Here is a 57332-nt window from a genome sequence, read left to right as displayed (position 1 = left end):
ACTCGGCGTCCGAGTCCTCACGGGGTATAGCCCGCGGTAGTGGGGATAATTCCGCGACATTTATCATCCAGGCGACATATATAGAGAAATCACTGTATGTAGAAATAACAACGAGTTTAGCAACATACTCGTGATTTATCGTCAACAGGCAAATGTTAGAGATTTTCGAAAAATCACACAGCAATGATTTATAATAATTGTTAACGGCGTGTTCACGTAGCGTTGAAATACTTAAGAATGTTTCTGCACTCGCATCGATAACATAAACATGTCGACCTGTACAGAAGTAGAGCCAGAAATACAATAATAAATTATAGCAGTACGTTTATTAATTTCAGGTTTCATTCCAGTCGGAGGTTAGTGCCAGTTGGACGAAGGAACGAAGATGCCTATATGTATTTATAAAATTTCGCGATTCGTTAACTGTTACTCGCGTGCAAACAGGAAACGAACTGCCGGGGTCAAGAAATGTAGTTATCATTTATCCGCGTCGGTATCAATGCTAACGTGCCACTAGAAAAGAAATCCCGGCAACTATGCAAACAGAAAGTTTCGAGTTTCGCGAACGAGATGTAGTTTATGCCACGGTTCCGATATGCGATAAGGCGGACTGTATATGCGGAAGCGAGTACGTTGCACAGTTCTTTCAACGTCGTCTAAATCAGTTGATAAACGATAAGGTTCGAGTGTCCGTAGTTTTACTCGATGTACATACATAATGCAATATTTATGCAAATTTACAGTTATAAGCTCCGAACTGTGAGAATCGGAGAATTTAGATGTTTGTTAATTCGCTTTGGGGATGTGTTTGTTTGTTAGTTCTACATTGTTTAGTTTAACATATTTAACCCTTTGTTTAGTACATATTTAACCCTTTGCACTCGAAGCTATTTTAACTCCAAAACGAAACATTTCTTCAGACCTAGAGTGTTTCCCTTCTATATATATATTTTTCATGTTATACATACGAAAATGGCGCAATTTACTCGTACTACACTGAAATGTTTAGTAATTTATTAAATACAAACAAATTTAATAATGTAAAACATATTTTGAATAATGATACAGTAATTTTTAGTGGCGCCTTACAGTCGCCATTCGAGTGCTAAGGGTTAATACAATCTAGGATCTCGGTTTGGAATATCCAAATAGTTGGATATTCATATCCTTACTTAAGGGGGCCGGCATTGTTTGAAATCCATATACGTATGCAAGTGTCAAAATCTAGACAAACGGCCCCTTCAATATTGCAATGAGCAGTTTAGAAGTGGTCAATTGTGTTTCCTAAAAGTCCAATCTACGTCTGTATAGAGCCCAAATTGCGAATTTCTACCTCATCGTGGAGTAATTTGTAATATTCGGCAGAAAATTCGAACTCTGAAGCAAGTATGACGTCACAAGATGGCTGCCGCTGAGAGATTCTCTTAATTTCGAGAGATTTAGTGTTCGTATCGAAAAAAAAGGCTCCATACAGACGTAGCAAAGACATGTACAAACACGGTGGTATGCATTTCTAATTGATTACTTACTTATTTAAGACGCAAAATGTCTAGAAAAAAAGGCACAGCGTAACATAGCGCGACAGTCAAGGCCAAATGCCTGCCGGCCCCCTTAATAATTAATAACAGTTTTCTTTCGATATAAAACGACGGCGTTTTTTTCGTAACAACACTTCTTCTTTTGAAGCTGTCCCCTCGACATCGTTTAGTGTCAGAACAAGAGGGTCCGTCATTATCTATCCTTTTCCAACGAAAGATGCCGCTGCACGGCCGACCACTCGAATTAAACCCGAGTATCCGAGCCCTCGGACACAAGAGCATCGACTAAGTACCAAATTCGCTCCGCAGAACGCAAGAGGACAGAAACAGCAAATCGCCGTCAGAAAATGCCAGCATCCCGTTCTCCCGTTGCTGAAACAAATTGCTCTAATTTCATCAGACGTCGACCGAGTCGGCGTCGAACGTGTCTCGAGCAACGGTCGCGTCGCTTCGCGCGCTTTAGCAGGCAATATAATCGCCGTGGAAACGATCGCAACAGAATTGAAGGGGTCCATTGACAGAGATCGTCCGAATGGGCGCTCGTCCCCCGATCTCTGCCGAGTCGCGCATCGGTTGTAGCCGCCCGCGCACTAGACCGGGCCGGTCGACGGGGGCCGAGGTTAGCCGAAGCCGGGCGAACACGGGCGAATAGTTCGCTCGAATCGCGCCGCCGCGATGCATCGCATCGGTTCGAACGCGCGCTCGCCCGGGCTCTGGCTGTCTCGCTCGTCTCCCTAGTGTGTGTCCCTAGTTGCTCGAGATTCGTCCTCTCCCTTATCTCTTACCGCGACGCGACGGCGCGACTTCGAAAATACGCGCGCGCTGCCGCCGCCGCGACGCCGGCGTCGTGCAAACATCATCTCTCGTGTGCGACGTCCCGTTTATGCGTGACAGCCCGCGAACGACGTGCCGCGCGCGAGCTATAGTGTACTTACCGAACGTCTCGATGAACTTGTTCGCTGCGTGACGCTTGAATGCGACCGGCGACGCACGCGCGCGCGCGCGCCGACGATTGCCTCGTGAACTCGTGACAGGATCGCGTCCGCAGATATCCACAGGCTCTGCCGCCGTCTCCTGTGTCGCTCGGACGTGAAACTTAACAGTGAGATTTTGTGACCGCGGTTGTAAACAGTGATCCTGAGAAAATAAAAACAGAAGGTGTGTGAGAAGATTGTATACGCGTGCGAGGATTGACGCGGCTAACCTTTGCGCGAGTGCACGCGCACGCCGCGTGGCGTAGACGCAGCCCGGCACGGAGCACGCGCCGTCAGCGCAACGCGTATCGTCGTCGTTGTCGTTGTTGTCGGTGACAAAGCGGCGCAGACCTCTCGATAACACCCGGTATGGATTCCCATCCGATGGTGAGTTTTCTAACTTACACTCTGTATTCTATTCCGTGATGTTTGACGAGTGTTGCTCCAGTTTCTAGGAGATAGTTTCATTTTGTTCTCGACTGTCTTTCGGAGGACGACGGTCGAGGCGCGTTTACAGTCATGATAGATGACCGGCGTATTCGTAGAACACACGTGCTGTGTGCTTGAAGTGGGGGAGAGACAGCTATTATGACTTATCTTCATTCGGGAAACAAATTTGTCGAAGTTTGTCAATTTAGTGTTGTTGAAACGTTGCACGCTTACTTGCCCAGTTTAATGTTCACGCGATTCCTCGACGATTCTCATTATTGACGCTTCGAATTTGCCGGCGTGGTTTACGCAGGTGTTTTATACTGTCGATTAAATGAAATGTGATGCTTTTAAACAAGTATTAGCAAACGCGTTATTAATATTGTGAGTGGCATTGGCTGCATTATGGCAGAGTTTGAATTTCTACTGGTATTCATAAAATAACGGCAGACACGATAGATATCCTGGAATTTAAAGTGACAGTAACAGCCATTGACGAAGAAGTGAATGAACTGTAATGTAACGCAATCGCTTCGGCGATGAAGTTGCAAATAACTGGGAGTTCGATGTTTCAGATTGAATAACCTGACTGTTCGTAGGGTTGTGATACGTTATCAGTAAAGTTTGACAGATGACACAATCGGACCTGTTTGACCACGATTTGAATCTTTATAGAACAGGATAAAGCGTAAAACGATTACGATTAAAATGGAATACTATAATATAAAATATTCAATCGATTTACAGTGTTGAATCGCATAAAACTGTAACGTATTTATTTTGTTGTCTTCCATCGTCGACCATAGTGGTGCAGACAGAAAAAAAATCGTGTCAATGGGAAGCTCGGCGACGGTCATCGGTGACGGTCATCGGTGACCGTCGCGACGTAAGCGGAAGAAAAATCGTACCAAACGGAAAACTCGGCGACGGTCACCGGCGCCGTGGCGGAATAGGCAGAAAAAATTTGTTAAATATAAATTTTGTTGTCAGTAATCGGTAACCGTCATACATACATATGCTTTATGTCACGACATTGATCGACGTCACGAAATTCGATCAATGATAATCGGTAATTGTTATACATACTGCACCGACAGCGCCGGTCATCGGTGGCCGTCGCGGCATAGGCAAGAGAAAAATTTTTCAAGTATAAATTTTATCAACGGCCATCGGTATCCGTCATACGTAAACGTATGTGTTGAATACTTTGCTAGTGCCGGACACCGGTGACCGTCGCGGAACAGGCAGAAGAAAAATTTTTTAAATATAAATTTTGTGGTCGGTCATCGGTAACCGTCACACATACATGCGCGTTTCGAATACTTTGCTAGCGCCGGACACCGGTGACCGTCGCGGAACAGGCAGAAGAAAAATTTTTTAAATATAAATTTTGTGGTCGGTCATCGGTAACCGTCACACATACATGCGCGTTTCGAATACTTTGCTAGCGCCGGACACCGGTGACCGTCGCGGAACAGGCAGAAGAAAAATTTTTTAAATATAAATTTTGTGGTCGGTCATCGGTAACCGTCACACATACATGCGCGTTTCGAATACTTTGCTAGCGCCGGACACCGGTGACCGTCGCGGAACAGGCAGAAGAAAAATTTTTTAAATATAAATTTTGTGGTCGGTCATCGGTAACCGTCACACATACATGCGCGTTTCGAATACTTTGCTAGCGCCGGACACCGGTGACCGTCGCGGCATGAATAAAAGAAAAATCTTGCAAATATAAATTTGATGAATTATTATCGGTAATCGTTACACATACTGCGTGTGCATGTTGAACACTTTGCTAGCGCCGGACACCGGTGACCGTCGCGACATGAATGAAAGAAAAATCTTGCAAATATAAGTTGGATTTATGATCATCGGTAATCGTTCTACGTACTGTATATGCGTGTTGAATACTATGCTAGTGCCGGACACCGGTGACCGTCGGGGCATAGGCAAAAAAAAAAAAATCGTGCAAATGTAAATTTCATCGACGGTCGTTGGTTCGACCGTCATACATACGATACGTGCGTGTTGAATATTTTGTCGTGTGATATAGTGTCGGTCACCGGTCTGTCATGTCAATCAACGAGATTGTTGATGATGACTAGTGATTGTCAGTTAGATTGTCAATTGTGTCGTAGTGGTCACCGATTATTGACACCGATGATTCGCCGTGCAATTCGTCATAGGGGTCACCGATGATCGATAACCCCAGAAATGTTCTAAATTTGTTGCGTAATACAGTACCTAATGAAAAATCGTTTTTAACGTGAATAATCGTAACGCTTACCTGTAAAATACGAAACGTGCAGCAACACCCGCAGAAAATTTATCTTGTCGCAACCAATAAAACAGTGTTTACTGTTCTCATATCGAAGCAGGTGGCTACAAAACATTGTTAAACACCGGGTGATAAAAAATGTTCTTAAGTGATACCAAACGCAGAAAAAACCTACAAACTCTAACTATGCATTTTACGTGGTAATGTTATAAAAAGTTGATTTTACGCTCTATAAACATCGAAAATGACAAAGTGATTTTATGTTATAGAAACTACAAAAATTCTAAATTTATTATGTATGTGTTCCGCGGTTAAAGGTTAACAGATTTCCAAGTTCAAAGATTTAATTTCCTATTTAAAAGTAAATTTCTCGGAAACAGAATATAGTGGAGAATTATGGTTTTGGGATTACTGTTCAGCGTATAAAAATCTATAAAAAGTACCGTCACCGTGCGAAACCGCATTACTTCCCCATCTGCATAACAATAAACGTGCCAGGTCCGCGAGTACAAACACTCGGTTCCGAGAACTAATAAATAAGCGAGTGAAACGTGATCGTTAAGTGCAATGATTCGCGATTTTGGCCGTAACACAGGAATTGCGGCACTTGCACGGTGCTGGTAATGGTCTTTTCCAGGGATCGTAAATTACGACAGCCATTATTATCATTCCGTTCGTGATTATGAAAATATCTGACGCGGTCCCGATACTTAGGCGCCCATTGTGCGCATTGTGCTTGATGACATAATGGCACCTTGTGTACCGATCGAGTGATCGCTGTCAATAGTAAGAAACGTCTTTATTGTAAACAATGTCTCGCAATCCCCATTTAAATAGCGATCGAACTTGCAATTTTATTTTATTTTTATTTTTATTTACGCTAAGATAGAATACAATAGAATATAATAGGGTAAGGGACCCAATTACTGTGCCATATTAATTATACTTATCTTTAAAGCATAATGAATATTAAAGAAGAGGTACATAACACATATATTAACTGATTTTAATGAAAAAATTTAATATCTCTTTTTTAATATTTATTATTCTTTAAAAATAAGTATAATAATATATTTAATATAGGCATGATAATTGGGTCCCCTACCCGACAATACTAAAAATTGTTCCAATAGAGCATGCTAGGTTCAATCGATAGTACTTCTCGTTTCCATTTTTTCAATTTATGTTGCTATGTAATATGTAACAATTATAGGCTTTGCAGTAATGCAGAGGCAGTTACTTATTGTTAACGCATTGTAATTTTTATACATCGCGTTTCATTAAAGAAACGTGATCTTTCACTCGGTGTAAAAAGGAGTTAGCTTCAAGTAATAAGTAAGTGGGTTTCACAACAGATAGTATTGCGTGTTTAATATAGTTGATGCAATAAAGAGGCAGCCTCATAAACTTACATCGCATTGTAACGTTAGAATATCATTACTTCCAGAATCATTATCCATTACGTTAATGATTGCAATCAAATATAACCTCTGTTTAAGTGCCTTCAGCGGGTACTTACTATTCTTTTTCTGCTGTGTCTCCAAAAGGAGGCAACTCCAATATTTACCACGCTTCAAGTACTACGTAGATCACAGTTATCTCAGCAAACTTGAAAATCAATTTTAATTAGGATCTACGGGGTGTGAGAATTTTACAAAAATCATTGTTAAGATTAACTTTGTCTTTTCCGTCCAAATAAGTTGTTTTGATTTTCTGTCACTTTTGTGTACATTGGTGTGGCACTCAACGTGTTAAATTGTATTTACTGGAGCAGTAAGAAGGGCATAGATTTCCTATTTAATGTAAACCTTTATTAGCACGGATATTTCGTTCAATCATAAGAAAAGTGACATAACTCCAAATATATTTATAGAAAGAATGACAATAATAAATACATAAATTGTGGTGTACTTTACAATTAATATACAACGATAATTAACCCAGTATCTAAGTAACAATTATTTTACATTTCTAAGTTGGTTATATGCAATAAAAAAAATGGCAATTTCAGGTCATTTTTAAATGGCTCTTCTGTAAAATTTCCTTTCCTTTTTGGCTTACGTCACTTTTCTTTCGAAGGAATGATTGATTAATTCCCAGTAAACAAGAAGAAAACGGTTTCTGAAATTTCTGCTATTTATGACAAAAATGAATAGGCGAAATCCAAAGCAGGAAGTAATTCGGAGAATTTGGGAGGATCGATACATTATCTCTAAAATGATGCGATACGCAAAAGATGTTTACTTCCCAGTCCAGTAATGGCAAACTCGAATGTCGAACTAGCTCGTCATCCTCGGTTAAAAGGTTAAAGGTAGAACAATGATCTCGTAATAAACCCGGAGAGACGGTTCAACAATGAAACACAATAAACAAGGGGGAATCCGGATAGAAATTTGAACAAAGAGAAAAGCGGAATGGGGGAGAAATGTTTGGTCGCCGGTTTGCAATAAATGCGGCCTTTATCGCGATAAACGCTTCGGGGGGGAAAAGAAAAAAGGAAAATGGTAAGGTCATGCGAAGTGCTTGCACAAGGCTGCTTCGCGAGGTGCTTCGGTTTCTTTCTACCAAAATGACTTCATCCGCGGACGATTCCAAGGATTTCGTTGAAGGAAGGAAACAAAAAGCAGGTAGCAATCACGGCGAGGAATGCGCGGGAAGGTTGAAATAATAGCTGCACCGGTGCGGTGCGGTGCAGCGATGCAGCAGCAACAGTGGTGCAGCGGTGCAACGTCGACCGGACGAGCCACCGCTGATGCTGATACCAGCAGCGTGTAGGTATTAAAGCTCGGTCTCGCTCGATGAACTCGCGAGAGAGAGCCCGGCTCTCCTCCGCTCTTCGGTGACTAATAACGCGATTCTGTATCGTGTTAAATTCCTTCGTTCGGCTTCATTCCTGCCGGTTTATGGGATGCCTTCCGGGGATGCGCCGTGATAGCTCGCCGATTAATCCCGGCTTACGGAGCAAATACGCCCGATCTTGACCTTTCCACCGGCCTGGAATCTCTTTGTGACTTTTTCAGAATGTCAGTCGCTTCACTATTTTTAATCCTTAACCTTTCCACTCGACGAACTTCCAATTGCTATCACCCGGCAGATTTTTATACATTTACGAAGAATTTAGATAAAACACACCGAACTTGCTAAAAATAGTGATAAAAATTAACAACCCCTTGCGCTGCGATTTATTTTATGGTTAAAGACGTCACTCATAATTGCATAGGAAAGAAAAAGAGAATTTATGTGTACAGGGTTTATTCGATGTATGTCGAAAACACGGGTCTAGCCAGTGACATATATCGGAGAGGAGATTAGGAAAAGTAGGAAAGGACTGCGAAGCTTTAGGCTCCTCGTGGGGATAGTTCTGGGACTTTTATCGGATAGGCATTTGGGACGTATATAGAGTAAACACTGTATTGTATGCCTGTATTGGATCACTTGCGAAGATTTAACCCTCCGTGGGCCATCTGGGTCATTCATGTCCGAAATTTCACTCTCGAATTTCTGTCTTTCCAATGTTCATTTTTTCCCACTAATCATATCAAAAATTGACCGATTGCGTTTTGAGACAAAAAAATGGATCTTTAAATAGAGTTTAATCGAACACACACTCGAAAACCGAACCGAAACACTTTCCGAAAATCTTTTTCGCTTGCATACATATGTGCGCAAAGCCACCGAAACCAGTTTCATCAATCCAGAAAAATGTATTTCTTATAAGAATAATGTTTTTTTTTTCACTGCGGATACACGCCGGCGGATAATTGAGGAAGAAAGAGAATGAAGAGAGAAAAGAGCACGGGATCGCAATTTTACGTAGCGCGACGAATGCTGGGACGAGTGTGCTTTATAAGGTGCTTGTTAAATTTTACAACCGGTCATTACGCTCTTGATTCTGGTAAAACTCGAGGAAATAATAATAACGCGCGGTAAACCAGCGTCGCGTCGCGTCGGTTCGATGCAGGGTCGATTGCGGGCTGGAAATTCCTCGTTTTCGAGATGAATCGAGTGCTTCCGGCTTGGACCAATTTTTAATATTTCGTTGTCACCGTCTGTAACGTTGACAGCAACAAATTTAGTGGTACCGGTCGAGACTCGATGAATAATGGCGTACAAATGATTTGGATTGGATATTTAGACTACAGATCTTCATGCAGGTTCCCATTTGAATAAGTGATTTTACAAAAAACATACAGGGTGATTCAGCCAAATGTGCCACCTAAACTATTTGTAAACTGGTATGTGAAAAAATGGCTGAAACAAAAGTGGTTTCAAAAGTAGCATAAAGTAGTTTTTTTTCTATTTTGCTTTTTCATCAAGGTATAATTTAATGTTCGGATGATCGAGATTCTTCTATTGTATATACATGTAGATGATGTTACATTTTTTATTAGTCCAACGTTAAACTTTGAATTTGCATGGAGATTTTATGCAATCTGAAACAGTAGAAACATTAAAATAGTTGAAGAACAGTGATTTCTCTATATATGTCGCCAAGGCCTGAATGATAAACGTCGCGGAATTATCCCCACTATCGCGGGATATACATACTCCGTCAAGAGCCACGAAGTTCGAGAGGCCTCGGACGCCCAGGAGTGTAAACATAACACGGTATGTCTCCTGAACGATACTTGACGCTGGCAAGACCCACGATCTTGACATATATCGAGAATCCACTGCATATTATTTCCAACTTGTTACAAAGATTAAAGAAACATTGAAACATGGGTTCTGTCTCTTGCAATCAATGAAGAAAATTGTTATTTTGACTAGACTGCGAATTAATCGTCAGAATCCGCAAATCCGGACAATTATGAAGGACCATGGAACGAACTGGTTGAAATGAAGTTTTACAGCTCTTAAACTGTAAGGGCAGTAATTACTTCAATGTTTCGGTCACACGACGAAGCGTCAGAAAAGCCAGAAAATGTTTTCTCGTTCACGGTCGATTATTTCGAGCTCGAACGCTTCGATTCTCGCGACAATTGGCCAGGTGACAATTATGGAGTGCCGGTTCCTGAAACCGGTGTGGCCGGCAAAGTGTCGGTTCATGCGTGTGACATTTAAATAATCGTTTCGCACGCCCCGAGAACCAATCGGGCCCGGTAATCATCGTGGCTGGTGCCTTTAAACAATCTCCTCGGGTTCCTCGGGTTTCCTCGGGTTCCTCGGGTGCGTGCGCTCTCGCACCGAGAAGGAGAGAGAGAGAGAGAGAGAGAGAGAGAGAGAGAGAGAGAGAGAGATGCTCAGGACGCAATCAATCCTCGTTTATACGCACACTTCACCAGCTGGAATCCGGGATCGTTTTAAGAAAGCTATCATAAATTATTCCGGGCTCGGACATGTCCCATATGGCATCAAAAGTTTCCAGGCCCGAGCATAACCCGAGGTTGCTCTCGTCCCGATGATGCTCGGCCGAAGCTTCGAGTTAGCATAAGTCGCTAACATAAGAGTTCGCCGAGTTGCAATAATAAACGTTTTACCCACGCGGCCGAATTAGAATATATCCGGTCGGTAATTTATGGAGGAATTATGCGAGTGTGCGCGCCTCATTATGTGTGTCAAGAAGACAACGGAACGAGAATACGCATCGATTAGCATCGCGCGATGGTTTCGAACAATGTTTCCATACGTATTTGGATCTGCGAGTTTGCGTGGGCGTGTTTTTAGTTTTCTTAATTTTTTTATTCGCACGTGTAGTTTTGGATACTATGTCTAGAGTAACAAATGCAAGTTACCCGGGGGTATTCTAGTTTTCAAGGCCGTTTCTGCGCGAATCTTTAGGAATTTTTTTCGGAAAAACTATTGAACCTTCTGCGTTGGCATTTTACACACATATCGATTGGTATTTGAAGTATATGTGCGATTTTTTAAAAGTAAAAATAATAAAAATTACATGAGTTGTATATGTTTGTATGGAGTACATTCAAAAATATAAAGTTGTTTATTAATCAGTCTGAATGCAGTTATGGTTCGAACCAAAAGAAATTCAAAATTTTATTTGTTTACTCAATGGCGGCATTTGGAATCATTTGGAATGGACAAAATAACGTTCGTGTGATAACACGGCATTCTCTCAAAATTTCAAGTCATTTGGTCAACTTGAACAATAATAAAATAAATTATAAAGTTAACTAGAAACTATTGTTGTTGAGGCTGTCGACGTTGCTGACAGTGAGGTTTCCGCCTTACTTGAAAATTAGTTCATAAAATCGAAGAAGAAGACTGCAAATAGAAATAGAAAAGCAATACAGTGATTTTTCTATATATGTCGCGAAGGCCTGGATGATAACCGTCGCGGAATTATCCCCACTACCGCGGGGTATACCCCGTGATAGGCCATGAACCGAGGCCTCTACTTCGCCGTCCTTTTCTACGTTCAACTTTGATCAGAGAATAGTATCACCTGTTCGATATATGTTCCTGGCTCAGACCCGATTTGCTGACAAATATCGAGAATTCACTGTATCTCGAACACCGAGTCTCCAAAGAACACGCTGGTTCGCTTAATCGCACATTTGTGAATACGGTCTGTTGTGCCAAAATGGCTTACCAACACAAAGTTACCTCGTGCCGATGGTATTGTCTACGGAACGCAAACGATTAATTCCAAAGAAAGCATTTTAACGCAATTACGTGCGCGCTTGCGTGAGCAACGAGCTCCGAACGAGAATCGATAGCTCCCATGCAACGGATAAAGATTGACAAGCATATAATCAGCGGTCGAACAACTCAAATGTCAAAAGTGAACGTGTAATTATTTCCTACCTCGGCTTCCCCTCCGCCGTGCGATTTTTTTCATCCTCCCGAGACACGTTGCCGAGATTAAATCGGACAACCATCCATCAAAACATTATTATTATCTCGAAGTGTGAAATCCGAGAACGAAAGAGTTCCAGGTTTCCATTTTGTTTCATTTCTGCGCAGGTTTAACTAAATAACGAATCAAGTAGCGTATATTGTAACAACATGTTGCCGCTTTACAGCGTACCAATTCACCTTTACTGTCAATCCCGTATAATGTGAACAAGAAAATTGTTTAATAGGTCTGTGCATTTCATGCGGCAGTAACTGCACGCTAGACGTACGAAGAATTGTTTAAAAAGACGGTACGCTTACTGTCGCAGAAGATGCGCGCTATATGGGAGTCTAAACTAAATTTTGTTAGGATTGTGTAATTAGTATTTCGAACTTTTTCTCGAAACTTTAGAAATATTATTATTTCTCGAAAATTGAGACAATAACAAATTTTTTAAAGTTGGTAAACCGGATTCTAAATTGAACACTAGAATTTAGTCTAATATTGAGGGGTTGAGGTTGCTTCAAAAAAAAAAAAAAAATGCTTTCCGCCTCGGTCCAGACGTTTTTCAGGGAACGATCGAATCTCGCCCGATGAAAGAGTATAAATAAAAGCGGCGTGTAATAATAAGTCTGGCCGTTGGGCAAACGTAATTTATCAGAGCCAATTATACCGAGGTGTTCTTTCAATGCGATCTCGCTTTTGGAACGGCACGATTTTGAGAGCAATCAATTCGGCGTTATGACCCACGACAACGACGCGATTTATTAATCCGGATCGGGAGATCGCGATCAACGGTGCCGGTGTGCCCCGCGCGATATATCCAGGCTTCGTTAACTCATATTTATTCCGGCGATATTTAATTGATTGCGAGGATCGTTCAATGCCATTGTGCCCGCCTTTGAATGGAAGACGACGGTCCAGATAAGCCCACGCGTTCCCTTATCCCGGCGTGCTAAACGGTCTGCGCTCGAACAACGATGAAAATGGCTGACCGACAAGAAACTAGTCGAGTTATTAATCACACGTCCGACGGTGATTATTTCTCCGGAATGGATACAAGAACCGTACGGAGGTACACGGCCGAACATGCCAACGAACACGCGTGGTTGTGCACAATGCGCTCGATGATTACGAAAATCCTGCAACGCTGTAAACAAATTAATGACCGAGCCGTTCGCTGACTCTTTCCGATCGGACGATGCTCGCTACGTACACACTGTCTTCGTAGTCTGGTAGAAGAAGTCACCAGAGTTTGTCACTTTAAGTACAGGATGGTCCACAGAAATATATCCTTTGAGTTGATATAAAATATTGTATGTACAGTAAAGTCTTGATCTAAGCCGAACCGAGCTACACGATCTTAGTCAGTTCGCCTATCCCCTCCACTGGGGGGGCATACCCCACGAGGAGCCGAGAAGCTCGAGCTGCCTCGGTCGCTGGACAGTGTAGACATGACACGTAATCCGATACCTCTATATATGTCGTCAAGGCCTGGATGATAAACGTCGCGGAATCCCCATTACTGCGGCACGAGCCACGAAGCACGAGAGGCCTCGGACGCCGAGGAGTATAAGCATAACACGGCTCGAGTATGTCTCCTGTACGATACACGACGCTGGCAAGACCCGTGTTGTTGACATATATCGAGAGTTCACTGTAACTCCTTGGCAAAGCCTCGGAGTACATTTTCTGAAAGGAAAAAGTTTCTTTAAACGACCTCATGAATTACCCCTTTCAAGGAAATACAACATTTTTGGGACACCCTGTACAGGGTTTACTCGATATATGTCCAAAAGGCGGGTCTAGCTAGAGACATATATTCTTTGATCCACGCCGAACGTAGAAAAGGACTCTAAAGGCGACCGAGGTCTCTCGAGCTTCTTGGGGATAGTTTTGGGACTTTTATCGACTGGGCATTTGGGACATATATAGAGTAAACACTGTATATACAGAAATTCGAATTATACACCTTCTTTTGCTCGCCGCTGTACGTACAGAACTTCGAACACAAAAAGACAGTTTGTCACAGCTGCATGTATCACCCTGTACAGATTACACTATTATAAACGTCGGTATAAATTTAAACAAGATCGCGGTCATTGAAATAATCCACTTCACGTTGAACAAAACGAGGGACGCGCGACTATCTCGTCTTAGAAACAGCGTGTATCTTCGACTCTTCCCGGTTTTACGGTTCACCGAGCCAGCACTGCTCTAACCTCTCTCATTCCATTGCTCAATCTAGTCCAGGATCCCATAAATTTACGCGAATAACCGACAGGTCGTCCATCGAAAGTACAAGCAACCAGGAATGCACTTATGTCCTGTAGAAGAAAATCGAGCCGTAACGCGTTTCCACAGTCAGGCGAGTAGCCAGGCGATAGCAGCAACGTGTCGTCGTCCGATGATATTTTAATCCGATGTTATTAACGATAATTTTATTTCGCCATATAGAGGACGCGTTTCCATTAGTACCGTGATTGCAGCCGGCGCTCGTTACGAGGACAGAAAACGCGTCTTCGCTGCTTATGACATTCTTGTTATACTCTTTCCCCGCGAGTAGGAAGAAACGTGTTCTTTATTTCCCGTTGGGACGCTGCCAGTCTTCGGCGGCCGCGTTCTTACTACACTTAAAATCCTAGACCGCCGTCAAGCGTGATGGGACTACGATGAATGGGACAGGACTCCTCTCTTCCTCGTAGCCGATCAATGAGACAGGAGTCCTCCTTTTCTGAGAACGCTCCCCGGGAACTGGTTAGCTGTTGGGACTCGTTAAGGCCCCCGGCCCGTTGTCAGCCAAGTCCAGACCCCGAAGTGCATTACGCGGTTTATGCGTTTCTCTTTCCATCTCCTCGGTCGGTTTGCTCATAGTTTGTCATGCATTTCCGGAGCATTCTGCGCGTCCCTGCCGATACCTCATAACGAAGGGGATAACGAAGCCGGGATCGAATGAACGGAGACGGATAATTGTCCGGGGAATGCCAGGGGAAGCTGACAAACGGCGCACAGTGGGCAATTTGGAGAAAATCGGATTCAAAATCAAGGAACTTTCGATAGGAATGAGGTAGAGCGATGAAATTTTTTTTTAAATGAAAGCTGAAACTTTGTAGAATATGGGAAAAATAGGGAGATTATTACCATCGAATCATTTCAACGAAAAAATGACTTCATTAGTTTTCGTCACGAAAATCTATTTTTTGCAAAATCCTGAGGTCGTAGACAAATTTTGAGACCAGATTTGAAATCAGCGTGAAAAAATCTATGGGAAATGATGTATAGCATGTTAAAAAAAATTGTTTTCCGCGCGTGGTATTGGAAAAACTAAAATTTTCTTGAATTTGTGCGCGTTTAACGAATTTTCTCGCGGTTAAAAAACGGTCGTACCACAATCTCTCTATTTTTCCCATATTCTACAAAGTTGCAGCTTTCATTTAAAAAAATTTCATCGCTCTACCTCATTCCTATCGAAAGTTCCTTGATTTTGAATCCGATTTTGTCCAAATTGCCCACCGTGCGGCGGTCACTTATGCTGTAACTCTAGTAAAACCATGACAGAGGCAATGTTAACCCCTATAACCTCGAGTCTGGCTCGAGATTTTGAGCAGGATCTATTAAAAATTTTGTTTAAACCGAAATAAAATTCTATTTTATTGCTATCAATAGGTAGCCACAACTATATTTAATTCTACACATATAATGTTAATAACTATACTACTGTATCTATTTTTATCACCAACACTGGTGGATGGACTACAATGATAACATTTTGTGCCCTTGATCAATCATGCATAAAATATCCTACGTCTTTTATGATTTCACGTCATCGTTAAACAAGTTCTTTAATTCTAGATTACTAAAATCAGTAATAGTAAGTTCTCGCATTTTAGGGGAATATGACCTAATCTAATTGTTTAAATATATTGTCATATACAGAGATAGCATTCTGGTTCAGAGACGTTAATAACTCAACATTAAAAATTGTGTAGGAAAACGAAACTTTATTGTATATTGTGTTTCACCTCCTAGTATTTATTTGGTCAACAATTTTCATTTTTTGTACGATGAAATTATTGAAATCGAATTTTGTTAGTAACTATAGATCAGATATTAGAGCGTAAATATACACAAATGGATAAACTAGATAGGTCGCTTCTATTTTGTTTAACGATACAAAATATTTTATCGATTGGGCGTGTTACGAATTCAATTATGTTTCCAATGATTGCGCGTTCACCATTGCCAGAATCTAGGTCGATATGATATTTTCCATAAATCAATGGATAAAGAAGTTGTTTCCACTTGCAATTCAAAGTCATCGTGTTTACTTAAACAGTCCGCATAATATCATTTGACAAGATCCAGATCAATGGAAACAAAGATCACTAATAAATAATTCAAAAACGATGATGCAATTCCGCTGCATACGAATTGCAGTCGTCATTAAAAGCCATTGTAAAGTTTCAGTCATATTTATATCACCTAGAACAACAATTTCACCGACAATTTTTCCAAAAAATTATCATCCAAAGAATAATAATATTTTATGAAAAATAAAACCAATTTAGCTTCAAAATTTACGAAAAAGTAATTTTTATAAAAATTGTTGGCACTCGAGTTAATTTGGTTAATTGGTTAGGCCCCCGAACAGTGTTAGCCCAGGGCCCCAAAAATTGCCGGTTCGCCGCTGAGGTAACGTATCTACATATTAACACCAAACAGGGGTAACTTTCTTATTCGAAGTCATAGTCTTTACACGTCACGATATCCACAGAGCGCATACCCTATTCTTACGAGTAAATTGCTGAAATAATCCGCAAAGAAGGTTGCATTTAATGAACCATTTCGAGAATAAAGGTAACCGGAAAGTCGAACGTTTCTGGGTAACGCATTAATTAAAATCGAGCAGCGGAAAAGTTTCATTCGAGAATTCCGTTGTACCGAGAGACTGGTCTCTCGATATAGAGATGGTGCTCCATGATGCATGAATTCACGATCTCCCGGCGACCCTAAGCAGTCGCGTCGCTGGTCGGGCCGGCAAGACATGAGACAAGAGGTCGGCGACGTCCGGCAGTCGTCAAAAACATCGGCGCCAAACGCCGCCTAATCTCGGTTACGTGACCGAGGGAATGAATGAGATTCCTGGGGGCATCGGTGTCCCCGAGGGTACCACTTAGAGCACCAGGAACGAGTATGCTATCAGTGTCCTCTGTTCCCCGTTGCAAAAACCCGAGGACTAACGCGCTGCGGCGCTCCCGGTTCTTCCTCGCGATCGACAATGGCGGTCACGTGTGTCGTCGCGGCGCTTCGTTTTGCTGCCGGTGTGTGCACGTGGCCGCCAACATGTCGTCTCTTTCTGTTCCTCGTCTGTACACGTAGGAGGTGCACGCGTGCCTGTATGTGTGTCGCATAGTCGTGTCGTTCGTACCCGACGAGATCCCATGGAGACGGCGCGAGGGGGTTGAAGGAAGGGGGTTAGAGAGCCACGCATGAATGGGACCTCCATTCATGTGGTCGCCTTTCCTCGTGCTCATGCTCGCGCACTGCTCATGGCTCGGCTGCCTCCGCCTTCTGGTTTTGTTTCTGTTTCTATCGGGGAAGCCGACCGTGTTCCACGGGAACAATGCGCTCGTTTCAGACGCGTCGCGTCGTCGCGACGGTTGCATCGGATGCGCCTCGATTTATCGGAGCTGTCGGCGTCGACTCAACGCGACACGCAGCTTCCATAGTTTCGGCCTCCGTGATCGGCAAGCTTCGATCGCTCGCGATTAGCTTCCGATGACGACAAGTGGCCAAACGGTGTCCTTATGAAAATGGAAGCGGCGAGGCGGACGAGACTTCGCCTAATCGAGACCAGGTCTCGTTACGATGGCACAGGGTGACCTGTCCTGCGAACCAACGCGATTCGTATTGGGCCGGAAAACTGACGTTTATGGTCCCATATTCTCGTTGAACTGTATACGGCAATTCTATTAGGTTGCGTAAGGAATGTCCGGTTTTAGAATGCAAATGTTATTAGGTGTTTTGAACAAGAAATACTATTAGAGAGTTCAATATACAGGGTGTCCCTACTCTGTTACAAGGCGATATCTCAAACGTCAAAGGGACAAATGATTTGCTTCGAGGAGTCGAAGCAAGGTCATTTGAAGGTCATTTTTCGAGTTTACAAGGTCATCGATGTTGTTTGTTTTGCAACGACATATTTTAGTTACTAGGAAATGATTGTCGAGGTCAGGACGAAACCAACGACCTACTGTGTCGTGACCTTTGCGTGACCTGGAGTACAGAAAATTTATTGTTCTTTTTCGTTTAATCCTATGCTAGGTTTTTATTACACGCTATAATGTCACATACATATAATGTCACATATTGACTTATAATTATATTTTTAATTAATACCGTATTATGTCTTAGAGAAATGCATTGAGAAATATTCAGGGTTTAATGAAAGTACTCGAGTGCTTTGATTTATAATTTGTAATGTGTCGAACATCTAGTGATTGCGTCAATTGGTATAAAAACAGATGCAAAGAGAAAGAAGTAGTGGAATAAAATAAAATAAAATAAAATTGCTGGTATGCAGGGTGTCTCAAAAATATACTTCCTTGAAAAGGGTGATTCCCGAGGTCATTTGAAATAACTTTTTCCTTTGCGAAAATCTTCACCGCGGCTTCGTTCAGGAGTTATTATCGAAAAACACGGACCAATCAGAGCGCGGCTATAGCGCAGCGTTGGCATTGGCCGAGCCGGAATCCGTAGCCGCGCTCTGATTGGTCTGCGTTTTTCTTTAATAACTCTTTAACGGAGCTGCGAAAAACATTTTCGCAAAGGAAAAAGTTGCTTCAAATGGCCTTAGGAATCGCCCCTTTTAAGGAAATACCACACTTTTGGGACACCCGATATACTTGTTCAAATGCTAGATAAATGTTTAAATAATAAAACAGCCAAGCAATAGAATTTGTTGGGCAAAAAGTATCGTACAAGTTATTCGATAAGTTCCCACGGAACTTTAACATTTTAATAACAGTGCCTACAGTAAAAAAATTTGAAACCGGTCATTTGCCCGGCAGTGGTTAGGATTAAACGTTTACTTGGAGTAAGAGCAAAGCAAATATATTGCTAATTTATCTTTAATCAGTATGCGCGTTTCTCAATATCCTCGAAACACGCACATGCGATATATGCACGAAGACCGAAAGGTTCAGCTAATTAATATTCCAGCAACGTAATAACAGTATATTTCGACCGTAGGCAATGTTCAATCATTTTACACATTCGCGTCAAGTGTAAACTGTGTTTTCATCGTCGAGATCCCCTTAATGGTAGGTTCCATACGTTGGAGGTGGACGTGTTTCCAGATGATTGGTAAGACTATGTTCCAGTAGGCGTGACAATCGAGCCTTGGCTGCCTCTACGAGACGAAAGATTTCTAATGTTCCCTTTTGCGTGTGTCGTCCAGGCATTCTTGCCGATCTATGCAATAGGCGGCTGTGGGAAATCATGGTCGTTCGTTGTTTAACTACCTGGCGATCTCGGTATACGACGCCGAGATTAAACGAGACTTTTGTTACGATGGTTTTACGAAATTTATGCTCCACAGCCGAGCATATACTTCCGTAGATTTATTTTTCATAGCAATATCAAAGTTCTGTTCGTAGAAGGAACGTCTGTCTTATGGCACAATCAGACCGTGAATCTAAACAAATTGAGAAACGTTGAAAATTATTACCGATAGTGTTTTCTCGTTTTAGACATCGTTTAATCGTGTCAAAATGTTTATAGTTTTATTTATAAGATATACCGTCGTGTGCGGGAGAGTCTAAAGAATATGTAAGAAGTATTTGTGTAATTCTCGAATTTGACGACTGAACTGCAAAATTGTAGAATTTCTTAAAAATTTAGGGTGACGGGAAGGACGACATAATTTATAAGATTGTACAAAAATTACGAATAAATAGTACGACAGTACAGCCACCTTGTGCAGCTATTGTGCAAGTAAAAGATAAAAAAATAAAAGATAAAGCAAAGATAATACAAAAATTATCATAAATATCTAGTAATATAATATTATAAAATAGTAAGTTTTTAAAATATTTTCCCTATAATTCTGGAACATCTTTGGAAACAACGATCTATGCAGGATCACTATCGATCCATACAAGGCCGCTCACTATCCACATTCTTTAAATTCATTTGTTACAAAATATTGTCCAACAATGTTTACGTAGAAGCAAAAGAAAGAATATAATAAATCGGTTGGATGAAGATAGAAATCACAAGTGACACAGAATGGGTACAAGGGTTACATTAATTAGATCAATTTGATAACGAGTTAGGATTAATGGAAATATAGATGCGGTCTGAAATAACGAAATGACGAAGTATGTTTCGGTCAGATATTAGATTCTTTAGCCGACGATTCCGGTATACTGTATCAAACGCCGCATAGTTGGCGGCCGACCAATAACTTTCTTTTCTCTAGACTCTGGGGTGAAGTGGAACTGCGCGTTCGAAGAGTCAATCACCATAAATTATCACTTTCTACTCGACTCCGCGCAACATCTAACGCGAATCACGATCCTTGAAGCGAACGTGCACGCACTACGAGTCGCAATGCATGCGGATTATGCAGATATTTCATCCTCGAGGTGCAATTAAGTGTGGATCGAGGGCGTTACAAATAAAACGAACGCCGTGTGAAATAAAACCATTCTTCGGGCAATTATAATCTAGATCACGGACTCCTCGGCTGCTATGGAGATTCTTCGGTCTTCCGAACGCGCAGAGTTTTCTCCGTGCAACGCTTCATCGTTGATCGCGGTCTAAGTAGATTATGCAGCCTTTACTCGATATATGTCTCAAATATCTGGCCGATAAAAGTCCCAAAACTATCCCCACGGGGTATACCCTGCGAGGGATCAAGAGCTTCTCTGTCCTTTTCTACGTTCGGCAGTGTATCAAAAAATAGCATCTTCTACGCGATATATGTCACTGGGCAGACCCGTTATGTGGACATATATCGAGTAAACGCTGTACAACTTTGAGCATTCGATATCTAAAAAGGATCAGAGATCTAGTAGAGTTCCTCGCAGTTGTATTGTATTATTATTTTTCATAAACATTCATCAGGGAAGAAAATATTCGTTTAATTTCTTTTTTGTTTACGAGATAAAATCTACGTTTCCTTTTTTCTTAGGTTCTTTTTTGCCCACGTCATTTCCATGTAAATTTACGTAAATTATCACAGTCTAGTCGTAAATAACAGGACGTTTTCACATTCTTGCGGACTGACTCACAGAAGCAGGAAATAATTTGTTGAATTCTGCTGTTATACCTAAGGGTCATCAGTTTTAGTTAGCTTTAGTAATATTATCGACTTATGGCAATGATAAAAAAAAAATAATACGTAATAATCCCTGATACATAAATGTAAATATAAATTAATTTCTAACACATAGCAGGATAATAATTACACAAATATTAAAGGGAGTGAGATATAGCAGAATTCTCGCTGGCAACGATTTAACTAAATAAAACACAATCAGAACTGTCGAAAATTGAACTAAAATTTCATTGTTAGCAACAAAGCGACCTTGATAAATGAAAACCCTGAAAATTTCGCAAACCGGTAATAACAGTTCAAGTTCCGTTATCCAGCGTTTGCTATTAAAACGACAGTCGTGAATAATATTTTACCACCGTGACAGTACGCCAGCATTGTGACAATCCGCTATTTTGACGTATAACATCATTCAGTTCTCCGTGAATAGGAGAACCATCACGGACGTGTTAATTAAAATTCAGCCAGGCACTTCAAGGATCAATTGTGCCGTGACCTTTGTCACGGATCACTGTCGACTGCCAGTAGTAGCTTCCTCGTGAAAATGGCGGCGTGACAAACGGAGTTCCTCAGCATTGACAATCGGGAACCAGTGCCTCGTAAATCACGATACCGTGGTCAGATAAAATCATTGTGCTCGCAACGGTGAAGATAAACTATGCATATACACGGTGACTCGTCAAATAAACCACTCGAAAACACTGAATCTCTATCGCCATAAAATTTCAAGCATTCCAAAATTTCGAAAATTTACTTTTACATTCATCCCTGAGAAGCCAAGACAGTTTTTCAATTTGTAAAAACTGAAACTCGTACCGACATATTTGTGACATTTTCCTGATTAAAATGAGCCCAAACATGACATAATTCGTAGTATGTTTGTGTGTTCAATTGACGATTCGGTAGAACCTCGATTATCCGAACCGAGGATATTTGAATTTGCCATGTAAACATTTCAATCTAAAACGATTCATTGTATAAGTTGTAGAGATTTAGTCTAGTACTGTTGTTGTACTGTTCAGTACTGTTAACTGTCCTGTTATCCGAACACTCGTGTTCCACTGATTAGTTCGGACTTGATTTTCTGTAGACAAAGTATGGTCGAAGGAAATACAGTTGAGGCACGTCGAAACTAGTGGTTTCAAGCTTTAAAACGAGCCCAGATAGAAAATTCTCCGACTTGTTTCCACGGAGTTACAACAGTTTGAATTCCTCCGTTCGGATAATCGAGGTTCTACTGTATCGTGATTTACACAGGTATATAAGGTGCAAATTATATCGTGTTTGGTATCGTTTTAATCAGAAAAATGTCGCGGATATGTTGTTAAAGGTTTCATAAAAATTAGAAACAATTCCGTTTTGGGCCCAACGGTAAAAAAATCAAGGAATTGTATAAGTGACACGTTGGTTCGAAAATGTTGCATTTTTACCATAAATTTGATAGTTCGGCGAGTCGGAAAAGAATTCAATCGAAAGACTCTTCTCGAGCGAACCGTGTACACCCGGTACACGCGTCAGAGAAAATAAACAAAGGCACAGTTGGATCGTTTTCTATCGAGCTGCTATCTCGAGCTTTCTTCTTCTCCGTCTGGGGGGCTCGTCTTATAAGGAATAAGGGCTGCTTATGTGGCGGCCGCGTACGTATTCATATAAGATCGTTTCCACTTCGAGAGGCGCAACGCGGCGCAGGCGCGTCCATCTTTTCCCGGTTGCGAGCGAAACTTAAGTACTCGTCCGGTTTGATGAATGGGACCGTAAGGGACGCGGAGCGCGTGGGTGGAATTACAGACGACCAGATTCGCCGGACTGGTCGTGTTCGCCGCGTTATTGGAAACGCGACGCGATCTACGATCCATGATCCACCGATAGATTCGTCTCGATGCTGGTACCCCCGCAGTCTCAATGTCTCTGTCGATCACGATCTTGGTGAAAGCGGCGATTTCAGCTATTCTCGAGATTTTATTGTTTGAGTTTTTAAACCTCGGCAGTATAAAACATTAGAGTTTTTTTTAGTTATACTATAAGAGCTCAAGACTTTCGAATCTTTGGGGGAGGGGGGCCTAAGATTTTGGCACCTGTTGTTCGCCATTCTGCTCGATTCGATGTGCTGAATACAGTGATTTCTTTATATATGTCGCCAAGGCCTGGATGATAAACGTCGCGGAATTATCCCCACTACTGCGGGGTATACCATGAAGCTCGAGAGACCTCGGTCACAGAGGAGTGTAACATAATATGATAACAAAGCTTCCTTATTTTTCAATATTGCCTAATGTACCTGAACACCCGCAATCTTGGGACACCGAGTTAATGAAGCGCACGGTGATTGGGATTTTATTGAATCGTTAAACGGGAATGATGATTCGCGACAATTTGACCCGTTCAATCCGCGCGACGCGTAACTTTCTCTTCTGCAAATTGCAGCTAATTATACGAACGAATCGTTGCGAATCGTCCTCCATTCTATTCCAATTATTTCATCGCTGCGCCTAATTATCTAATTACCTCGCGGGGTGATCTGCGCCACCGACTTTCAAACCTATGCTACACGATTTGTATAAACTGTGTAAATTCGAAGTTGAAATTTTATTAAATACAGAGCCATAAAGAAATCAATTACTGTCCAGGTTAATGAGACGTGCATGTTTACATAGTGATAGTGGATATTAACTGACACACTTTAACTGGGACGAAAACCCTTCTTGTTATTTGAATTACATTATTGCGAAACGTTAACATTTCTAGCTTGGAAAAAACATTCTAATAAAAAGAAATAGTTTGAGAATCAATATAAATTTTCGAACGGATGAAATTAAATGCAAATAATTAAATAATTCATTCATGAAGTCACAAGTCATCTTAAGGGCACAGGGTTGCTATTTATACTTGCAGCTTCTTGGATTAAATAGAGGAAGTTCGGATAATCGAGGTCGTGTTTAGAAAATGTATCAATCGCCCGCAGAGTTTACTCGATATATGTCCAAAACACGGGTCTAGCCACGGACATATATCGTCCAGGAGATACTATTCTTTGATCCACGCGACCAAGGCGAGCTCTCGACGTTTCGAGCTTTTTGGCCCTTCACGGGGTATACCCCGTGGCAATGGGGATAGTTCTGGGACTATTGTCAGCTAGGAATTTGGGACATATATCGAGTGAACACTGTAGTTACATCTTCCGCGGACTCGGGGATTCCGAATCTCTTTTTTCGCCGACTCGTTTAAATCGCCGTATATTTTTCTTTCCGGCCTGGAAGCATTCGAAACGCGTTGTCCAGTATATAACAAACTTCTTTGAAAGGTGTGCGCGTCGAGATCGCGCAGAAGAAGCGCAGGAATGTTTACGAGGTTCTCTGGCGTCGGTGTTCTCTTCTAGGAATGTACGCGAGGCACCGTCCGTCGCCGGGTTTCTCGTCGGAGATCTTATTTGTAGAGCCAGCTATTATCCTCGAAAAACGCGGCTGAATAATGTCCGGGTTGACGACGTGCTGCTGGAATACGATGTTTGATGAATGAAGGCGAAGAAGAACCGGTGAACCAGTCTGACTTCCTCTCAATGGGACGAGGAGCCGGTCGCTCGTCTTTTTAAAGGTTGTTCCCCGGTGTCGTTAGGCTCCGATAATTCGTCGACTCGTTTTCTCCGTATTTGGACACCGAACGAATCGGCTCGTATTCACCGGCCCTTTTTTCCACGCCGTTTTTCGTCGCGCCTGTCGCTGTCTTATAATAGTCCTGCGTGGCCTCCGAGATTATTAGAGTTTCTCTACGAAAACGCTGCGACCATAACTTGCTTCGTAACATTTTATTCGCCCGCCCAATAATACGATTCTTCATACTTGTGCTGTAACCAGTTTAAAAATCTTTTACACAGGCAGATTTTGTAACTGGGAAAATGGTTGAAAGTTGTAAATTTTAACTTTAATTTTAGAGGAATTTTCAAGCTTAAAATAATTTTTGTACAATTGCAAGAGGAATTGCAAATACAGTGTTTACTCGATGCATGTCCAAAACGCGGGTCTAGTCAGGGACATGTATCGGCCAGAAGATGCTATGCTTATAGCCACGCGACTTTACACTCACTATAGATAGCTCTATATAGTAACTATAGAGTAAACACTGTGTAATAATTTTCTGTTTTGAGTTTTAATCGGGACATAAAAGTCACTTCGAGTTGCTTTAAAACATTAATGATTTACTCGTAAAATCGTTAAACATTTAGTGATTTATTAAGCAGAAACAAAGGTAATGTGAAGAGCACTGTGAATAATGGTATAACATTTTCCAATGGTTCTAGTGTTTTTCTTCGATTATTACTTTGTCAAATCTTGTAATTGTTGTTGTTTCCACTTGTGAATCTTGGCAATAGTGATATTTTTATCGCGTCATCCAGCGTGTCATTAAATAAATAAAGCAACATGTCGGGACTTATAAGAAACTATTTACCACAAGAAACAGTAATACTAATTTACCAACGTGAACGCCCACCTACATTAATTGCAGCGCGTTAATTTATAAAACCGTTGGTTGATACAGCCCACGTCCATGTATAGATATTATGATTTCTACTCTATTTCTGTTTATTCTGTTTATACCCCTATCAAGGACCTCTTTGTGGGACGACATACTATGATTCATACAGTATAATTATATTCGTTAATAGCACGTTACAATAATCGCTTCATGAATATTGCTTTGTTCCTTGTATCAAGGTCCTTTCCGTGCGAACATCCAGAAATAAACTTTGTCGCATTTGCACGCAGAATAATGTTTATCACGATGTTAAAATGTGCGCAAGACCTTCCAGTCTTTTCACCAGTTACTTGCATGTACAGGGTGAGTCACTTAACTGTCCCACCTAAATCATTAACCGACTCAAAACAAAAAAGAAACAACAACAAAAAAGTTTCGCACGAAAGGTGACCTGAAATTTTGTATAATAATCTATAATGTTTAATTACCTAATTTGGAAGAGTATTGAATACCGAGTGAAAAAGTATTAAGGTATACAGTATGAAAAAGTAATATTTACTTGTGAAATCTTCTTCAAAGTTAACGAAACCGTCTGTGTATGTTTAATTCAGTGATTGTTTGTTTTTAGTTATATTCTTATGAAACTTTCATCAACATATTCGTGACACTTTTCCGATTAAAATGATACCCAACACGATGTGGTTTGGATCATATCTGCTTGTTTAATCCACGATTTAGTAAAACCTCGATTATCCGAACTAGTCAGTGGGAGTGTTCGAATATCAAAGGTTCTACTAAATCGTGGATTAAACGAGTAAACGTGGTTCAATTTGTGTCGTGTTTGGTCTCATTTTAACCAGAAAAATGTCACAAATATTTCAGTAAAAGTTTCATAAAGAAATAATAATAAAAAAAAAACAAATTTTGTTATGGTACTTACAAAGCTGAATCGAAGAATACCTCGATAATTATTAGATTTATGACTTCATACGCCTTAGGAACTGTTTACTCAGCATTGAATAGTCTTTCAAATTACATATTTAACTATTACACATTATAAAACAAAAACTCAACACACTGTACACTGATTCAGTACGAATCCGATCTTATTCGTCAATTACTATGACGACTGGAAAGCGGATTTTATGCATTTATTTATGCAATTTAAAACAGTGAAAAGATTAGAAGACTTTAAATCAATAAAATAAATAAATAATAAAATAAGTAAATAATAAAATAAATAAATAATCATTTAAATTTTATATTTAGCCCTGTGTCTTGCAATTGATGCACAAACGTTTTATTTTGCATGAATATCCGCAGCCTAATCAGAACCAAGGAAAAATTGTGTTGCGTCCCTGCAAATAATAACAACAACCATCCAGTTTTCATAGCCATCTAAAGTTTACTGTTAGGGGCCGAAAGTCGATGCACGGTTCGAGAATGTTTCGTTCGATCCGTTCGCCGGGATACGTCTGGCTGCAGAGTGCGTGCACCTGGTGTTACTTAGGTACTTCTGGTTTTGGGAGAACAACGCAACAACGGTACCGGCTGGCCGCTATGTCTATCTGAGGAGCAACGCGATTCCAAATGGCAGAACCCCTCGATATCTTCCCATCGGAGGATCTTCCGGGTACCTTTCATACGTGGCCGCGTTATTAAACAAAGCCAGCCGGTCCGTAAATCACAGCGTGTCATCTGGGAATACCTTGAGCATCGCGTGGGAGTAACGGTCGAGTCAATAAATGGTTATTAATTGCCGCGTAAATATCAGCGGCTGCGATTCTGACCGAATCCCGTAATTCGAGACTCGGCCTCCTTTGGCCTCGAAATGAAATTAATAAATAGACTGCGGATTTTTAGGCAAAATAATTTAAATTTATACATCACAAAATTACCCACATCAAGGAACTGGCTTTGCCGTCACATTCGTGATATTTTTCCGATTAACATAGTTCTCGATATAAGACGACGCCTCGGGGCGACTTTCGACCTATTGCGGAGGAGGGTACCTATTCGGCTCGACATTGTTTTCGAGAGGGCTGGGAGTTTATGGGACAATTTCAAAAGAAAAATATTTTCTTTTTGCGAGAAGAATATCGTCTTATATCGAAAGAAAACTGTGCGACATTAAACGCGAGACAATTTGGTCGCTGCCGGTCAAGCAGAACGGACCCGAAAAATTTCTTATTCCCTCTATGCTCTGTGCCCCACACGGCCGTTTTGTTTCGCGACCTTGTGTCCGCGACATAATTTCGTTTTGTTTCTCGGACCGTTCGAACATTGACTAATGAGACGTCGCGTCGTAACGAGTTCGCCCACCCGCGACCAATACATCGTCGTCGAACCGTCTGGTTCGCATGCGAACACGGCATTGTTCCGGCGAGAAATTTCGAAAAGGTGGGTTCCGATTGCGCAAGCAATTTTTCTTCTTTTTTTTTTCTCGTAGAAATCCTAGCACATCGCGACAGAACCGCCAGACGTCTGACGCCAATTCGCGAACTCGCCTATTCTATTTCCAAGAGCGGCACACCTGTTTCAGATGTATTTTCGATGTAGTCGGCCTCACTTGGACTACGCTCGCTCGACACAGCGAAACTTCTCGCTGTTGAATGATGGATCGACGTCTAATTGCGATGCTGTTATCGCGAAAGATCGTTGTTGCGCAACCTCGAGGGGTGAGTCACTTAACCGTACCACTTAAATTTACTCATAAACAGTGACGGGCAAAAGCCGTTTCAAAATATGTCCGAATGACAAATACATCGTCAATTTGTAATTTATTTCTCTTTTACGAATGTGACGTGTATCTCGACATTGTATTCGATTGTTATGTCATCGCTGGAGCGCGGATTTATGCTAAATAAAAATTGTCTGCATCGATCATGCGAAAGGGGAGTTGCATAAAAATTGATTTCTTTTAGCACCAAATGTATCTGATCTTTCTTCTATTTTATGTTTCGTGTACTCAATTTTTGTTATAAACGCATCAAATCCGCCAGTCTAGTCGTTACAAAATACTTCTGTCGAATGCAATAAATCAATCGACGAATGTCTTGGCATTTTGTGCTTAATCGTGTTAACACGTAAGCAAACTGCCGCCATATTGGCGACAGATTGGCGGCAGGGGACCGCGCAACGTTGGCACCAACTCCGTATCCATCTGTTTCGCCAATCTGCCGGCAGATTGGCGGCAGAGTCTGCCAGCAGCCGGTTGTCTACCTCGTCGGATTTGGTTTTTTGATTTCCCTCGGCTATTGCAGTGGTATAGCATGCATGATCGAACACGAAATGCCAAGATAGTCGTCAACCGATTGACACATTCGATAGAAGTATTACATCATTGCAGTAGAGGCACCATTGCGATCGTCGCTTTCGTTAAAGATCAATTAAAGCATGCCTCGTCAATTACTAGTTTTTGACCCGATGTACCTTGCAGTTTTATTCGATACTTTTTTGAATCGCAACGTCAAATATTACAAATTATGATACTTTCTATGATACAATATTTTCGGTTGAAACATTTTTTATGTAATATGTAGTTTATGAGTAAATTTAGGTAGCACAGTTACGTGACTCATTCCGTATGTATAAGTTGCGCGATTATAATACTATATGTAATCCCGTGTAATATTGCTATGCATGTATAAAATTAATAAGAGAAGTACAAAAATATAAATAGGTACGCGTTTTTTGTTTACGCACGAGATGATTCTATTCTGTAGTTTACGTGCGTGAAACACGAACAAATAATGTTTAATGACTGCCTTGTTCTATTAGTCTCAGTTTATTGCAATCACTAAGTATGAAGAAATACATTTTTATTCCAAGCCCAGTTTATTAAAATTGTTCGCATAAGTGTTTATTTTGTCAAAAGTTGTTACGTCTACGTTTAAAAAAGTGAAAAATGTTAATAAAAAAAAGCGAAAAATTGTTTAAAATTTCACGTGCTACGTAGTGATGCACTGTTTACCGTACAGTTTCAATAATTGCGAAACAAACAATTGGAGACCGGTCAAGTTGATCGGCGGCGGTGATTTTGAGGGTCGAACCTAATCGTTCGCGAAGAAGCGGAGCGTACCCGAAGAGGAACGCGAGTCCGCGCCGCGCCGGGTAGCTCTTCTTAAATTGTTTCTGTCTCGTTTTTGATTAATGATACCGGGGCAGTCCCCGTTTGTTCGCGATACCACCTCTAATTGCGGGCTTTCTTTCGACGTGGAGGGCCAGTTTGCATAGGTGAAATGTTGTTTCAGGCTCGCCGGAATAATGAGGTGTACGCGCTTGCAACGAGATCCATTTACGAGCCACTCCGGTGATCGATGCCATTGGCACGCACGCATATTTATCTCGGACCTGTCTCGAAAACATCGTTCCATCATTTTTAATTAAGAGAACTCGTCTCTCTCTCGGCGAACTCATTTGCTTATCGATCCCGCAATCGATCCGTAATTACGTGGGCAGAACTAGTTTTATATTCGACAACTACATCCTGATTTCAGCCGCTTTTTACGTACGCCTCTTATGGCAATGCACAACGATTTTTCTGTACCCCCCTCCCACCCCCTCCTCATCCCCCACCACCGCGGACTTGTTGGTTCAAACAGGGAGGGGGAAGAATGTCGTTTAAATCAATCGGACATTTCACTTCTGGCGTTAATTGACTCTTTCGTAAATCATATTTTCATTGCCCTCGCGCCGGTACGCCGTTTTAACGACCGATCCGACAACTTTTTCCAAAATACTCTGTTAATTAATTGGCCGCTGCTGGGGCTTCTTAGTGACACGGTCCTCGAGCTTTCCGTTTGCTACGTACCTGCTGTATTTTTTTAAAAAATCACGCAGCTGTTAATACCCTTATACTGCGTGCATTATAAATTGTTTATATGTCGCTGAATAATTTTCTAACTTTGCGGACCTAATCTCGAGACTTCACCCTTCTCGTATATTTATTATTGCCTAAAATAATCAGTGGAAAAGCTGTAAATATGCGCTCAAGCGTTCGAACGCTTCCGCAAACGATCTACCACGACCCTTGCATTATAAATTGTTTATATGTCGCTGAGTAATCTTTTAATTTTGCAGACTTAATTTCTAGACTCCCCCCTTCTTGCATGTTTGTTATTGTCTGAAATAATCGGCGAGAAAGCCGTTTTCTGTTAACCGTTCGAACGGCTTAGCGACTCCATACTGAAATTTCGCAAGAATTAGCAGCGCGAGAGGAAAATGGCGAACGACTCCATCCGAATCGGTTCCGAAGGTACAAGCATAACAGAACGGTTGAGAAATGCTGCTCCACTGAATGTCCATTGTTCCGCGTAAAAAATGCTTGCACGCACGCCCTCGTACATTTTACAGCGAACCGCGCGCTAGATTTTATATTTAGGAAGCCACCGTGTAACCCTAGAACTACTGAATTAGGTTAGAACGAAAATACTGGCACCCACGCTCCGCGACTCGCGCGTCTCTACCAGTTATGCGTTTGTTTATTCCTAAATTCTTACCGGTTTTTCACCGGGCCGCGGCGCGGCGCGCGGCTTGCGTTACGTAAATGGCCGACGTCACTCTCTCGCGTTCATTTAAATCGCCGAAACGAATGTTACATGACACCGCCGCGCCGGCACGAATCAAAATTTTTTTACACTGAGAAATTTCGTTTCCTTGCTAGAACATTGCGTTATCATTCGTTTATCGTATTAACACTTTGCCACGTCGCCGGGCGTGAGCGAGCCGTTTAATGCAAACATGATGGAACTCAAAACCATTGTAAATCGTGGAATAATGAGAAAGTAAAACTTTTATCAAAACGCAAGCCACGCTAAAAGTATTTTGCAGAAATAGTCGTGAATCATATTCGAACTCTTGAAAGGCAGTGTTAAACCGAACAGAAAAGTATTGACTTGCACTACTTTCGCACTAAACGACCCATGTCTGACCAGCATAATCTCGTTACCAAATGTGAGAATTAAAGTTGATGAAAATTGCAATTTCTCTCGATTGTCAGCATGTAACTGTAATTTTCATATTTCATCGTTTACAACTCACAAATTAAACAATTTCGATGCAATTTTCAGACTGTATATAGCTTCTATGAATCTGCACAACATGTGTCTCTTTAGAGTACAGGCTCAGATAAAAAGAGACGAAAAATTTTTTTCTTTTGCTATTCCAACCAAACACAGTTCAAAATTTGCACTGCGCGTCGTCTACTAAACTAGTCCTAGCTTCGCAGAAAAATTAAAATCGTTCGATCCATTTACAAAACAGTTGATGTAACACTAAACCTACTGATAAAAATGACGAGATGGAATTTCTTTCAATTTTCTGCGGTTCGAATTATAAAACATGCTCCACTAAATACATTTATTTAATCATTTCCCACGAAAGCATCTGTATAATTTCAGCAATTGTAAAATGAAAATCTGGAACCGGTCATTTCGCCAGTGGTAGGTTCAGCGTTAGGTTTAGTGTGACGAATTCCGTGAGTCGCAGTATTCATTTATTTAAATATAGCCATACTACAAAAAACGAGAGATTGGATCCAAGTTTCGTATAAATAAATATTGAATCGAGTAGGTGTAATAGACCTCGAGGTAACATCTCTGGCGAGAGGTTGGAGCGACCGATCGCGATCGTCTCGGTAAAGCAGCCATATTCATTCGAATTAGCGCATATGGCGATGGGAGGAGGGTTCGCCGATTCTCGATCCCCGATCGCGCGAGTCTCTTTAGAAAGGGGGGGACCCGATCGGGTGGGATATGAAGGTGGTTATTGGCCAGGGGGTGGGAGAATTTCCACCGAGAGAGAGAGCTGCCAATCGCGATCGGCGGGCTTTACCTTTGCGATCACAATTGCCCGTGCACCCAGAAACAGATCGCGACGGTGGAATAATAGCTGCTGCCCCCTTTTCCCTTTTCCCTGTTCCGTGTGCCCCCACCCCCCACCCCACCCCCTCGCGCACGCAACCACCGACCCGCCGACATATCATATGTTGCATTTACATTTGGACATACCAGCCAGGAAAAGTTTTACAACCGGCGTCTCTCGATCGTCCAATCAAAGTTCCAGAGAGGGCTTGTGCAAGTGACAGGTATACACTTATACACTGTGTACCTCATTTGCCGGGACGGTTTTTGCCACGGAGATCGTTACTATCGCTGCTCCGTTATGCCAAAAGATTGCATGCTGAGCCATTTCTTTGCTCGCCGGACACGTTGCGTACAGGTGCTTGGGACACGTGCACGACGCGACCCCTTTCTCCCGCTAAACCGATTCATTCGGTTTTAATTGAGTACAGCATGATCTGATATGTTGCGTCTTACGGCATGCTGGGCTCCACGCAGGGGACAAAAAAGTCGCAATATTGCAATATCGTGCTGATGCACTCGAGCCTTTTTCGAATTAATCGGAATGCGAACAGTTCGGATAGTGGAACAGTTGTTTAACGATCGCAGGCTAGTCTCAGATAGTTCTTTTTAAAACTGAAGATACCTCAGTAATTGTTCGACACGTTCAGTGTCACGTGCGACAAACTCTGAAGAGGTCTAATCAATGTTTTAATTGCATCTGTGACTGAAAAGTCAAGATTTATTGCTTCTTGTAACTTTTCATTAACTCGTTAACAAATGATAGTTTACTCTTCCTGTTACCGCACGAATTGACGTTAAAATTTAACCAAGGAATCGTGTCGGAATTGAGTCAAACGTTATCGTAAATTATGATAGTGGGAATAAACAAGTTCGAAACGCTCTCGAACTTGTTATAAACCCGGATTGAAAATGTCTTGTCGAGTACGCTTTCTGTGAAGTCGATGTGATTTATAAGTCGTAAAACGAGATGCGGATTAGCACAATTTTGACTCATGGTAGTTTATGACTCATCCGTGTGGTAAAACTGTTCTGTTTCTTAATATTCGTGACTCATGGAGATACATGTACAAGGTGTTCCGGAGTGAAATCGACAAACCTTCCTAGTCCAGCTGACAGTTTATTTCACCTATTTCGCTAACAAAATAGTTATTGTGATTATTTGAAGATAAACATTTTATTTGAAAGTGAAATAAAGTAATCTTATTTTCAAAGATAACACCAACATGGCGTTCAACGCTAGGTTTACGGAGCACTAAAAGCGACTACAGTGAATTCTCGATATATGTCAACAACACAGGTCTTGTCAGCGTCATGTATCGTCCAGGAGACATACCGTGTTATGTTCACTATATATAGAAAAATTACTGTAAATTCACTGTCACTGTCATGACAAAAAGTTACTTGAAATGACCTCAGCAACCACTCCGTTCAAGGAAGTACACCATTTTCGGGACACCCTGTATACCCAGAGAAATAAATTTATTGAATAATTCCTCATGGATGTGCACGATCTAAACAATTGTAAATTCGGTTACTCGCACTCCACTTTTTTCATAACTGTTTGGAACTATACATGTCTCCCACATGAATAAATTTTTATTCAACAAAACAACTACTTGAATTCCAAATAAATATTTGCTGTAGTCGACACCTTTGTTTATAACACTAAATTTAGAGTTTCGAGATTGTATATGACTAATTAAAAATTAAAAATACTAGAACCCATCTTTTTGACGGGACCGATAGACCCCAGCGTTAACACCTGAATTTTGCCATAACTGCACACAGTCCGCAGTATGAATAAACCATCTAAATATCTGTCTCCGTGCCGAAGCCCACCAGCTATCAAAACATACTTCGGTTAATGGAACGCTTTTACTTGCGGCCTCCTATTTCTCTGCGATGAACTAGACCGCATTGCAAAGTTGCTTACCGTTTGTCACATCCATTGACATGATCGCGTCGCCTTGACAATGTACAGATGTTCATCGTTACAGTTGCGGCAATGTTCACGGTTAGACATGGCCGTAGTTTCACCGAGTCAATAGAGAGAACGCCCACACGAGGGACAGAGGTGCGCGCGAGTTGCGTCACTTGCCAAATTAAAAGGAACACGCCTGGAATAGTTCCCCGGTGAAAAAAAAATGGCGCGAGAGTTAAAAAGCGCGTTTAACGGTATTGGTAGTCGGAGCTCGGTATTCCTTTCAGATTTCGACGGTGCGTGGGCGAGCTGATTGGCCTAACTGTAAGGTGGTCCAACGTTTGCGCGCAGGAAGTGCTCCTTTCGGTTTTGGTTCACGGGAAAATCCCCGTCGCTCGCCGCCATTTTTATCGTTCCGTCGCGCAGCTGGCCGTTGCCGTAAAATCGTTGAAATTAGTTCCGAAATTGTCATGAAATACATTGAAAAATTAGTAATAGGTAGTAGGCTAATACTTTATTCACACTGAAAAGGAGACAGATTTATACCGTATCTCATTTGTTAAATGAATAATAGTCAAGTCCAGATTTCTTGAAGCAATTTCTTCTAGTGTTAATACCATGTTCTGCTTCTAAGCGAATATTTTCTTGCCAGTTAACAATGAATTTTTATAGTTCAGGTTAAATATTACAGCGAGCAACAATTTGTCCCAGGAACGTGTAATTTGAAATGTAAAAATCGTAAATATTTTTTTTAATGGAGTCGACCGTCACGCGATATTGCGTACCATTCACTCAATTTTGAAAATCCTGTGAGACGGTATAATTTCCAATTTTTTTTAATAGAAACGATGCCTTAGTTGACGAGTGTGCCTATAGTAACTATTAAGAAACGATGCATGTATGCGCGCGGTTAGGTGAACGCCGTTGCACTGGATTCTTAACTGTAGTTGTTAGTCATCGTGGAACTCGCGGGAAAAATTGCGAGCTTGTTATGCGTGGCACGCCCAGAGTATTTCTTTCCTGTTTCTTTTCTTTTTTTATTTATCGTTTACTGCACTGATCGATTGTTACTGGTGCTAGATAAAAGCGTTCGATCGAGACGAAGTCGACTGTCGTTTTGTTCCATTTTTCAGCGATCTTTGACATTTTCCAGCGACCGTTAATAGAAAATTGCGAATTTTATACATTTATGGTTCATAAAAATTTGTTAAAAATGTGGAAACAATTCAGCATTCCATAGGAATCAAGATCAAGTAGTTCTGAAATTTTCTCTTACCTCCAAGTGTGTCATCGGGGTTGCAACAGCCTTGTCGAAACTTAAAATAATAATTCTTTAACATTCGTTAATGTATTTGGCCGAAAAATGAATAATCTGAAAAAAATTGAGACTAAATATATCGTTTAAAAATTCTATTTATTTCGTGTACCGAAGAATTTTAATTTTAATTTTAATTTTAATTTCACTAGAAAATTTTAAAAGCGAATGCAGCCAAACTTTAATCATTAAACTACAAAAATTAGCATATCTAAATTTCATAACTAATTTAGTTACTCCGATAGCCTCTTCCTGGGGTGAAATTATTTATTACTTCGTTCGAACAGTGTAATTGAAAATAATTTTTTAAGCGTCAAATGAAAATAAATTTGCATGTTATTTGTAGAATACATAGAATAAAGTATTGAAAATAATTCGTCGGACTCGCGAAATGAAAAATTACGAACATCAAGTTATTTCATCCAGAACCTGTTGTTTTCCTATAGGTTCATTTAGTTTGAGTGTATATAAGAATTTCCGATGCATCCTGTGTACATCGGTAAATATGTTCACGAAGAAACGACATAATCCGACATAACTCGCCGTCTCGCGAGTTAATGAGCCTTGAATGGCCGATTGCCTGTACAGAGAAGTGGTATTTCCCACAACTGTACACCGGATGACGGGACGCGCAATCTCCGTTCTTCGGCAACACGTCCGTCTGCGAATGTGTGCGATTTATCACGCGCTCTTTTACACGAGCTGCTCAGGAGCCAAACTGATCAACTCCAGTTTTTTTTTTAAATCAATTTTATTAGTCGAGCACACGCCAGGTATTCATCCTCTCCAAAACAAACGACGTACTTCGATAAATTTAGTTATCGCTCGGAGATGGTATGACTATACTTAAGGTTTCTGAATGACAGTAGGTGTACACGTCAGAAGTCACTAACACTGGTTGGTCATCAACAGTTTTCATTAAAAATTTAAGTATATTTTTAATGATATTGTTTGTAAATGCATGCTATTTAGTGTAAAAACTGTGACATCAATCAATCTTTCATATTGAAAGTGATTCGTCATTATACAAATCAGTCAATCTACAGGGTGTCCCAAAAATGTACTTTTTTGAAAAGGGTGATTCCTGACGTCATTTCAAGTAACTTTTTCCTTTGCGAAAATTTTCTCCGCGGCTTCGTTAAAGAGTTATTAACGAAAATTACTGACCAATCAGAGTGCGGATACAGCGGACGGATTCCCGCTCGATGACAGGTCCCGCTGAGCGTGGCGTTGCTATTGGCTGAGCCGCAATCGGTCCGCTGTTGCCGCGCCTTGATTGGTCCGTGTTTTTCGTTAATAACTCCTTAGTGGAGCCACGGAGAACATTTTCGCAAAGGAAAAAATTACTTCAACCGATCTCAGGAATCACCCCCTTCAAAGAAATACAACATTTTTGGGACACCCTGTATACAGCTCAGAAACAGTACTGTTAGCCGAGCACTGATGCTCCACAGTTTCGTTCGGATAATCGAGGGCTCCACTGTATCGTGAATGAAACAAGTAAATACGATCCAAATTGTGTCGCATTTGTTGTCATTTTTTAATCCGAAGAAAGTCACAAATAAATTGGTAAAAGTTTTTCAGTCAGTATCATTAGTATTATCGTACCCTTACGTCATATTGTCATATCCTTACGAGATTATACGAGACGAACCCTATAGTAAAATTTCAAAAAGGAAAAATCAAAAAATTAAAAAAGTTGCAATCTTTGCTTCCTTTGCATTAGTGTGAGTCTCACCGATGCTCGACCCCTCGCCGGCTCGGTCGTCGAGCGTGTTTTCCACTTGACTGGCTCCAAGGGGGATCCCCCACAGTGGCGGGGATAAAAGTTTGACAGTTACGGTAGAGAGCTCCGCGACAGTTACGGAGAGATTACTGTGTACAGTCAGACAGGGTCGATTGCAACAGGCAGAACTCAATCTGCTCTCGATCCACGATTTCGTCGATCCATCGCCTCGTAGTTAATCGACTTAACGTTTCACCGTGGCGTCGATCACGCAGGCGCAAAGGCAACAATGATTAGGCGCTGGTTTCTTTTTTTTTGTGTTTCTGCGAGGAGCGTAATCGCTTGTTAAAACGGCAGCTTGTCGGCGGTCTTGTCCGGTTTCAGGCTGTCGTTGAAGTCAGCGCAACGTTGCTCCGCGAGCGTCGCAGATAAAACCTGGTGCCAGCGGTGGAAAGTAGCTGTTGACATATCGCTGCCAGGTATTGGGACACGTCGAGCGAGTAGGCGGGGTGGCTTAACCTATGCGGGATATAATGTACGCCTCCGTCTGGTATCGGACACACTCGCATAAACTCGCGGCACATTATCGTGCAAGCGCCTCGACGTTTCTCTCCCTATTGACAGTAGCTGCGGTGACGGGCTGTGAGTTAAATGTCAGATTCGGAATCCGCTGTTACACCTTCGGATCGCTTCGACGGCCCGAATCAATTACTAATTAACCCATTTGCAGTTACTCAATGGCCGAGATCAGCGTGTGAATGTTTTCTAGGACACTTCACGCGAAGGTGTCAGCCATCAGTTTGATTCATTCATCTGCCGGATTACGATGCGTTTTAGTGTCTCTCTTCAGACACGATCACGTTTCAACGTTTTCCAATTAATTTCCATACTCTGATATTGACCAAACCAGTCAGCGAAATCGTACCGGAAGTGGCAATATTTGGCGATATAAGTATTTCAAATATTATTTAGTACTTTAGATCTCATTTGGCTTTAACCAATAGTGTTTTAAATAGTGTTTGTAATTATTTAATTTTTTATATTTGTAATTTCAATATTTTTATTTTGACGATCTAAACCGGAAAATAAAATATTTTCATTTCAAGAATCTGAATTTACATTTTAACAATCTGAAACACAAAATATATATTAAAATATTTTAAATATTTAAAATTTTTAAATGTATTTAAGAACTTTAATCATTTTTCTGTCGAAATGCGTTTGCTTTCAATGTGAACTAGATTGAAAAAGAAAGAAGGGTGATAAATTAAATAATAATTTAAATTCTGTATCTAAGAAAATTATGTAATTTCTGAAAATATTGATGATCAGGTTAATGATTATAGGTTTAACTTTTCCTAACCCTGCGAGAGTGAATAGTTTTATGAACTTAAATGTAAATAATCTGTTCTAACATGTTTAGAATAGCAATTTTCAAATTTTTAATTATTTGACCACATGTTAAGGAATCCTGTTACTAAATTACTACAGATGAATGAACAATAAAATAAAATTCTTTAGTTTAATTAGAAAATAAATAAAAAAGTGTAATTTACAATTACTTAATAATCCATAGAAATATTGTATATCATATTTACATCGAATATAACGATCATAACAAGAGAATGGAGGACTAAAATAATTTCATAGTAGATTCAAGTTTATGTATTGTTTCGGCAAACATAAACGGATCGTTTGTTGGCAACAGGAATCAGCATAAATTTAGAATCTGTTCAGATCACAATAGTCTTATGAAGCAATATGTAGTAACAATGGTCTTATGACGTCAATCAAATGTATCATTCTATTTTCGTCAGTAGAATCTCGATTAAACGGATGTCAATTATCCGCGGTTTTTGGTTAGTGGTGGGGTCAGTTTAATAACATTATTAGCAACATGCATGATCTCCTGAATATCAAGCTGTGGTATTAAACCGTTATTGAAAATCAATCTGTTGTTATCTGATGCAGCATCGCTGCAATACGGTTATGAGATGTCCTGCAGAAGACTGTTTAATTGTCGACAATTTCATTTTTATTCAATTACTGAAACTGTTACGTATATTACTTCTTTGATTATTGAAATGCTTAAATCGATGTTATTTCAAATTATTTTCCTTCATGTTTCGTGTAAAAGTAAGAATAGTAAAAGTAATAAGTATTTTTTATAAATAATATATAACACGTTTAACATGTAATTTTTTAATATGTTTTATTTTTAAGACATATATCTCTGTTTAAGTCTTTCTTTGAGGTCATTGTTTATATAACTTGGAAATTTACACTTTGCCCTCAACATCAACTGTTAAAGCAAAGTGTTTGATAGTGAAAAATTGCATTCTGGTGGTAGAAAGTTGAAAAATGTTTGTGAATTTATAAATTTGATTTCTATTAGCGAGTTGCTTTACTCTAGTGTAAATAAAAATAGTATTACTTATGATTTAATTGAAATATTATATTATGTATTAACCCTTTGCACTCGAGTGATGAGTCTGAAGCGCCACTAGAAATTGTTGTGGCATTATTTCAAAGAAATTACAAAAAATATTACAAAATATTTGTTACATTACAAAATTTGTATTAAATAGATTACTAAACATTTAAATATTATATATGGTAATTGGATCAGTATCCTACGAATAAAATGAAAATATTTTACGACGGAAGAAAAATCTAGTTTTACACTGAAAATAGCGCCGAGTGCATTTATATTATTGATATCATCGAATTATTATCATTGAAAAATTGCAATCCGTCGGAGTAACACAACAATGATCCACGCGTATGCATAATACGCATGCACGTGTATTATAAAGATTCCGGTAATGGAGTTACGCAAAGTAATCTCAACGGAGATTGGAACAGCTCCAGATGGAAAGAAAAGTCAAAGAAAATCCGACATGTCGTTGACGGGAGAAACATAATCCAGCTGAAGAGTGGTGAGCCTAAACAGAGTTGTGAGAAAAAGAGGAAACGCACAGGCGCGCAACGAAAGAAGTAGTCGATTCGAACGGAAAACTAAAGCAAGGGAAAGATAGACGGAGAGAGTGTGCGAGAAAGAGAATGAGAGTGAGAGAGTGAGGGAGAGGGAGGAAGAGGGAGAGACGGACAGAAAGAGAAGTTTCAGATGTCTGCTATTACAGAGCACCTCTGTGGTCACGGCGCACAGCCCGATATGGAGCAATCTCAGATTTCCATCCGCCCAAATCAAGAATATACGCCCTCGCCTCCGCTCGCTCTTCTTCCTCTTCAGCGCGGGGACCTCCGCTCATCTTCTCCGCCACCGTGGTTGTCGCTGTCGTCGTCTTCGGAGGTGGAGGCGCAGCTCGGGGTTGGTGCTCGCTGGTCCGCGCTGGTAACAGTGCCAAAACTGCCTCAAAACGGTCTGCTCCGTTCAGTCCTCCCTCCCTCCCACTATCATTCTTCTCTCTCTATCTCTCTTTCTTTCTCCTCACCTTGTTCCTGCGAGTTCCTCGTCTTCCTCTCTTCGTCGCCTAACCCGCCCTAGACACGTGCCCTCCTCAGCTTCCTGACTGCGACCTGACCACCTCCCTCAGTCCATCCGACGTGCCCGACACCGTTCCACCTCGCAAACTATCGCAAAGCGTAGCAAAGTCACCCGTGGACCCACGACAGTGTCAACAAGTGCCCGACGAATCGCGTCATCGGGGTTCATCGTCCTCCTTTCGATCGTCGCGAGTGAACAGTTCCCTCGAAGGACGCCACCAGGGAACCTAGACCACCAGCCGCGAATGATAAACCATAGTCGACCAGGATTTACTCAGAGGCACCGGACACCACCGAGCGTTCATGTTGCCGGAAAGCAAGTTTCCCGTCACAGGTAATTCGAGACCCACGACGGCGACGATCTTCGCGCTGGCCCGTCTAGCGACTTTGTTTGGACTTGGACGGTTTGCTTGTCTTCGTAACAGGGCCAGTGGATCATGGCTCGCGAAGGCTGGGAGCCTCTCAGCTTCCAAAAGCTTCGTGTACAGCCACAAGATTCGGAGGCTAGAGGTTCTCTGATAGATCAGGAAAGGGAATTTTTGATGGATCACCCAGAACTCTCGAGCCTTCAGTTTTTGGACTCGCAGCTTCGAGACTTCTAGAGTCCAACTGCTACCAGAGGTAGGGTGCTGATTTCGATCCAAAGATCAAGTTTCCCCAACGGGAAGTGGGTCTTTGCTACGGGGGTCATCTTGATGCCTCTTAGCCCTCTCTGTCTTCTGACTCCAAACTTTGAATATTCAGAGTCAATGCTACCAGTGTCAGCACTCGAGGTACAGCTTCTCCAAAGTTGAGACAAAGTCTTGACCCAGTCCGGAGCACTCTGTCCTCAAAATTTCGACGTGAAGCCTTAGCACCCAAATTGAAGCTTGCTAGACTATCCTCTTGATACTTTTTAGCATTCAGCCTTAGGACGTCCAGTCTCAATGTAGGGTCACTGCTACGAGACCTGGTCAGCTAACTTACCACCCTGGACCAAGGTAGTTTGGTATATTCCTAAGCACTGCCATTAGCATTCTAGGGAAGACTTCTCCAAAGTTAGGCGACTGGATCTTTAGCAACCTTTTAGCACCTACAATTGAGCTTCATAGCCAGAGAGGTGGATCGTGCTAGTTTCCAGCAGTTCCATAAACACAGACTGCCAACTAGAAAATTTCAACTGTTGAGTCACCGCTACTAGAACTAGGGTACCAATGGGTACCCTAATGAAGTTTGAGGCAGAAAAGGTGGATTTTGCTGGTTGTCCTAAGAATTCCTGCAGAGTCTCCACCTTGGGATCGTCTTGACGTATTCTCGAGCGTTCGGCCCAGCCCAGACTCCCAGTCGAAATTTCAAATTTTGAGTCACTGCTAATTCGGTGTTGAAGTTACCATGCCTCGTGTTAACATCCTAAATAATGCTGGCTTGGTACTCCAAAGCTAGGAAAGCGGATTTTCAGTAAGAAGATCTCCTAGGGAACCTCTGCCCTGCATCGCCTTGACATATTCCTGAGCGTTGCAGCCGACTTACCGTTTTTAACCTACTTGCGCCCCTGCCAATTGAGACCGTACACACTACCGCCCGCGCCCCGCGCTTCAAATCGTCCACTTGTTGCCTGCAATTGTGTACACTGGCCCGCCCCGACACCTAGAGCTTTATTCTCGAGCAGCACACCGCTTTGTTATATAAAAGTAAACATTCCTGGGTTTTGGGGATCAAGTATCCGGGATCCTTAAATCGTTATGCTAACACTACTTGGATCATGGTGCTGTTTGACCACCCTAGAATTCGCGGTGCTTGAACCAGTTAGAAGCTTCTTGTCGATTCTTGTGAGCATATTTTTCAGGGTGCTTCCTTTGCATAACTTCTTCTAATTTGTCTGTTACTTTGAAGGAGATAGACATTTGCGATAAAGTTAGAGAACCCGTCAAAATAATGGGGTTTTTTGATTTAGGATTATTGAGATTGTAAAGATGTATTTATAGGGAGTTAAATTAATTTAATAAAATTTATTCGGACATATATCATAATATTGAGCGTGAAAAATTTGAATGAAAATATTTTGTGTTAGTTTTACAAAGTAGTGTAAATATTCAATTTTGGACCTCCGTAGATCTAGTGTTAATACAAATTGATCACTGAAAGCTGAGAAATTAACGCTCGAACAGAGAGAACCTTCGAAGACAAATGCTGACATACATGTAGGCGACGTAAAGCTCATGTTTCCAGTTTCTAAACTTAGTAACAAATAATCCAAGTATTTCAATAACACAAGAGCAGTATAGATTTGTATTTTTATCCCAGTAAATAACGCTTTGACGTATGATCTAGTTTTGTAAGAAAATTGTTTTTAATACCTTAAAAAAGCCTCGTCCACAACGGGACAATTCTTTAAAAAATCGGAAGGCGAATGATCGGAGATTTCTCAACAAATTGTTCAGTAGTGACAGCAACTTTATTTATAGAGCAATCTTGAGGCGTGTAATGTTTACATGTGCTCTAATGGTTAAATATCGATAATGCAAAACAAAATTTTCTTGCGAAGTAAAATTAATAAATGGACGGTGTTGTTTTTGTTATAATACAGTTCAATGCTATATAGTTATCGATTTTTAACCATTTTTTTTAAACATGTTTTATTGTATTTTTCTGTCGTTCTTAATGGCACAGATGCTAATTAGTTAACATCAATTGATCAACAGTGACAGCAACTTTATTCACAGATCAACAAAGTGTTAATATGATTTTCCATAATTTTATTACTTCAAAAAAAAAAGTTAAAAAGTACTCTTTTAAACAACTACCCGAAAAGAAATAACTAATTTATGTTACTAGGATTTATTGGTTTGCAATTGAAATTTTCATGGTTATTGGAAGATTTGTTAACGTTTGATTGTCCGAAAAAAACTATTAATATAAATTTCCGAAGAGCCAATTTGAGATTTTGTATTTCACAATTATTAAATTATAAAAATACTTTTACGGAAACTTATTGCATCAATTTATTGACTTGGAAGCATAGTCTTGTTATTTTTACATAGCCATAAAAATTGGGAGCTTTTTGTGCTCGGTGAATAAAGTATAACAACTGAACTATGGAATCAACATGGAATTAAACATTTTTAGTTTACAAAACCAAACAAAAAAAAAAGAAAAATCCAAAAAAATATTTCACAAAAATTATTTGTGGCGCTAGATTATGCAAAGAAGGAGATGACGTCAAAAGTTCATCGGACAAGAACTATAGTTGATATTTATGCTACCAGTTTTTAAAATCTCGTTTCGACGAAGCAATTTTTAAAGCTTGAATTTGTTATGTTAACACTTTCCCAACCGGAAACCTATTAATAGGATTTTCGAGAATCGTGCTGTACCAAAAAGAAACTGAAAAATATTCTTTTGCATACTAAACCCCAAATGAAATTATTTGACTACGTTCATTGACGTAACTAATTGGTTCACGTATGAAATTGTTATTGCAGTTGAAAAGTTAATTAAAAAATCCTGAGAACCATGGACGATAAAAAAGTTATAAAATAATCGCTGATAGATATAGCGATAATATTTCAAAAGGAAGTCAGTAAATCGGTTGAAAAACTATGACAAATTTTCGAGCACTATCGACATTGTACAGTCAGTCTCATAATCGATTTCAAATCAGAATAACTTTTTCAGAAATGGACCAAACAACTTCAGTTTTTCTGGCAAGCTAGATGAATTTACTAGATGATATGCAATGCAAATTTTCGAATAGTTTAGTCTGAATTAGGAAAGAAATAGTAAAAGTTTGTTCAATAGTAAAAGTTGTTCGTACAACTTTTTATAAAAAATGTATTTTGCATTTGGTTTGGGGTATGTATTTGATGCATTATGAAATGTATTTCAGTAAATGTCAATTGATTTTTAAACGATTAAAAAGAAAATAGAAAATAATAGGAAATATAAATATAAAATATAAATACTAGAAGAAAACGGCAAGGGTAGCCTGAAATTCGTGAAAAACTAATTTTCACCATCCTCGACCGTTTATGACTCGTAAACCAATTAATCAATTCCCATTTAATTTCCTATATTACAATTTTTTACATTTTCGTTACAAGCCTAAATAAAAAAAATATACACAACAATTTCTACTATTTTGTACGTAATTATTCCAAAAGTTTGCAATACCACTTCGAAAAAACTTATTCTGACATTTAAAGTGCGTGACATCAATTACGAGACTGACTGTACGTCGGATTACCCCAACTGTCTGAAACAAGAAAAAAAAAAACAACGGGTGTTCAGGGGCGTTTAGGGTGGGCCGATCCCTCGACAAAGAAGAGAAAGAGAAGCTGGATAGCGTATTATTGTTTGGAGCGTTAGGTTCGAGGGTTCGAACAGCTGTTCGTGGAGGGGATACGCGAGCGTATAACGAGAGTGTCTCGAACTGGCGGGGTCGTAAAGATACACCGCGCCCGCGGGCCCGTCATCCATAATCCCAAATATGGAGTGAGAAATTTGAGAGAACCGAAAATAGTGGCGCTACGCCAACTGCTAAAAATAGCCAAAAAATAAATTGTAGTTACGCGGCCGCCTGCATCATTCTATAACTGGTCTTCAATGAATCGGGCCACCTCCCGCACACGCCGTTATTAATACCGTCACACGGACACTCCCCGGCAAGCTATATTGCTCCCGTTTTTGGCGTCCGGCTGTCGCGAAAGGCTAGCCGAGTTTTCCCACCGCGTTTTCCCTCCCCCCACCGATTCACGATACTCCGAATCGCGAATTTTTCACGAGAAATCGCGACACTCGGAACTAGGGTAATTAGACCCTGGATCTTCATGCAAAATATAAAGTCTGTGCGACAATTACAAGAGCTAAATATAAATTTATCAAAATTGTTTCTCTGTTTTAAATTGTAACCACTCACTTTTGTCATAAACGCATAAAAGAAGTATTTACCCTAAAACCGACTAGGGACCCAATTACTGTGGGGGTACCAACTACCCCCAATGGGGGGTACCCCAGTGGGGGTACCAATTACCCAATTTTGAGTCTACATTAATTATACTTATTTTTTAAGCGTAATGAATATTGAAAAAGAATAAATGAATATTGATTATTCGTTGTGCTTCAAAAATAAGTATAATTGTTATAGGCAGTAATTGGGTCCGTAGTCGGTTTTAGTGTTCGGTGCGGTTTAGTGTCGATAAAGAAAAAATAAAGTGATATGAAATCATGAAATAATGTAACCTTCACCTCTCTGTGAAGCTTATCGACGCGTAATTTGTAACGGTGGAGTACTAAGGGCTCCACAAATAGTTCAGCAGAGAAACTGCATGTTCAAAGGCCGTCAACACCACACGAACCCCTAACATCCTGTACGCGTACGTCAAAGGAGGATAAATTTAACAAAGGATAATAATGATAAATTGTTAGCAGTTTTGTCTGGTATGGCCCGAGAAGATTGTTTCTCCAACAAGATCAACGTAGGGTACATACATTATTTTCAGTAAAGTGGCAACATTAAATATGAGTCTTCGCGACAATATTTCAGTATTAATAAACAAAATGTAGTTGCACTCAATCTACATGCAGTTATAAAAATTGCAAGAAATCTGATCGAATTCAGTGCCGTAATTTTGATAAAACAACCTGTGTATATACCAGTCACATTTTATGCTCGATAGGAAACTTTTCTATTTTGTCGCGTTCCGTCCGAGACGGACGTGTGGACGAACGGAAACGAGAAATAGAAAAAGAGATTAGGGAAGAGGCGCGATGGAGATGAAGCGTATTGTACATACTGACTTTACAGCACTGTCGGATAAAAATATTCCCGTTCGAAAATAGAAACGCAGAGCACACCCAACACCCGCAATTCCTGGCCCATACTTGGCCTTAGTCGATCGGATTTCACACTCGTGGCTAGACTGATTTTCGTACGAATTTATCGAGCGACAAATAAGCTTTAAGATGATACGTAACAGGCACGATATGCAACAGTGATTACAAACATGATTTATTGACTAATACATTGACTGCCATATATGGGTGACGGAATTATTTGTTCTGATTGAAAAATCAATTTTTCTGCTGCTGTATTCGTTGTGTCGTTTGGGAATTTTCAAGATGCAAATTTTAATATCATAACTGTTCAATTTTTATTTCGTTAAATAAATTTCGTTGTTTTTATGGAATATGCGAGGTTTGGCAGTGAGTGTTGAACAGAAATCCTGTAATTCGAGTACGAGACCAATTAATGCTTGCACGTAAACAAATGGTCACTGACTCTTTAGCACGGTGGGACTATCGATATCTATTCTGCATCACACATTTACGAGTGTTTTCGCAGTGAAGCTCTTGGTCCTCAGATTCCCGCGTTTATTATTACGCGCGAAGAACGCGGACTATTTATACGTCGAGCATCGATGTTTCGACGGGCTGAAAAGAGCATTACCACAAATTCTACACGGCAGGTGTGCAAAGGTGAGGTCGGAAAGCATTCCTGGTGCGATCCGTCTTCCCACAAATGCCAGCTACGTTTCGCTTTTTATTCGGCTAAAGAAGCCTCGGACGCGCCCACGCGATTTCTACCGCGTGACACCATAACGTACTATAAAATATTTGAGCAATTTTCGATATTCGCATTTTCTTCAATGTCGTAATTTCCATTTAGATATGGAGGTCAGGCAAATGTTCGAATGCGAAATAAACTGTGAACTCTAGAAAACATACTTTCAACAATACACATTACATTTAAGTTCCGAAAGCAATGTTGTCACTATCAGCAGACACAGGTGTGGTGGTTATACAAAATTTCAAAGGAGCAGAATTTGCAGAAATTTTTTAGTTATTTTACAGAATATGCTTAAAAGACAATAGTGCATCATTACATTTCTCGACCCCGAGCTTCTGGGCCTTTAAAACAGGGTGTCCCAAAAATCTTGTGTTTCGTTGAAAAGGGTGATTCCTAAAGTCAAACGAAGTAACTTTTTCCTTTACGAAAATTTCCTCCGCGGCTTCGTTCAGGAGTTATCAACGAAAAACGCTGACCAATCGGAGCGCAGCTACAGCAGACGGATGCCGGCTCGGCCAATGCGAACGCCGCGCTCAGCGCGACCTGTTGCCGAGTTGGAATCCGATCAATGATAGCCGCGCTCTGATTGGTCCGCGTTTTTCGTTAATAACTCCCGAACGAAGCGGCGGACGACATTTTCGTAAAGGAAAAAGTTATTTCAAATCACCTTAGGAATAAAGGCCCTTTAAAAGGAAAGGGCCAAAGGGTTTCCTTTCCAAGGAAATATATTTTTGGGACACCCTGTATATCCCGCGGTAGAGTGGATACATTTTTCATAAATGTCGGTGCACATCTCATGCACACGGATTATTATTGGCTTGCGGTTTTTATGCGTTTATAATTTATTGCGGTGCGAATTTTCTTTGCGGATATATTTTGTCTTCGCGATCGAAAGATCAATTATTTAACACTAGGTTTACGAGACCCGCCAAAATGACGGATTCCAATATTTTTAATCTACAATTATTAAGATTCTAAAGATACGTCCATGAGGAATTATTCAACAAATTTATTTCTTTGGATGTTATTAAAAAAAAAAATGGCTAAAAATTTGTGCAGCACATTCTTGTTCTTTTGTAATGTAAAATAGTCACTTTTAGTGCTCCGTAAACCTAGTGATAAGAAAGAAATAAATATCTGCGTAACTCAACACTGACAATTTTTATTTTGCATAAAGATCCTCTAGTTATTATACTAGGATCTTGGGCGTATAAGGGTTAATAAGTTAGCGTGCAAGAGTTTTAAGATAGCTGATGAAATGGTTGTTATCACCGCCAGAGTTGGTAACCGGGCATGCATGATTTTTCCAGGGGGCACTATGCAGACCGAGGAAGTCGTGTCTCGTGCACAATCATCTGGTATAGACGGTAGCCCTACAGACAGCAGCACGTTGCAGCATCATCTGCATCACTCGACACATATAAAGTGTCCGTTGCCACCTCTGCTCCATATGGCGGTCAAGCAGGAGCCTCAGGAGGAGGAGGAACGAAGTCGTGACACGAATGCGTTGAGGTGAGCCTACGATTATGCTAATTGACGCTCTTCCCATCTGTTCGGGCCATCTCTGCTTCCAAAGCCGCGTGTTCACTTTTGCTCAAATCTCTTCGAGATTCACCGACAGATCAGTACACACGAAGATCATTATACCCTTTTTCCTTGCACAAGATGTTCACCTGCTGTAATTTGTTAACGCTTTAGCCACCGGATGCTGGACTATTAATAGACTTTTTATAGAAGTTAGAATGATGAGTTTACCCGAACTAATGATCTGAAAAGTAATTATTAACGCATTAACTACCGACCACTGTGTTTTGCAAGTTTTGAAAGTCTGCGGCTAAGGATTTTGTAATGGATACTTAAAAACAGTAATAGAAATTTTAATCGCAAACCATTAACCCGCCTCCAGTGACGCGATTCAATCATTTCGTTTGGGATTATTATATAACAAATGACATTTGCGTTACCTCTTGGTACTGAATCATAACTGAAAATCCTATTAATTGGCTTCAAGTGGATGAAGTGCAATTATATACAATGATTAATCTTTCTTTTTTTAAATGCTTTTAATACAAAGATACTACACAACGTGGAAGCATAAAAATATCACGAGATCGAGATAATTTGTTGAACAAGGAAAAGAGCATAGTCCAATTCAAATTATAAAGCTGTGTCTATTATATTAGCGTGCAGTATTAATAAATTTTCACGAAGAAATGTCCAATAGTTAAGAGATTATATGGAAAAATTAATTTTACTGTATAGATTAAAATCTTGTTATAATATATATTTTGTTAAAATCTGTAATTATGTATTTGACAGTCCGCAAGAAGATGCAGACTCCTCTCCGACGTCCGCTGACGGCAAACACGGCCATGTGCACGATACGGGGCACCATCAGATGCAGGAATTGGAGGAGAACCCGGGGCACACGGTTTCGGATCTCAATAACAAAGGAAAACCGAGGTAAGTTATTTCTTCTGTCTAATTAGTTGCTTAGAATTAGCCACTTTTGACTGACACTTATTTGCACTTGATTTCCCATACTTTACGTGACCATAGATCGACGAAAATTAATTTATTCTTTGCATGTGCAACACGGTAAAATGTTTTCAAACGTAAAATCGAGATTATTGTCGATACATGTCGATAACACCAAAATAAAAATTTATTTCACATTCAAAATGTCTCTTCCATTTTTAACGTAGTATGACCTTGAAGGTCATCATGTCCTACACTAATGAATTTGTCCTGACACACGTTTTCAAGCGATATAACTATAGACAGCAGATCTTTATGCAAAATGAAAATGTTGTACCTGAATTGCAACAAACTGAAGCGAAATAATTTTCTTTCTGAATACGTTCTTTCTAATGTTTTTACCGTTTTAAATTACACCTACTCAGTTTTGTCATAAATAGTCTAGATATAAGAAAATATGTAGAATTCAATTTAAAAAATTGAAGGTCACCTTCATTCCTAAAAAAAAATAGTGCAAACAAGAAAGATGACATACTCCATTAGGTTGCTTGCAAGAAACAGTATTACCGTTTCCTCTCATTTTTTTTTTAATAATAGTTATTATTTACAAGAAGAACCCTTGTTATGAACAAGAGGGTTAATGATTCTTTCGTCGCAAAGCTTGCTTTAGAGAGCACTTTCGTGACGCTAAGCTAGAGCAAGGAGGACAAGGGCCGAGACATACTGGTCCCCGTCGCGTGTGGGCAAAAAAAAAATGATTTCTCAGGCACGTCATTGAAATACCTCGAGTCGATTACCGTTATTGAATTTCATTAAAAGCATCGCTGGGGAGCCGTGGCTAGAAGAGGACCGCGGGACGCGTGTTCTATGCAAACGGTCCGAAGTGCCGGCGTGTAAAACTATAAGCGGCCGAGGTGTGGTTCGGAATGCAGTTGCACGGAAAACTGCATTCGAGTCCCGCCTATCGTCGACCTGCAAACATTGTTGCTAATAGTGATGCAGCTGAGATCTACTTTCACGTTTCCGATATTTTTAGGCACGTCTGTTTCTTTTTTGCTTATTCAAATGGAAACACTTCAAACGAAGGTGGAATAGTTTTGTGGTACATACGCGTATTACTATATTGACGTAAGTTCCTTTATCGTGGGGTGATGCGTTGAGGACGTACAGAGGTCAAATTTGTTTATTTAGATGGAAGCATATATTTTTTTATTGCGCTCCTCAAAGCGGTCTGTAATTTTATAAGACAAAGTACTGAGACACTTATCCCTGACATGGTGTAAAAATATTTTACAAAAATTACAAGTTCGAATTTATTTAGATTTCTCGTAATTTTTATTATACGTGTTTGAATGTAGAAATTTGTTTAATAATTTTTACTGGAAGCGTCGCTGTAATTTCAGTAACTATGCAATAAAAAATGTGAAACAGGTCATGGTACGGTTAGTGTTAAAATCACTAATATTTGACCACACTCCTGACATCAACCGCAGAACTTAATCAATTAGCCCTGTCTGCGCAAATTACATTTAATTTCGAATGTGTCTCTTCTCTCTGCTTCAGTCGCGGCCGAAGGAAGTCTCGCTGGAAGCTGAAGTTCCACCACCAAGCACTCCCTCCCGAGTACCTGGACCACTACGAAGCCTCCCTCGCTCAAGAAGCTTTAAACACATCTCCAACGCACGTAGCAGAGCCAACAGTCCCCAGTCCAGCGCCAACAAGCTCAACCTCAACTCCCAGTCCAATCGCGGACGTACATGGGTGGCTGCAGCGCATTGCAGCGATGCAGCAGGAGCTCTACCCCCAGATCCCGCCCACGCGATGCCCCACCTCGAGCTCCAGCCAACCAGGAGGCTCGAGGCGGTCCGTGATCACGTCGACCACTTCCCACTCGCTGAACGCTGCGCACCACGCCCATAATCCGCAGTCCCAGGCGTCCAGTCGACCGCCAATGAAGTACTCAGACCTGCCATACATGGGCGAGATCACACTGGACAACAGCAAACCACGAAGAGGTCGAAAACCCAAGAAAGCAGACATTTGTCATCTAATCTACAAAAACTATGGTACAATTTTGCCTGGCACGCCTGGCCATGAAGAGAAAAGGCTGTCCCCCAGGGAGAAGCTCGACTGCCGCGAAAGAGTGTCTCCACAAATCCCCTTCCAGCGGACAGACGTACAAAATAGGATCAGCAGCTTGTTAGAAAAGAGACTCACGCAGGAGTCGCGTCGTAGTTTCGGTCTAGTTGACAAAGAACAAGACGAGCCGTTGAATCTGTGCATCAGAGACCTGAACCAGCTGAAGATCAGGCTGCTGAGGAAACACGGGAACGTGTACGAGTCGGGACAAGTGAAGAGCGAGACCTCCAGCGACGGGGAGGAGATCGAGTGCATAGGCTCCTCCTACCCGGAGCCTGGGTATCGCCCACTGGATTCCATCTGTCGCGGAGGAGGCAATGTGAACCACAATAACAACATAATCGACCCTATGTTGGGCACTAATCCTGGATTTGTCTACTGGCCTAACGCTGGAGTTTTTATCCACCCGATGGCGTTACAGTCGCAGCTGTTGTACTACCAGAAAATGGCCCAGAATGACAAGTGCTACCCTAGAATGGCGGAACAAACTGGAAAGGAGCAGAAGATCATCCCGAAATCGTTATACTCGATGATGGAGAACAAGAGCCCGCCCCTCACCACGCCTTTGACCACGCCTCTAGCAACACCTCCCGTTCAGACCACGCCCCAGACCGTTCAAGCCCCGCCTCCAGTGTCCCCGAGGCCGAAGAGGAACGTGGTGGTCCAGAGCCAGGGTCAGCCAACGAAGCGGAAACGATCAGCGATTTTTATCCCGCCCATGCCCACGGAGAATAACAATAATCCTGCCACAGAAGTAAGCATCTGCAAGTTCAAATTCACGGGCGGTGCTAAACCCAGTCTCCAGGAGAAGAAGAGTCTTTCCGTCGATTCCGGAGGCAACTTCAGGTACTACAGTGGAACCGGGGACAAAAGTATGAGGGGTTACGAGTTTTTTCCACGGGAGGCACTGCAGCAGTCCGCTGGTCAGTCCGGTTCCTCGACAGGGGCGTTCCTCAACGCCGCGGGGGAAAGGATACAGCCCGCCCCCTGTCAGAGGACCGCCCAGGAGGAGGGGCGGAGAAAAAGGAAGACCAGGAAGTCCCTGCAGAGGGAGAAGCTCGAGCAAACGTTCAAGGAGAAGGGATTTCTGATACAGACGCAGCAACTAGAATCCGCGGAGGGTGCCACATACTGTAAGTTCAGGCAGCTAAGGAAGTTCACTAGGTATCTGTTCAGGAGTTGGAAAGACTATCTGCCGGGTAATGTGAGGGACTTGACAGGAGTGCCGGACAGCGAAATGGCTGACGGCGAGCCGGAGGGGGATTCTAATGTGCTGACGTCGCCTCTGGCGCATTCGAACATGGTTGACGTGGCGACCGGGTTTGTGGAGGACCATCGCACACTGCCATTAACGTGAGACTGGGGTTGTTGTCAAATTGGGGGATTTTAGTTCGCTGGATGTTGGGTGCGTGTTGAAAGCATGGGGATGGGAGGACTGTGGAGAATGAGAGAGGTGAAAGCTGGCACGTTTGACGGAATGAGGTTCTTTCGCGTTGGAGGATTCAAGTGAGGTTAGGAGTACTTTGGAAGGCTGTTCAGTATTTGGGGTTTGATGGGGTTTTCATTCGTTTGCTACTGTTGGGTGATTTGGTAGGGGCTGCTACACTGGTTTGGTGAGTGCCTCTTTAAGGATTCTGGAAAAATGATAGATCGATCGTGTTGAATATAAGAATGTTAGGTTATGTATGGTTTAAGGAGACGAAAGTACAGACTTTATTCTATAAAATGAGCGCAGACTGCCATCCGACTTCCGTTCGCAAAGGTAAGATTGGCTTCATCCTCCAATCTTGATCGTCAGTGCCTTTTCAAAAATTTTAAAATCGCAAGATCCCAAAACTTTATTTCAACACTTTATCTACCGAAACTCTATCAATAGGATTTTTACTAATTTGTATGTACCAAAAGGAAGTTTAGAAACCTTTATTGCACACAGTAATACCAAACGAAATTGTTAGGTTAGGTTACCGGAGCTGACTTGTTGATTCGCAAATTGACATTGCCATCGCTGTTGACGGATCTATTAAAAATTCTTAGGCTACAGACTCTCAAAAAGTATGAAATGATCATCGGTAGATGATGTGTTAAAAGCGAAAGACCTCTGAAGAGAAAGAGCAAGCAAAAAGCGCTCGAAAGAGAGGAAGATAGGGAATGACAGCGAGAGAGAAAGAAAGAATGAGAGAGAGTGAGAGAGAAATGAAGGGAAACAGGTGGCGATTGCGCGCAACCGCGCCGGCTTGTTTTAATAATAGTGTAAATTCGATCTTAGCTCCGTGCCAAAGATGGTAGAGTGGAATGTACATAGTGCTGAAAGAACGTGTTAACCAAAGAGTGGTTCCGTGCTCACCGATTAGAAGCGGACAAGCGGCGATAGTCCGCGTTTAAGCGGCGCGAGGCGATAAGCTTCAGGTTTCTATCGGCGAAAAGTTTCTTCGGCCGATTTTGCAATGCATTTCGCGAGGCTCGAGACACGAGAACGCGCGAGAGAGATTAAGACTCTAAACCAGAGGTTAGAATGAACAAGAGAAAGAGAGCGAGAAAGATGGCGAAAACGTAAAAGAGAAAAGGAGGGGGGGGGGGAGAGAGAGAGAGAGAGAGAGAGAGAGAGAGAGAGAGAGAGAGAGAGAGAGAGAGAGAGAGAGAGAGAGATAGAGAGAATACGAGCGACGTTAGTAGTTATCGTTATTTTTTTATTCGGGTAAGTGACGCGCGATTTATTTAATAATGCCTAACGGAATCTAGTCTTATTTATACTCTTTGTTAAATCAAAAACCGTGTTCTTCTTTTTTTATTATTATTATTATTATTATTATTATTATTATTATCATCAGCGTATTGTGTATAGCCATCTATTTATGCACGCTGGGTGCAGCGTGGTTCAGTTTGTCACAAAAGTGCATACATGCACTTCTCAAACTTGAGAAATTGAGTAAAATCTTGCGTATTTTGTCAATTTCGTTTCATCTGACGAATAAAATTAGGCAAGCACAGAAGTAAGTACCATGATCCTTATTATTATATTTTTAGATATTCGAAAACATGAATCAATCAAAGACACAAACTGATGAAATTTACTGCACTACCAGGAGGAACATCTCAAAATTGCGAGGACGAATCGAAAAAATCGCGTTGACAACGCGACGAAACCATGACACTACTGAGATACGTGATGTTTTTTCGTCATTTGAACATTTAGGCGAATATTGATGCGTGAATGAAACGATCCGAGTACCTGCGATTCGCTGCACGTTCTTCTGCGGAACGTCTGCAGCTTTCCCCCCATAGCGTCGCGTTCCTATCTCCAGTGGAGACTCTCCACTTAGGTGCTCGATAGTACGCGTCTGTGACCTCGTTGACAATGAGTCGTCAGTCAGTGGGAAACAGAGGCTTCTCGATAGCGTCGCGCTGTAATTTCGCGACGTTAAGGAGAGAAAACTGTGTTCGTCGATTTCTCGTGTTGAAAACACATTTTCGGTTGGGTCTCGGTGCGTTGTCGATGTGGTAGGGATCGTAGAAAATGTACCGATGTTAGTGACAATGTTATTGCGAATGTTGTGTTACGATGAATGATGTTTAATGAGAGTGCGACAGGAACCGTCCTATGTCCGTGTCGTTATCATCCTGTGCAGCGACACGCGAAACAATTTTGTACGTATCGTCGAATTGTACATTGCTCGATTCTAATAGCATGTAATAATAAACGGTAATTGTTATTGATAAGCTGTTGTGTCCTTTCATTGGTACAGGTTTGATGGGAGCAGGCGATAATATCGGGTAAGAAATTTTATTTATTAGATATTCTCCAATCATCTGGAGTTCTGCAGGTAATATTGCGTTAATATTTGAAAATGTCTTATATTACATATTCCACATTAAAAGTTCATTACATATTTAAAAATGAACTTTTAATGAATTGCATGTATTACAATATACTGTTTTTTGGATCAGAAGTGTGCTCGTGTAAGATATCAACTATTCCATACAAAACAAAATTGGAATTACTCCCTTTCTGAAAATTAACCTAGAAAATTTTTATTCCTCAATATTTGCCTTTACTTTCAGTTACTTCAAGCATCCGATTTGGTAAGGACATACACAAGGTGTTCCAAAAATGTATCTTTTTGAAAGGGGTGATTCCTGAGGTCATTTCAAGTAATTTTTTCCTTTGCGAAAATCTTCTCCGGGGCTTCGTTAAGGAGTTATTAACGAAAAACACGGACCAATCAGAGCGCGGCTATAGCAAGCTAACGGACTCCGGCTCGGCCAATGCGAACGGCCAGTTGCCTACGCTCAGCTGTAGCCGCGCTCTGATTGGTCCGTGTTTTTCGTTAATAACTCGAAAACAAAGCTACGGGGAAGATTTTTACAAAGGAAAAAGTTGCTTTAAATCACCTGAGGAATCGCCCCTTTCAAGCAAGTACAATTCTGCGACAAACGATTCCATTCTAACATAATAGTCCATGTTAACATTTCCGTATTTATTTTCACTCGTGTGCAACAATTACGATACTGTGCGATTCAGTCAGAAATTGAAAAAATCATTTTATAAAATAAATTCAAAAATAAATTCGATGACACAAACAAACCATAGTTTGAAAATATTGCGAGGATGCAGTTGGTCGGCGAGGCTCCATGGCGCAGCGTTTGATAGCCACGTCGCCATCGACTCGCGATAAAAACTGTTCAAGGTGAGCCGGAGAGACGTATGAATGGGCGTATGCATGAATGGCTGGCTGCACGCATTGAACAGAGACCGATTGGCCGAGGAGTGCGTGCACACACATCCTCTGAACCCTTTTCTTTGAGTTTCTGCGCGGCTGTGTGCGCGTACTCGCGTATACCTGTCAGGTAAAGCTACATAGTATGTAGCCGCGGTGCACACGGATTCTTGGCCCTCCAGGTGCATCAATGAAACATCCGGCGAACGTTTAATTAGGCTTCCATGGGAACCCCTTTTTTCATCGGTCTAATAACGTCTGTATACATTAAATATTCTATGCACCGACCGTGC

At 41.1% G+C, this 57332-nt stretch overlaps 1 protein-coding gene across 2 annotated transcripts; it reads left to right on the top strand.

The window, feature by feature from the left end:
- Positions 1-2414: 2414 nt before the first annotated feature.
- Positions 2415-56041, top strand: LOC143358510 (uncharacterized). Of its 2 annotated transcripts, none has more exons than XM_076795676.1 (4): positions 2415-2899; positions 49018-49219; positions 50027-50170; positions 51749-56041. In XM_076795676.1, exons 2-4 carry the CDS (start codon positions 49026-49028, stop codon positions 53679-53681), a joined length of 2271 nt encoding a protein of 756 aa, XP_076651791.1. In that variant the 5' UTR covers positions 2415-2899; positions 49018-49025; the 3' UTR covers positions 53682-56041. The 2 variants fall into 2 exon arrangements, with proteins under 2 accessions (XP_076651791.1, XP_076651790.1); XM_076795675.1 differs by lacking the exon at positions 2415-2899 and adding an exon at positions 40754-41497.
- The last annotated feature ends 1291 nt before the right edge of the window (positions 56042-57332 follow it).

The sequence above is a fragment of the Halictus rubicundus genome, chromosome 11 (assembly GCF_050948215.1).
Source record: "Halictus rubicundus isolate RS-2024b chromosome 11, iyHalRubi1_principal, whole genome shotgun sequence".
NCBI lineage: Eukaryota > Metazoa > Arthropoda > Insecta > Hymenoptera > Halictidae > Halictus > Halictus rubicundus.
This window is presented reverse-complemented; position numbering and strand designations above follow the sequence as displayed.

Bases quoted from the DNA above. Each gene is read 5' to 3' on its own strand.
- LOC143358510 (XM_076795675.1), top strand. From the start codon at position 41,467: ATGTTGCCGGAAAGCAAGTTTCCCGTCACAG. The intron at 41,498-49,017 runs GTAATTCGAGAC...TGATTTTTCCAG, and splicing joins AAGCAAGTTTCCCGTCACAG to GGGGCACTATGCAGACCGAG. The intron at 50,171-51,748 runs GTAAGTTATTTC...TCTCTGCTTCAG, and splicing joins AATAACAAAGGAAAACCGAG to TCGCGGCCGAAGGAAGTCTC.